Source organism: Lactuca virosa, chromosome 8, assembly GCF_052849685.1.
Source record: "Lactuca virosa cultivar CGN04683 chromosome 8, Lactuca_virosa_CGN04683_v6, whole genome shotgun sequence".
In the NCBI taxonomy this organism is placed as follows: Eukaryota; Viridiplantae; Streptophyta; class Magnoliopsida; order Asterales; family Asteraceae; genus Lactuca; species Lactuca virosa.
Genome location: NC_136433.1, coordinates 123,467,656 through 123,539,744, shown reverse-complemented (window position 1 = coordinate 123,539,744; position 72,089 = coordinate 123,467,656). Strand labels below are relative to the sequence as shown.

General features: G+C 40.5%; 2 protein-coding genes across 2 annotated transcripts; both read right to left on the bottom strand.

The window, feature by feature from the left end:
* Positions 1-35,326: 35,326 nt before the first annotated feature.
* Positions 35,327-36,334, bottom strand: LOC145130801 (uncharacterized). Its single transcript, XM_079065564.1, has 2 exons — positions 36,243-36,334; positions 35,327-35,855 (listed from the first exon to the last, which is right to left on the bottom strand). Exons 1-2 carry the CDS (start codon positions 36,332-36,334, stop codon positions 35,327-35,329), a joined length of 621 nt encoding a protein of 206 aa, XP_078921690.1.
* A 16,102-nt stretch (positions 36,335-52,436) lies between these two features.
* LOC145133958 (RING/U-box superfamily protein) lies at positions 52,437-54,319 on the bottom strand. The gene is made up of 2 exons (XM_079068900.1): positions 54,021-54,319; positions 52,437-53,734 (listed from the first exon to the last, which is right to left on the bottom strand). The coding sequence occupies exon 2, from the start codon at positions 53,651-53,653 to the stop codon at positions 52,559-52,561; it is 1,095 nt and encodes a 364-aa protein (XP_078925026.1). The 5' UTR covers positions 53,654-53,734; positions 54,021-54,319; the 3' UTR covers positions 52,437-52,558.
* Between the last annotated feature and the right edge of the window lie 17,770 nt (positions 54,320-72,089).

Below are 72,089 nucleotides of genomic sequence, written 5' to 3'. Positions count from 1 at the left end.
TATATATATATATAAAATGATAATTTTGTCTTTTCTATTTATTATCTTTTTCTTTTTATTTATTTTATTATTTATTTAATTAAAATAAAACATAAAAACAAAATATAAACACCACTAACCCACATCCCTCTTCCTAAGACTCTGGGGAGTGGCGCGGTAGAGACCGCACCTCTTGCCTCATTGACAGGGGAACACCCCCCCCCCCACCCACCCGCCCATGCGGTCTTTGGTGCGGTTTGGCTTCACCTCTCCCTCTTTTGGCTGCGTTCGGTGATTGGTGGATGAGAAATTTTATGACAACCCGAAATTTCTATCTTGTAAAGCCATTCAATCCAATCAAAAGTCAGACTTGTTTCTGCTATCTTCTAGCTTTGTTAAGGGTCTGTTTGAGTGTTCTGAGCCTAATACATTCAAGGATTGTGTGTTAGGATGTGTTAAGTAAAGTTCATTCGGTTGCATTCAAGCCGGAAACTCCATCACAAGGAGTTTACGGCCGCAAACTAGAGTTTACGGCCGTAAACTCTTGTTAGCCGTGAACTCTTCTCCTTAAATATGATTTTCCTTCATTTTTCTTCACTTCTCACATCTCCAAGTCAAGAACTCTCATTTCTCTCTCAAGTATCATCAAGATAACTTCCATTTCTCGACAAAGTTGTAAGTGATCCTTTCATTATTAGTTGATATCCTTCTTGATCTAGTAAAACCCTATGATTTCATCCGTGAATTCATCTCTTTTGGGTTAGATCTTCAAATCACCAAGAACACCAAGAACACACACTAGTTGTTTGGGCATTAATCACCCCTTCAAGCTTCCAAATCGTAAGTATCCTTTCCATATACTTGTTATCCATTAGAAGCACATAATTAGCATCCAAGAATCAACCATTTTAGCATGACCATCAAGAGTTTACGGCCGTAAACTCTTCATATGGCCGTAAACCCTTCTTAGTTCATGAGTTGGCCGTGAACCCTTCAAGTCATGGCCGTAAACTTTAGCTTGTTCATGTATGGCCGTAAACACCTTGGCCGTGAACACCCCTTGGCCGTAAACACACCCTTGTGTGGCCGTGAACACCCTTTATACAATCATATGTGATTGTAACTTTTCATTCCAAGTGTTTCCTAGTCCCTAAGGTTGTTCCTTTACATGATAAGTTGTTATATACACTAATTATATACATATATGTGTCATTATATGCTTAATAGGATCCGTTTGTGCTCAAGACTTCACTTGGCATACTTAGCATCCTAATCGATCTTACATTCGAATCACTCACTACAGGTGAGTTCATACCCCTAACTTATCTTTTAAATGATTTTAAATGCTTTTATGGGGGGAATACAGGTAGCAAAACATTACAGTTATAGTATCAATCACATGTGATTTATAACTATCAAACAAGTGGATTTCTTATACTACAAAACTGTGTTATCAAACAAACTATTTCAAAACATTTGATAAACTGACATCAAGTCATCTATAACCATTCAAATGGTTAAAACTCTTTTATATGCTAAACTCTTTATCAAACTCTTTTAAACTTATATATTGTCAAAATCATGTCTATATAGATATAGATATATAAATAAGGTTGAAAGGGCTTAGGACTGATAACTCGCTTTATTTCCTGTTCCTTGTTTGGTTGTGGACTTAGGGTATCGGTTGTTTGTCCGAGTGTCATTTGAATCTTAGTTATATATTATGTATATGTATGTAGATATAAAAGTTCTTCCAATCAGTTCAATACCTTTGGGTAGCAAAGGTGTACAAACATGATCAGTCATTCAAACAACAGTACTAGTAAACTATAATAGGTATAGTTTAGAGGATTACTACTAACTATTTCTAGAATAATGAAACATACAAGAGTCAGTTCATACATGAGTCAATTCAAACGTACTATAACGAGAAACAGAAAGAACATACTATAACGAGAAACAGAGAGAACATACTATATACTAGAACAGAGAGAAAATATTATACACTAGAACAGAGAGAACATACTATACAAATACAAGAACAATATAACATTAATGTGAGCCACTACTTCATGGCATGGCAATATACTGCTGTGTCACGTTTTGTAACCAGAGTCTCCTGGAGGAAGAGCGTAAATTTGTGTATAGATCTATACGGGATTGACCATCGTACACCTTGCTGCTAGCTATAGTGGGACCTGCAGGTCTACGGGTGACGAATGTCATACCATTTCGACGTCTTTGAACGTCGTGTTTTACTAGTCAATCGAGTATGGTTATAATCTCATCACATTTTACCTTAATTAAACAAACTGGTTTTAAGGTAGTTAGTACATCTATAGTTACTTTATACAATACTACTGTACATCTTCATTTTCCCATTACATTCATATAGTGATCTTCTCACATAAACGGTAATGTAAAATATTTTATGGTATTGATAGTCATACTTGGGAAAAACACTCACTTTTACAAAAGAACAAACATACTGTGACAACCCGAAACTTCTACCTGGTACATCTAGTTAGTTAAACTATGTTAAACTCGTTTCTGTTAACTTCTAGTGCTGTTTAAGGGTTCATTTAAGCGTCCTAAGCTTGAGTACAACCAAGGTCGAGATTAGGAATGAGTCAGCAAGCCGTATAGTAATGAAATCAGGCCATACACCCCTTTTTGGAGGAGTGTGCAGCCGCACACATGGGTGTACGGCCGTACACACCCCTCATGGCCACACACCCACCCCTATATAAAGGGTAGACCCCTTTCCTTTCATTCCTTTAACACCTTGGCAGCACATAACACCATTTCTCTCAAGCTTCTTCAACCACAAACCCTCCCAAGGCTTCAAAAACGTGAGTAATCCATCCCTTAGCTTGTTGTGCTTGAAGAACCTCTTGATCTAAGTCTTGATTCGTCATGTCCCGTCATGTTCTTCATCTCTTTGAAGGAGTGCGGCCACACACCCGCATAAGGTGGCCTCACACTCCTAAAAGACCCTCCAAAGTGAGAGTTTGGCTTCCATCTTCGAGTTAGACATGACCATAGCCTTGCTACACCTTGGAATTGGCATTTTGGACACAGAACTTGAAGGGTGTACAACCGCACACCCCTGTGTACGACCACACACTCCTGTGTGCGGCAGCACACTCCTGTGTGTGGTAGTACACTCCTGTGTACGGCCACACACTCCTGTATGTGGTAGCACACTCCTGTGTGCGGTAGCACACTCCTGTGTACGACCACACACTCCTTGTGCGGCATCATACTCCTGTGTGCGGCAGCACACTCCTGTGTGCGACCACACACACACACACCCTAGGACCACAAACTCATTTCTAAGACCCTTAACTTGTAGTACAACTAAGTGTGGACCTAAACCACTTCATGGATGCAAGTATGGACCTTAAAACACCTCAAAGACACTTGCCAACATGAGTGTACGGCCGCACACCCATGGCCGCACACACCTTTTAGGTGGCCATACACCTCCCTCATGCAATCCTTTAAGGTCCTAACACTTAGTGCAAGTAGTTCCAAGTCCTTAGAGTGGTTCTCTATCATATCTAGTAGTGAAATACCTTCGTTTGACTCCTTTATGTGTCATTACATGTTGATTAGGATCAAATCGTGTTCAAGGCTTCACTTGAACATCCCGCCTTCCGTATCGATCCTTCGTTCAAATCGCCCGAGGTGAGTTCATACCCCTACATTTTCCGTGATTTTAATGTTTTCAGGGGGAATACAAGCCAAACTCAAAGTATTTTATTAAGTTTTAAACTTATTAATACAGTCCAACGATTTCCACGTTTAATAACATACTCGGATATTTTATCCCTTTTGTAATATGTTGAGCATAAGGGAAACTGTTATTTTGGAAATCTAACTTCATGGCTTTCAGAAAGGTTTTACAAATCATTTTTGATATCAACTCAAATAAACTATAATGGGTATAGTTTGGGATAACCCTCTAGGCAGTTTCTACCAAATCAGATTTCATGGATGAATATATATAAGTTATGGCAGATTTAGTTTATGTTATACGTTTTCGCAGGAGTATAAAGTACATTTATTCAAGGATAATTATTGTTTTATACTGTTTCTCGCTAGTAAACTAGATTATACAGAATTGTGAGGCTCTACTTCAATACTGTACCCTTAGGTGTACAGGGTTAAATCCTATCTCAATATAACCAGAGTCTCCTGGAAGGAGAGCGTGAGATTTGTGAATAGATCTATTCGGGACTGACAACCCCACACCTGAACTGCTAGCTACAGTGAGGCAGGCATGCCTGAGGTGAACAAATGTCATTTAGCTTAAACGCCTGAAGAACGTTATAAAGGTCTCTAGGTCATATCAAGTATGGTTATACGACTCGCAAATAAGTATAAACTAACTTTGGTTTACGGACTCTATTCTTCATTTATTTTATTTTAAGTGATAAAGCTACTTTCTTATATACTGATAGTAATCAGGGATTTCTAAACTTGCATCTCTACCTCTAGGACGGACAACTGTTTTTAGGGAAAATGTGGGATTTTCCCAGGATAACACTGGCATTTCTAAAACTGATGGTTTATTTTCTACTAATAGATATTCATATTCATTCCATGATTCCTTGGATTGTACATATCTTGTATGAATCTGGAAGTCATGGAAGGAATGGGTTTTCAAACATGCTTTTCATAAGAAAATATAGGATTTTCTTGAGGAACACTTTTCAAAAGGATTCAAAGAACATTTTTCCACCAAAACTAAATGCTTATGAACTCACCAGCTTTATGCTGATATTCTTTCAAAACTGTTTGTATTCTCAGGGAATTAGTAGACATGTACTTCCAGGAGTTCGGAGAAGTCGGAGCGTTAGAGTCACGTCTTTCCATTTTACTTTTGATATGAACAAAATTATGTATTAAACAATGTAAACCCTTTTCATATATGTATTCAATGTCTGGTTGTGTTTACTATGCTTGCTATGATACAATTGTTGTGATACTACGCATGACGTCAACCACCCCCGAACGTTTCCGCTGTTCCGGTTTGGGGGTGTGACACATACAGAACAGTCGGGTCTTGGTAGAAGACTACATCACGTTATAAGTAGAAAATATAGGATTTTTTAGGAAGTATACAAACATTTACATCAAACACTTACAAACATTTACATCAAATACCTACAAACACTTTCATCAAACTTATACAAACATTGACACTAAAATACTTATGAACTCACCATCTTAAATGCTGATCTACTCTTTCAAAATAACTTGTATTCTCAGGTCACCAGTAGACAGGTACACTGGACCAGGTTTTGAGAAGACGGAGCACATTCGAGACTCGTCTTTTATTTTGATTTATATTTTGGTGTCTTTCAAACTATACACAGAACACACTTGTATTAAATTATATTATTAATGAAATGGATGATGATGTTGCTTGTTTACTATTATGCATTGTTATGATCCTGTACATGACGTCCTCCGCCCCCGAACGTTTCCACCGTTCTGGTTTGGGGGTGTGACAGATTGGTATCAGAGCTTTGTTTATAGTGAATCGAGTATATCAACCCATAAAAGATATACAACTATAAACATATCGGGATTAAAACACCCTGACCAAGAGTTAATACTTTTAAAATAATAAAATATTTTAGTAAAGTATTCATACAAGCATTCATACTAGGATCAGTTTCATACTAGAACATAACAAAAGTATTGTGGTTGTTGGGCAACACAAGTAGGCTTGGGGACATATAATCAGATCTGGGAGTAATATAGCCTGATCAACTATATCCTTCCGAGATGTGATTAGCATGTGCCTAGGAATGGTTGTGGTGTTGCAGCAAGTCTAAAAACTTACCAACACTACTACAATGAAAACTTTATAACATAACATAAACTTAAAATACTATAGGAGTATTTTGTGTTACTATAATTACTTATGTGCAAACTAAAAGGTCTTTACTAGTATGTCAATAGTTGTTGAGTGGATACGCTAAGGTTATATGTGACTAAGGTGTCATAGACTTAGAATTTGTGATCTTTGCTTTACTTCCTGTTCCTTGTTTGGTTGTGGACTTAGAGTTAGGGTCACTTATTCGAAGGTCTATTCTATCTTGGTTACATATGACTGGTATGCAGTACGCAAATATTGGAGTAACTAGTAAGGATCATCTTATAATTATCTTAAGTAGTACATCTATTAACTATCTCTTTTACCCCTATTCTCGCGTAGATATCATGGCTGGATTCCATCTCCCCGGCGACCCGTACTTTCCCAACCAAGGAAATGGTGGATAGCTCGATGCAGAGCTAGAAGAGAATCATGCAATTCCTTTGGATGATGACTTCGCAGAAAACTTCCCAGAGGATTCTGACTCCGAGCCAGAAGTCAATGATCTACCTCTGGTAGCTCCAATCGCAAATCCTAACCCTCGTCCGGCTTTTCAAGGCCCGACGCCTTTGTGGGCTGAGAACTTGGGAAGATGGAGTCAAGAGCAGGGACAATCCTTACCATACAACGGAGACCGAAGCTTCTACAATTTGAGCGAGGGAGGCTCAGCAGACAGAATTCTGTCTATTCTGGTTCGCAGGGTTGCTCGAAAAGACGAGCAGGGTAGGGCAGCCATCAACCGAGTCATGGAAGTTGATGCCGATGCGGGAGTCAATACAGTCCGCATTCGCCATTTACAAGTTGCTCATAGGAGAACTCTGAACCACAATGAGGCCCTTTAGAGAGAACTTACTGCAACCCAAGCTGAAGTCAGGGAACTTCGAGCACGACATGCAACGTTCGAAAGGCGTATGCTGGAAATGGAACGTTATCAGGCAGAATCAAAGGCTCGTCCGAGCGGTTCTCGTCGCAAGTAGAGTCTACTCTACTCTGTATTTTGGATATAATTAGGTCTATATATAGACTCTAGTATTAATTTCCCGCTTATTTCAAGACCTTGAACCCTCAGACTATCAGGTCTTAGTTCTGTCAAAATTTTCTTATTCTGGTTTGATGTAAGACCTACTCCTAGGTCATTTTTCCCGAACTTGTTACATCTTTAATGCCAATGTTATTGACAGACATCTAGTGTTTTGGGAAATCTTTATCCAAATGCTTTCATCCTTCTATTGTTAGATCTTCCTTACAAACATACTCTCATCTGTTTTGTTGGGCTATGGCGATTTAGTCCATGGACCACTCTCATTTTCTCACTATTGAATTCTTAATATCATCTTCATCTTTGTGAACTTATAGCTACAAGATGCCTCCTCGTCGATCAAACAGACGCACTACTCTGATAACTCCAACTCAACCACCACTACTTCCTCCACAATTCGATCCGGCACCTATTCAAGCTGCAGTGGCTGCGGTTGTTACGGCGGCCCTAGATCTATTTAACACGACCGGTACTAGCGGGAGTGGATCGGGTGTTAACTTCACCCAAGGTGGTAGTCACGGGCACCCTAGGGAGTGTTCGTATAAGAACTTCACCAACTGCAAGCCCAGGACCTTTAACGGGACTGGTGGAATCATTTCCCTCTCGCAATGGTTCGAAAAGACGGAGTCGATCTTCGAGATTTGCTCCTGTCCAGAAGGAAGCTAAGTAAAATTTGCTGCCTGTACCTTCGCGGATAGAGCCCTGACATGGTGGAATAGCCATTTCAAGTCACTAACCCTAATAGTGGCTAATGCTATGGGCTGGGAAGCTCTGAAGGAGCTCATGATTGAGGAGTACTGCCCGAGGGGCGAGGTTCAGAAACTTGAACAAGAACTCTGGAGCCTAACCATGAAGGGCTCCGACATAGTTTCCTACACCGCCAGGTTCAGCGATCTGGTGGCTCTATGTCCGGGAATGGTCCCCACTGAGGGGAAGAAGGTCGAGAGGTATATCTGGGGGCTGATGCCTCCATTTCAGGGGAATGTCTTAGCTTCAAACCCCACTACCTTCGACAGTGCCAAGTGATTGACACATGTGACAACCGTCAATTTTTGGTCAAGTCAAAGTCAACTAAAGTCAACATGTCAAACCGGTCAACTCATCTAACCCTTGTATGTTAGGGTTTCCATTACGTTTCTTATTGTACAACTCGCAAGCTTAATACAAAGTATCACTTAGGGTTTTCACGTGTTCGAAAATTCTAAACCCTAATCAGGGCAAGTAATAAAACATTATTCCTTAACCCTCGGGGGCATATAACAATCATAACGAGACTTAACGGGATGTACAAACCCTTGCGTTACGAAGCCAAACACTTAAAAAGGTCGCAAACGAAGTCCCTCTCAATCTCTTTCACTCTATCTCTCTCTATTTAAAATCTCTCTCTGTATGAGAAATCTCTCCAAGTGTGTGAAATCTCTCCCAAATCTCTCTCTGTATGAGAAATCTCTCCAAGTGTGTGAAATCTCTCCCAAATCTCTCTCTGTATGAGAAATCTCTCCAAGTGTTTGAAATCTCTCCCAAATCTCTCTCTGTATGAGAAATCTCTCCAAGTGTGTGAAATCTCTCCCAAATCTCTCTCTGTATGAGAAATCTCTCCAAGTGTGTGAAATCTCTCCCAAATCTCTCTCTGTATGAGAAATCTCTCCAAGTGTGTGAAATCTCTCCCAAATCTCTCTCTGTATGAAAAATCTCTCCAAGTGTGTGAAATCTCTCCCAAATCTCTCTCTGTATGAGAAATCTCTCCAAGTGTGTGAAATCTCTCCCAAATCTCTGGCTGTATGAGAAATCTCTCCAAGTGTGTGAAATCTCTCCCAAATCTCTCTCTGTATGACAAATCTCTCCAAGTGTGTGAAATCTCTCCCAAATCTATCTTTGTATGAGAAATCTCTCCAAGTGTGTGAAATCTCTCCTAAATCTCTCTCTGTATGAGAAATCTCTCCAAATGTGTGAAATCTCTCCCAAATCTCTATCTGTATGAGAAATCTCTCCAAGTGTGTGAAATCTCTCCCAAATCTCTCTCTGTATGAGAAATCTCTCTAGGTGTGTGAAATCTCTTCCAAATCTCTCTCTGTATGAGAAATCTCTCCAAGTGTGTGAAATCTCTCCCAAATCTCTCTCTGTATGAGAAATCTCTCAAAGTGTATGAAATCTCTCCCAAATCTCTCTCAAAATCTCTCTCAACTTTTTATAATCACTCGAGGTATCCCGACCCTTAATTTAGTCGAAAACCGCTCGAAAACGGAAGTTTACGCGAAAAACAGCTTTAAGGAGCCGAAACCTCTTAAGGAGCCGAAGCCTCTTAAGGAGCCGAACCTCCCTTAAGGAACCGAAACCTCTTAGAGGTGAAACCCTAAGAAGCGAAACCCTAAGAAGCCTCCTAGAACCGAAGCCTCTTAAGAACCGAAGTCACCTTCGGGTTCGGTCCATCTTGCTCTCGGTTCCTCCTCGCCCAACTTCGCTTCTGACAAGATTCGCTTCTGACAACTTCACCTTCGGTCCTGACCTTGCAACAGAACCTCCCCTCGGACCGAGCCCTCCTGTCGGTTCTAATCCATCAGCCGAGCCCTCCCTTCGGTTCTATGCTCCTCCTAAGACCGAACCTCGCATCTGACTTCGATTTTTCCCATTTTCTTCCCGGTTTTTGACCCAATCTTCGTTTTAAGCCCGTTTTTAATTATTTTAACGTGGGATTTTCACCCAAACTTATATTTTGACATATAAGACCCCAAATATTCATATTTTAATCATATTTTGAGGAAAATCATTTCCTAAGAATAAAATCTAGTTGGTAAGATATATGGGTGGAGTGTTGACTTTAACTTTAAGTTATGACACAAGCAACCTCACACACCCACTCCATGTCATTATTCATGCTTTATGTCACTATTCCCATCAGCCCTAGTCAACTAATTGTCCTTTCACCACCCCTCTTCAGCAAGATTCAATACTCAAAAGCTGAAAATCTCCTCTCTCCTTCCACTTTATTCACTCTTTCTCAAAGAAGAACAAACACACTTCTCTCACTTTCTCTCTCTCTCTCGAACTCGAGATTCAAGGGCTGTTCTTGAGTTCTTCCTTCACCTTGGTAAGTAAATCTCTTCCCACACTTGATTTCCTTACACTTCTTCACTCAAATCATGAGTTCCTTACACAAATATCGTCATATTTGTTGTTAGATCTTCGAATCTTCAAGCATCTCCCAAGTGTTCTTGAGTTGAACACTTCTTTTCTTCATCATCCATCTACTGAAATCACTCAATGTGAGTTCATACCCCTACATTTTCATGTTTTCTTCAAGTTTTAGGGGGGGGGGAATAAAAGTTAAAACACCAAAAACTTAACTAAACTCAAACAACAGCTTTCATCAGAAAAGTTGAGTCTTATTCACAGACTGTTTTGACTATCTTAAACATAATATCCTTCAAAACTGTTTAATATGCAAACAGTTCAGGTTCATACCTTTAAAATGACTACTTGAACATCTCCATACGATTTTTCTACGATTTATGGTGATTTTTACAAAACTGCCTATCATTTCAGAAACGAATTCGGACCAGTCTGTGAATATGAACATTTTAACACAAGTTAAAGACTTCTAAAAATCATAATAAAAATTATGAATAAACTAGACACATTTTGTGAACTCTCAGAATTTACGGATTCAGTTTTCGACTTCGTATGATTTTTCTATGAATTTTCTAAAACAGTGTAGAAATGTCAAAAACTAGTTAACAACTTACAACTTTCATAACACTTTGTAGTATGTTGAGCAAAGTGCATAACAATAAGTTCTAAATATTGAATGTATTTTCTTGTTAGTTTATCATCATAAACTGAAATTAGTCATTCACGATAAGGTTTCTTCATTCATTTCGAACACATATAATAAACTACAATAAGCATAGTTTATGGATTTTTACTACATGAAAAAGGTTTTACTCTCAAGACAAATGGGTTTTTCATATACTACATGATAAACCATAATAGTACTAATTTATGGATTTCATATCACGAATTTATTACATAAAAGGTGATTTCACTTCCACCACGGAAGATGTTTTATATTCAAACTATATGTAAACTAGTTAACGTAAATTGTGAGACACGTCTTCATTATACTCTTTGAGTACTGGTTAAAAATTCCTGAATTAGTTATAACCAGAGTCTCTTGTAGGGAGAGCGTGATAATTGTGTATAGATCTATATTGGGGTTGACAACCCACACCCATGCTGCTTGCATAAGTCCGATCGGCCGATCGGGGGTGACAAATGTCATTTCGATTCCGACGTCTGAAGAACGTCGCAGCAGGCATCTATGTTATAGTATGGTTATAACGACTCACATAGGGAGTTAACAATCTTTCAAGTTTACAGGGGAAATTCTACTTTAAAAAGGGGGTTCACTTCTAAATTAAGCGAGTTTATGTCGATTTAAACTTGCATGAATTATTTTAAGTATGGAAAAATACTTGTACATTTCGGTCTTGACATTCAAGACTACATGACTTTTATAAGGAAAATATTGGATTTTCTTTGGAAACATATTTCTATTAAAACTACATTCCATCTAGAATTGTTAGACTTCAACTATAATTGCTAAGTGTATATGCTAGGGTTATATAAGAATCTAGTCACAATCGACTTAGAATTGGTGGGCCCGCCTTACTTCTTGTTCCTTGTTTGGTTGTGGACCTAGGGCAGACCCATTATATTCGACGGTTTATTTAACTTAAATTTTATATAACTTATATACACTGGGTGATTATAGAAGGAATCTACGGGTCCTTCTAGGGTTATTATCGCATAACATAGGAGCATTCATTTCACACTTAATAAAGAAAATATTGGATTTTCTGGAAACATACTCTGTCGCTTTTACAAGGAAAACGGTTTCTTCCTCAAACAAAACTCTTATGAACTCACCAACTTAATTGTTGACACTTTTCAAAACTACTTGTATTCTCAGGAAATCAGTGAAACAGGAAACCAACATCATTTTAAGGATGGGACGTTAAATCGTCAAACAGTTCATTTTGTCATCATAATGTAATTGATTTTGAAACATGTAAACATATACTATGGTGTAACCTTTTCAATTATATTTATGATGGTTGTATTTACTTTGAGCACTATTATACTCGTTGTTGTGATACTATACATGAAGTCCTCCACCCCGGACGTTTCCACCATCCTTGGTTTGGGGGTGTGACAGCACAGCGGCTCACCGATCACGGAGTCCGCACACCGACAACAACAACCCTTGCCATCCCAGAATCCTCCAAATCCGCTGACAACAAGCGGAAATTTTGGGACAACAAAAAGAAGAACAACGCGGCGCAAAACTTTGCCAAGAAGCAGCAAGTCGTAGCCGTTCATGTCGCGATAGCACCTACTGCCACTGCGTCGGTGAAGCAGTATGCGGGAAGCTTGCCAAAGTGCAACAAGTGCAGCTTCCACCACAACGGACCCTGCCGGGAAATGCTGTGTACAAACTGCAATAAGAAGGGGCACACTGCCCGTTTCTGCAGATCCCCGACTAGGCCAATCACCCAGGTCCCCGGTGCTGGAGCAGGCCAGGCCTGATACGGGTGTGGTGAAGTGGGGCACTTCAAAAGGAACTGCCCGAAGGCAGGGAATGCGGGTGGAGTGGGAAGAGTTTTGGCTATAGGCCATGAGGAAGCAGTAGTAGACCCTACCGTGGTGACTAGTACGTTTCTCCTCGATAAATCTTATGCATGCATACTGTTTGATAGTGGAGCAGAGAGGAGTTTTGTGAACCAGAAATTTGCACACTTACTTAAACAACAATCACGTGCACTTAAAGAACCGTTCACTGTAGAAATGGCTAACGGAAAGACTGAGAGCATTAGTTGTATATACATAGGTTGTACCCTAACTCTAGATAGCCTTTCATTTCCAATCGACCTCATGCCGGTCTCAATTAAAAGTTTCGACGTCATTATCGGCATGGATTGGTTGAGCCTTCATCGTGCTGACATCATGTGTTATGAGAAGGTCGTTCGTCTTAATCTACCGTCTAACGAAACCCTAGTTATCTACGGCGACAAACCAGGCACGGACCTTCGTATCATCTCGAGCATACAAGACCAGAAGTACTTACGAAAGGAATGTCATGCATTCCTTGCTCATGTATTCGATATGAGCCAAGAGATGAAAGACATAAAGAACATCCCAGAAGTATGCGACTTTCCCAACATCTTTCCAGAAGAACTACCAGGATTACCTCCACAGCGTCAAGTCGAGTTCAGAATTGACTTAGTTCCAGGGGCTACCCCAGTAGCCAAATCGCCTTATCGGCTAGCACCAGCTGAGATACAGGAGCTATCCGGTCAACTTAACGAACTGCTCAGCAGGGGCTTTATTAGACCAAGCTTCTCACCCTGGGGAGCACCAGTCTTGTTCGTGAAGAAGAAAGATGGATCGTTCCATATGTGCATCGACTACAGAGAACTAAACAAGCTTACCATCAAGAATCGTTACCCTCTACTTCGCATAGACGATTTGTTCGACCAACTGCAAGGGGCAAATTATTTTTCAAAGATTGATATGAGATTCGGGTATCACCAGTTACGAGTGTTAGAGTAGGATGTTCCGAATACAGCCTTCCAAACTCGTTATGGACACTACAAGTTTGTAGTGATGCCATTCGGATTGACCAATGCGCCCGTAGTATTCATGGACTTAATGAATCGGGTGTGTCGTCCTTACTTAGATTAATTCGTTATTGTATTCATCGACGACATTCTTATCTATTATCGTAGTAAGGAGGAGCATAGTCAACACTTACGTCAGATTTTAGAAACCCTACGAACAGAGAAGCTTTATGCGAAGTTCTCTAAGTGCGAATTTTGGATCCGAAAAGTCGAATTCTTGGGTCACGTGATTACCAAAGAGGGAATTCACGTGGACCCTTCCAAAATAAAGGCCATTGAGAACTGGTCAGCACCGAAGACGCCTATAGAAATTCGTCAATTTCTAGGCCTCGCTGGCTACTATCGCAGGTTCATTCAGAATTTCTCTAAAATCGCAAAACCGCTTACTACATTGACCCAGAAAGGCGTGACTTTCGACTGGGAAGAGAAACAAGAAAGTGCATTCCAAACGCTGAAGCGAACATTATGCAGCGCACCGATACTATCCCTCCCAGAAGGGATAGAAGACTTCGTGGTTTATTGCGATGCATCCAACCAAGGGCTTGGCTGTGTTCTTATGCAACGAGGTAAGGTCATCACCTATGCCTCGAGATAGCTAAAGACACACGAAGTCAACTACACCACACATGATGTTGAGTTAGGAGCAGTGGTATTTGCTCTGAAGATCTGGAGACACTACCTGTATGGTACAAAAAACAGTATTTTTACAGACCACAAAAGCCTTCAACACATATTCGACTAGAAGGAGCTCAACATGAGACAACGACGATGGGTCGAGCTCCTCAATGACTACGAATGCAAAATTCGTTATCATCTCGGTAAAGCCAACGTAGTAGCTGACGCCCTAAGTCGGAAAGAATACTCTGGTCGTAGAGTCAAATCATTGACTATGACTATCCATTCACATCTGTCCACATAGATTAAGGAGGCTCAGATAGAAGCCTTGAAGCCTGAAAATGTGGCAGGTGAGTCCCTTAGAGGGGTGGATAAGAACTTGGAAGTCAAGGGTGGCGGAGTCTTATATCTCATGGATCGAATCTGGACACCGAGGCATGGTGGTTTCAGAGACTTGGTCATGACCGAAGCGCACAACACTCGATATTCCGTCCACCTAGGTTCAGACAAGATGTATATGGATCTCAAGAAGTTATACTGGTGGCCTAACATGAAAGCAGAGATTGATACCTTCATGAGCAAGTGTCTTACTTGCGCCAAGGTTAAGGTCGAATACCAGAAACCCTCAGGTTTACTTCAACAACCGGAGATACCTGAATGGAAGTGGGAGCGGATCACAATGGACTTCATAACCAAGTTGCCCAAGACAACAGGTGGTCTCGATACCATTTGGGTAATCGTAGACAGGTTAACAAATTCCGCACACTTCCTGCCTATCAAAGAAACTGACAAGATGGAGAAACTAACAAGAACCTACATTAGGGAGATCGTACGACTGCATGGTGTTCCCATATCCATTATCTCTGATATAGATAGTAGATTCACTTCAATGTTCTGGCAGTCGCTACAAGGCTCCCTAGGAACTAGGCTGGACATGAGTACAGCCTACCATCCGCAAACCGATGGACAAAGTGAGAGGAGTATTCAAACTTTGGAAGATATGTTGCGAGCCTGTGTGATAGACTTTGGGAAGGCATGGGATACTCATTTACACCTTGTCGAGTGTCCTACAATAACAGTTATCACACAAGCATAAAGGTTGCTCCATTTGAAGCCCTCTATGGCCGAAAGTGCAGATCCCCTCTGTGCTGGGCTGAGGTGGGTGATACACACTTACCTAAAGGACGAGTTCCTGACAGCACTCTCACAGGTCCAGAGATCATTTGGGAAACGGCAGAGAAGATCATTCAGATTCGTGAACGATTGAAAGCCTCTAGAGACCGATAGAAAAGCTACGCAGACAAGAGATGGAAACCTTTGGAATTCCAGGTTGGTGACCGTGTTCTCTTGAAGGTCTCACCCTAGAAGGGCTTGATACGCTTCGGAAAGCGTGGGAAGCTAAATCCAAGATACGTAGGTCCTTTTGAGATTCTCACTAGAATTGGCCCTGTAGCTTACAAACTCAAACTACCTCACGAACTTAGTAACGTACACCCTACATTCCACATTTCGAACTTGTAAAGGTGTCTGTCCGACGAGACTCTTGTTATCCCACTCGCCGAAATCGAGGTCAACGAGAGCCTCAACTTCGTGGAAGAACTAGTAGAGATCATGGACCGAGAGGTCAAGCAAACGAAGCAAAGCCGTATCCCGATAGTGAAGGTTCGCTGGAATGCCAAGCGGGGACCTGAATTCACTTGGGAGCACAAGGATCAAATGAAACTAAAATATCCTCATCTTTTTACTTAGTTATCTGTATTTGCTTAAACTCTAATTTCGGGACGAAATTCTCTCTAACGGGGGGATGATGTGACAACCCGAAATTTCTATCTTGTAAAGCCATTCAATCCAATCAAAAGTCAGACTTGTTTCTGCTATCTTCTAGCTTTGTTAAGGGTCTATTTCAGTGTTCTGGGCCTAGTACATTCAAGGATTGTGTGTTAGGATGTGTTATGTAAAGTTCCTTGGGTTGCATTCAAGCCGGAAACTCCATCACAAGGAGTTTACACCCGCAAACTAGAGTTTACGGTCGTAAGCTCTTGTTAGCCGTGAACTCTTCTCCTTAAGTATGATTTTCCTTCATTTTTCTTCACTTTTCACATATCCAAGTCAAGAACTCTCATTTCTCTCTCAAGTATCATCAAGATCACTTCCATTTCTCGACAAAGTTGTAAGTGATCCTTTCATTATTAGTTGATATCCTTCTTGATCTAGTAAAACCCTATGATTTCATCCGTGAATTCATATCTTTTGGGTTAGATCTTCAAATCACCAAGAACACCAAGAACACACACTAGTTGTTTGGGCCGTAATCACCCCTTCAAGCTTCCAAATCGTAAGTATCCTTTCCATATACTTGTTATCCATTAGAAGCACATGATTAGCATCCAAGAATCAACCATTTTAGCATAAACATCAAGAGTTTACGGCCGTAAACTCTTCATATGGCCGTAAACCCTTCTTAGTTCATGAGTTGGCCGTGAACCCTTCAAGTCATGGCCGTAAACTTTAGCTTGTTCATGTATGGCCGTAAACACCTTGGCCGTGAACACCCCTTGGCCGTAAACACACCCTTGTGTGGCCGTGAACACCCTTTATACAATCATATGTGATTGTAACTTTTCATTCCAAGTGTTTCCTAGTCCCTAAGGTTGTTCCTTTACATGATAAGTTGTTATATACACTAATTATATACATATATGTGTCATTATATGCTTAATAGGATCCGTTTGTGCTCAAGACTTCACTTGGCATACTTAGGATCCTAATCGATCTTACATTCGAATCACTCACTACAGGTGAGTTCATACCCCTAACTTATCTTTTAAATGATTTTAAATGCTTTTATGGGGGGGGGGGGAATACAAGTAGAAAACATTATAGTTATAGTATCAATCACATGTGATTTATAACTATCAAACAAGTGGATTTCTTATACTACAAAACTGTGTTATCAAACAAACTATTTCAAAACATTTTATAAACTGACATCAAGTCATCTATAACCATTCAAATGGTTAAAACTCTTTTATATGCTAAACTCTTTATCAAACTCTTTTAAACTTATATATTGTCAAAATCATGTCTATATAGATATAGTTATATAAATAAGGTTGAAAGGGCTTAGGACTGATAACTCGCTTTATTTCTTGTTCCTTGTTTGGTTGTGGACTTAGGGTACCGGTTGTTTGTCCAAGTGTCGTTTGAATCTTAGTTATATATTATGTATATGTATGTAGATATAAAAGTTCTTCCAATCAGTTCAATACCTTTGGGTAGCAAAGGTGTACAAACATGATCAGTCATTCAGACAACAGTACTAGTAAACTATAATAGGTATAGTTTAGATGATTACTAATCACTATTTCTAGAACAATGAAACATACAAGAGTCAGTTAATACATGAGTCAGTTCAAACATACTATAACGAGAAACAGAAAGAACATACTATAACGAGAAACAGAGAGAACATACTATACACTAGAACAGAGAGAACATATTATACAAATACAAGAACAATATAACATTAATGTGAGCCACTACTTCATGGCATGGCAATATACAGTTGTGTCACGTTTTGTAACCAGAGTCTCCTGGAGGAAGAGCGTGAATTTGTGTATAGATCTATACGGGATTGACCATCCTACACCTTGCTGCTAGCTACAGTGGGACCTGCAGGTCTACGGGTGACGAATGTCATACCATTTCGACGTCTTTGAATGTCGTGTTTTACTAGTAAATCGAGTATGATTATAATCTCATCACATTTTACCTTAATTAAACAAACTGGTTTTAAGGTAGTTAGTACATCTGTAGTTAATTTATACAATACTACTGTACATCTTCATTTTCCCATTACATTCATATAGTTATCTTCTCACATAAACGGTAATGTAAACTATTTTCTAGTAATGATAGTCATACTTGGGAAAAACACTCACTATTACAAAAGAACAAACATACAGAACAGTTGGGTCTTGGTAGAAGACTACATCACGTTATAAGTAGAAAATATATGATTTTCTAGGAAGTATACAAACATTTACATCAAACACTTACAAACATTTACATCAAACGCCTACAAACACTTTCATCAAACTTATACAAACATTGACACTAAAATACTTATGAACTCACCAGCTTAAATGTTCATCTACTCTTTCAAAATAACTTGTATTCTCAGGTCACCAGTAGACAGGTACATTGGACCCGGTTTTGAGAAGACGGAGCACATTCGAGACTCGTCTTTTATTTTGATTCATATTTTGGTGTCTTTCAAACTATACAGAGAACACATTTGTATTAAATTATATAATTAATGCAATGGATGATGTTGTTGCTTGTTTACTATTATGCATTGTTTACTATTTGAGAAGACCGAACGTTTCCGCCGTTCTGGTTTGGGGGTGTCACAAAATTGACCGTTGAACGGTCAAAAAGTTAAGCATTTAATATATTTTTTTACTATAAAATAAACCATTTACTTTCATTTGTTCAAACAAAAACCAAACTTTTAGATTTTTCTATTGCTTTCTCTCTCAAAATCAGTAGAAAATGTCATATTCTTCGTCTTCTGAATAATTTCAAGTTATTTTTGATGCTGCTATTGTTTGTGCTCAAATGGCGGAACAAACGTATGACGCTTTACGCAATAACACAGCCGAAAGTTCTCAACGGAGAACACAAAGATATATTTACAGAAATCATGAAGAAGTCAACCAACATTTCATACAAGACTACTTTCACGTGAATGTCACTTATCAAGGGTACTACTTTCGCACGCGCTTCAGAATGTTCAAACGTTTATACGAACATATAGTTGAAGATGTAACGAGGGAGTGCAGTTTTTTCCAACAATGTTCCGATGCTAGAGGTACACCCAGTTTCACTCCCTTACAAAAATGCATAGCCGCACTTCATCAATTAGCATATGACATCACGTCTGATGCGGTGGATGAGAGTTTTAGGATGTCTGCTAGGACCACACGAGATAGTCTCCACTAATTTTGCAAATTTGTGATTCAGTTTTATGGTCCAAAATATTTACGTAAGCCTACATACAATGACATCTTACAATTGCAAACTCATCATGCTAGCATACATGGCTTTTCTGGAATATGATAGGAAGTTTGGATTGTCTCCATTGGGCATTGGAAAATTGCCCTACCTTACACCATGGTCAATTTACCCGAGGTGATCATGGTCACCTAATGGTCATACTTGAAGCGGTGGCGTCACAGGATCTGTGGATTTGGCATGCTTTTTTTAGTTCTCTCGGTTAGATTAACGACATCAATGTTCTTAATCGTTCACATATACTTAACAACATATATGATGGATCTGCACCTAATTCTTCCTTTAAAGTGCATGGAACACCATATAAGTATGGTTATTATCTTGTTGATAGGATCTATCCTGAGTATGTTGTGTTTGTTAAATCGTTTACATATCCACATGGTTCTCGACGGAAAAAATTCAAGAGAGCTCAAGAAAGAGCTAGGAAGGATGTCGAGCGGGCTTTTGGAGCTTTTAAGAAATGTTGGCTCATATTGAAAAAACCAGCAATTTATTTTGGTGAGGAAAAACTTCAAAAAATCATGTATACATGTCTCATATTGCATAATATGATTATTGAAGACGAAGGAAGAGCGATATGTGTGTATGACGAGCAAGAAATCATCCCCTAGACACAACCAACAGAAATTGGTGGCGACGAGTATATGAACAGGAGAGCAGAGATATGTTGCATTGGAACATTTCACAATCTTCACACGGACTTGGTGGAACACATTTACGGGATTCAACACATTAACCTTAATTTGGATCCCCTGGATGACTCGGAAGACGAGTTCTCGGAGAACGACTTTATGTAGTATGTTTTAGTTATTTTATTTGTGTTTTTTTTAAGTTATTTTAATCGTTTGATGTGTGTTTTTTTTAAGTTTGTAAGATTTTTTTAATGTCATGCTATTTTTTAAAGTAATGTAATGTAATTTTTTTTATTATTATTTTGAAGTAATGAAAACTTATGTTTTTTTATTAAAAATGAAGTTTTATTTAAATTAAATTAAAAAAAAACAAAAGTGTTGCACAACTCCTTGGGTGTGGCAAAGAACCACACTTTTTGTGGTAAAAAGTGATGTGACGCTAATGTGACAGTGAAGGGGATGCGGTTTTGGTGGCACCACTCCCTCCACCCTAAAGTCTCTCTCTCTCTCTCTCTGTATATATATATATATATATATATATATATATATATATATATATATATATATATATATATATATAGGCAAGTGTAACATCCATAAAATTCAAGCCAATTTAAAACTTTTTCAACCATTCAAAAACCATTAATTATTACAAAGTGTTTTCGAAATAGTTTCATGTCAAAGTATCCCAAGAATCAAAATCATAAAATATGAGGAGGTGCACGATCACGCCTTCGCCTTCCCGCGATCGTCTGAAGTACCTGAAACAAAATCAACAACTGTAAGCCCGAAGCTTAGTGAGTTCCCCCAAAATACCAACGCCATACAAACCATAACAATATCATACAAATAACATGCATATATAGAGTCTACAGTACGACTGGTCCGCCCTCACCGGGCCTTCAGTCTACCTGGTCCATTCTCAGAGTCTTCAGTATGACTGGACCGCCCGCACCATGCCTTCACTCTATCTGGCCCACTCTCAAAACCTTCAGCATGTTTGGTCCGCCCTTCCGGGCCTTCAGCCTGTCTGGACCGTTCTCCGGGCCTTCGGCCTGACTAGTACGCCCTACCGGGTCTGCAGTCTATCCGGGCCGCCCTGAATATGTTGGCCTAGAGCATAAAGAAGGAACGCCTCAACCCACCCCCAATCACACAATCAACACATAAATATCATACACTAGCTAGCATGTACAGATAGTCATACAGATCTAACAGATCACTAATCATAACATCATCCTATATACCAGGATACCGATCTAACAGATCACTAACATAGCATCATCCTATAACCAGGATACAGATCTAACAGATCACTTACATAGCATCATCATATAACCAGTATACAATCCAAAAAGGTCCGGCCTTGGTACCTTAGACCCTGTTGATATAGTGAGAAGAACTCACCTCACAAGTAGCACTGGATGATAATGTCAAACTCCAAAACACAGCTCCAAAATCAAATGCCTACAATCATCATAGGACTAATTCCATCAAGACCCAATTACCAAAGTACCCTCAGAAGTCAACGTGGTCAACCATTGGTCAAATTCAAAGTCAACGGTCAAGGTCAACAGTCCATGTTGGCCCAATTCGTCGAGTTCATCTACTGTCTCGTCGAGTTCCTTCAGAACTCAGAGACCGAAAACTCGAGTCAACTCGCCGAGTTACCAAACAACTCGTCGAGTCCATGCAGTGTCCAGAAGGTTCAGGAAAACCCTAACCAACTCGTCGAGTTGGCTATGCAACTCGTCGAGTTCCTTCTACCTCTCATTCAGACGCTTTTAAGCGAAAACAAGGCTCCAAGCTGTAGATCTAGCTTCCTAGGGTGTAGCTACCACGTAAAGTTGCTAACTTTACGTGCATGCAAGGCCTCAAGAGGCTAAAACACCCAAAACTAGTCTTAGCAAGAGGTTTAGGGCATGGAGAAAAGCCAAGACTAGATGAAACTGATAACTTTATGACTATGGGGGTCTAGAGGAGTCTAGATCTGAAGTTACAACTTCAAATCATGCTCAACTTCCAAAAACGGATCCAAAGTGGGCTAAAAAGACCCTAAACTCTTGAATGGAGAGATCTAACAAGAATGTAATCAAGGTAATGAATTTTTACTTCAAATGAATGTCAAAACGAAGTAGATGCTAGATCTACAAGCTCCTTCTTGTTCCAAGCTTCTCAATCTTCAAGTCTCTTCAAGAAATGCACCAACACACACTCTTTAGCCTCACACACACTCAAAATGGGAGGTTAACTCGATTAGGGTTTATTTCTAGACGTGAAAGTGGTAAGGGAGGCTGGAGGAAGGACTTAAGGTCCTTTAAATAGAGTGCAAACCCTAAAAATTAGGGTTACCAAGCACAGCCTCTACTCGTCGAGTTGGGACCTCCAACTCGCCGAGTAGGTTCTAAATTTCACACGGGCTGACCAGGTTCTAAACGACGAGTTTGGACGATAAATAGTTTTTTTGGTGAATAGTTTCATACGAGAAAATAATATATATATATATATATATATATATATATATATATATATATATATATATATATATATATATATATATACTAGATGTGTGTCCGCACAAAACGGTGGCGATAAATAGTTTTTTTGGTGAGTAGTTTCATTCGAGAAAATAATTATTGGATTTTATTATTAGTTATTATGTATTAAAAAATTTGCATTTTTAAATAAAATATTTATGTTTATGCCTTATATTTATATTATCTGTTTATATTATATATGTAAATTAATTAATATTTGTGTCTAGTTTAAGAAAATGTAAATTGATTTATATATATGAATTTAATTTATTTATTACTTTCATTAATTCAAATCTTCAAACTTTTGGCAAGTATTAATGAATTATTTATACATAATTGATTTGTACAAAAAGCTTTGTAACTTATACCTCTTAAAATTCAAGATATGACTAATATGTTTTATAATATAGTATAATATATATATATATATATATATATATATATATATATATATATATTTATCAAGACATTTTCATAAAACCCATAAAGTAATCAATCATCGTTTCAAAACAAAATCATATAAATCAGAGTATCAATATCATCTCTTAACCATAAATCAGCATGAGTCACCTTGCACCGATCATCTGAAGTACCTGAAAACATTTATATCCACAACCGTAAACCAAAGCTTAGTGAGGTCCCCCAAAATACCACACACAACAATACACATACACTACATGCACACATGAGCCTACAGTATGTGTAACACCTGGTTCCTGGTACGTATTTTATATTTAAAAATTGTATGTTTTACATTGGGACTTGGCGAGTTAGAGGCCCAACTCGTCGAGTAGACTAGACTTTGGACGCGGGTTTTAAGTAACCTACTCGACGAGTCAGGTGCCCGACTTGGCGAGTAGGACTGTCTCGATGAAACCCTAATATTTAGGGTTTGCACCCTATTTAAATGTCTTATCTTGTCCCAGCCCAGCCTCCATCGTCTCTTTCAGTCCAGAAAAGCCCTAACTCGAAACCCTAAAGCATTTGGAGTGTCCTTGAGCCATTTTGTGTGTTTTTGGTTGTTTTAAGCTTGAAGACGAAAGTAGAAGCTTGGTGGTTCCAGAAGAAGCAAGTAGATCCAGAGGTTTTGCTTCATTTTCAGTTCATTCAAGGTAAAAAGCTTCAACCTTGACCATCTATCTCTTAGATCTCTAGTTAGGGTTCATTTCTGCCTTTTCTAAGCTTTAGTAGAGCCATATTCCAGATTTTGTGGTTCTAAGGGGGTATGACTTTAGATCTGGAACCATTGAGGGTTCCCATGGCATAAAGATGCCAACTTTATTGCCATAAGAACCCCATGCACCTTGTAGACTCCATTTTAGGGCCATTTGAGCCAAATACCCCATGCATGAACGTCAAGTTTGTGACTTTACGTGTATTAAGGACCCTAGGAGGTTAGATCTATGTTCTGGATGTATTAAACTCGACTGAAATCAACTGTATGGACATGGACTTTGGGGGACTCAACGAGTCGCCTATGGGACTCGACGAGTCGGGGTATGGTTCCCCAGCCTTTTCAGTTTTTGATCGAACTGGTTGAGTCTAGAAGAGGACTCAACAAGATGAATGTGAATATGGACCTGAAGATTATGGAACTCGGCGAGTTCAAGACAAGTCCCAACTGCATGAAGATGAACTCGACGAGTTCATAAGGAACTCGGCGAGTCCAGGACTAAATATGTCTTCTTGCATGAAGAAGGACTCGACGAGTTCAAGGATGTACTCGGCGAGTCATTTATAGAAGGTCCCGACTTTGTATGAAGGATAACTCGGCGAGTTGTTCGGTCAACTCGGCGAGTTGAGTCAACTGAATGTTGACTTTGACCAAGGTGTTGACGTTGACTTTGACCTGAGTCGACCAGGAAATGGTAATTAAGGAAGATTGTTACGTGTAGGATCTGAGAGGGGTTTATTTCGGCAGCCAGGACAGTTCAGACACGTTACGGCACTGAGGTGAGTTACCTTCCAGTAGAAGTGGGTCTACGACCACAATGTCGGCCCACTAGTAGGATTTTTTTGCTAGATAATTGTCTCTGTAATAATTATCTAGGATTGATAGTATCTGATATGCTTTATGTGCTAGGATGCTCTGTTATATGTGTTAGTAGTAGTAGGGGTGAAATAGTCCCCGGATACCGGTTGAAAGATACCGAAGGGGTAGTCAGTACTCATGCATGCCTAGCAGTATGTTTATGTTATGTTATTATGTGGTAGTGGTAGGGGTGAAATAGTCCCCAGTAGTCGGTTGAGATAAACCGACGGGTAAGTCAAGCACCCCAGAATGGCTTGACATGGGTAAGTCAAGCACCCCAGAATGGCTTGACCTGGGTAAGTCAAGCACCCCAGAATGGCTTGACCTGGGTAAGTCAAGCACCCCATAATGGCTTGACATGGGCAGGTCAGGCACCCCAGAATTGCCTGACAGTATGTATGTTGTATGGTATGTGGTATGATGGGGGAACTCACTAAGCTTCGTGCTTACAGTTTTCAGTTTTGTTTCAGGTACCTCTTCAGCGAAGGGGAAGGAGCCGGCATGGTAGTAGCGCATCGCACACATATGATTTCCGCATTTTGAGATACATGGGATTGTACTCTGACATTATTACTATTTTTGTTATGGTTTTGAGACACGTAACTAAGGTTTTATAAAATGATATGAATCGTTGATGTTTTTCAATAAACTGTTTTATAAATTACTTCATTAAAAACAAAAATTTTGGTCTTGAAAATTGGGTTACAGTATGCCTGGACCGCTCTACTGAACCTACCGTCTATTGGACCGCCTGACAAGGCCTATAATAGTTTGGTCGCTCCCTTGGGCTTATAGTCTGATTGGACCGCCTCGCAAGGCCTACAATATACTGGACCGCCATCTTGGCCTACAACACAAAGCAGGACCGCCTCAACCCAACCACCACATGTCGACATATGCACATAAACAAACAAACAGACAATACCTAGCAATACAGGTAATCATAACATATCTAATAATCAAACAAATCACTAAAGCATACCAACATCCTACACACAAGGATACATAATGCAGTACAAATTATAGTGAGAAAACACACCTCACGGTCTAGCAAATAACAACATAGCTCACGCAAATCCAAAAAAACCGATACCACAGGTCACCTATACAACAAACATGGACCAATTCTTAAACTACATCCCAAAACCCTCAAATTGACCTAAAGTTAAACTTATTCAAAAGTCACTATTAAAGTTAAAGTCAATAGTCAAAAGTCTTGCAGCCAGCTGCCACACCATGGCCATGCTTCTGCCACATCGTGGTGGCCTTAGGACAAAATTGTCGCAGAGACTGTCTGTCCCCACGTCGTGGGAACTGTTCTGGTCATCTTAATGCATTAAACGCTTAATATCCAAGGCCATCCATCCATACTTTCTAGAAGGATTTCTTATTCCTAATGCGTCATAAAAATCAGTGTTTTATGGACATGCATGTCCAATGCATGTCACTTCCAAACTAGGTCCAGAAACATGGAATAAATGAACTCTAACTTGTGCATGAGACCAAAAACACCATAGAACTCTAGATCTGGAACATATAACCCCAAAGGGACCTCAATGATACATAAAGTTGCCAACTTTATGGAGTCCAACCACTCAAACTATGCCAAACTTGAAGAACAATGCAAAGAAACCTAGATCTAGAAGTATAAAGCATAAAGGTTGGAACTTGATGACTGAAAATGGTCTTGAAGATGAGCTAGAAGGTGGAGGAGGGGCTTGCTTGTTGGATCTTCACACAATGGATGCCTTCTTCTTCTTCTTCTTCCCAAAAATCACCACAAAATCTCAAAAACTCAATAATGGTGGCAATGGGTGTTTTTAGGTCGAAAGGGAGGCGATGGAGGCTGAGGGTGTGCAAACCCTAGCCATCACATCCTTTAAATAGGGCTTAAAGCCCGAAAATTAGGGCTTTGCGACCTGGACGTTGCCACGTCGTGGCCAACACCATGCCACGTCGTGGGGACCAAAATGAAGGTGGGTTGCAACTGGCCTTGACCACGTCGTGGTGCATCCTTTTCCATGTCATGGTCACCACCAAGGTTCTAAATGGCGTGAGACGTGGCGTGGCGTCAAGGCCAAGCCTCAAGCTTAACGAGCCGTGACGTTTTTCAAGGCGTGATGTATGGTGGCGATTTTGTATTAATTTATAATTATATTACCACATAAATAAAAATTTATATTAAATATAACTATTTTTTAGAAGTGTTATATCAATAACTAATAAAAAAAAGTTAACAAAAAAACACAATACTTGTATCAACGATTAGAAAAGACATAAAAAAAGAGAAAAAAAACGTGTCTCAAACGAAAAAATACACGCCATAACGCGCCATGGCACGTCATATCACACCTTGACTCGCGCCACTGTCGAAACTTGGTGTTACATATATATAGTTTCACCATAAAGTTGGTGTTACATATATATAGTTTCATCGGAAACCACCACTGTCAAAAACCACCACTAGTGGAAGCAACCATCGTCGGAAACCACCACCCATGCTGGAAACCGCCACCACCGTTGGAAACCACCTTATCCTAGGCTTTTTCTCTTCCCTCTTTCTGCTAGCTGAAGTTCAGATATGGAAAGTGATACCACTACCTTCGGAGAGAGGTGGTGGTGCTTCTCACTCCTTCATATCAACCGGAAGCCTCAGTCACAATCGCCGGAAGCTCCAGACGACTCACCATGAACAACTACATATATCCATCATCACCAGGATTCTGCTGATCTCATTCCAGATTCGGCCACGCTCCTCCAATCTTCATCGGACCGTCTAAACCACCTATGTGACCTTTATTATAGTCGTAGATCTAAACCAATAATCTCCACCTCTAGCGTAGGTCCGCAACGTCATCGAATCTGCAACTAGTCAACGCCGTCGTTTGCTCACACTTTCGTCGGTTCAGGGTTTACGAACCCTAGCTCAAAGTTCTCAGTTCAGATATGTTCGCCGCCCTTCTCGATTTAGATCTGTTCCTCAACAAATATATTTGTTTGTTGTCGGAGATATCTTTTGGTGGCGGTGTTGGTTGGTGTTCGTAAGGAGATGGCGCTTTCGAGAACGTGACACTAGGTTTACAGAAGTTGATGTGAAGATGGTGTTTGTGGTCGTGTTATGATTTTCCAGTAGGTGGTAGGGGTGGCGTTATGATTTTCTGGAAGGTGTGGTGTTAGCGACTTTTAGGTTTTTCCATTTAGTTGTTGTGGTGTTGTTGAGAGGAGGAGATAGATAGAGAAGCAAAATGTGTTAAAGAGATGGTGGGTGTGGTAGGATAGTAAGGGTAGGTGAGATTTTTATTTTTTGTTTTCTTATAAATATAGAAATGGAAAAGAAAAAGAAAAAAGAAAATGTAAGGACATAAATGTCATTTTAAAAAGGTTCAAAAAAAAAATTAGACCAAAGTCACAACAAATGAAACCTTTTGGACCAGTGGTGCAACTCCAAAACATTTTGGACCAAAGTCCTAATTTTTGACAAACCATAAGGACCAAATTTGAAAATTTGTCTTTATTTATTGAGTAAATTACATGAATCGTCCCTCGTGCAGGTGCCAAAATGCATGTTCAGTCCCTATTTTCAAAAGTTAACTCAGCATGTCCCTCGTTTGGTTAAAAGGTGCACACCTCATCCCTTGTTAGTTTACATTTGCACGTTTCATCCCTTGCGAGACATGAAATGACTATTCTGCTCTTTTTTATTCTTTTATTATTTATTTATTTTTCTTAAAATTATTTATAATCTAAAAATAAAATGAAGGCATTGATTCAAAACAACCATTGTTCGTCGGGTCTTATTTCAACATCCATCCTCTTCTCTATCTCTCCATCTTCGACTATCCCCTACTGTTTGGACCATGACTACTATCTCCAACTCTTTATTCCTACATCCATTCAAAACAACAACCCTTGAAGTTGAAGAACATATAGAGTATCAGCCGAGACTGGAGACATTTATCTTTGATATACTTGTCTTCTCTCGATCTGCAAATATTTTCTTCAATTTATATATCTTTAAAGTAGATTACATTTTGGTACTTGTGGTTTGCTGGCCCTTTGGTACTTATTTCCATTGATATTCATCTTGAGGCTGTGATAATATTGTTTTACATCTAACTTCTCCGAGCATCGATTTCCGGTGAAGGGTGATCCCCTTTTTCCGGTTTCAATCTTGCATATTTGAGCCTTTTATCCAAATTTACACTATGTTTTTCGAGGTAATATCTTAATTTTGTAATGTAAACAACTCCACTCAGATAAGATGAGGTGGGGGGAGAAGTGGTTTCCGACGGGTTCTTTTCGTCTCATAACCCTAGCAGCCTCTACCCATTGATGGAATAGATTTCGTTGAAATTCCATTCAGGGAATTGCAGATCTAGAAGGCTATGAGGTGTAGTACCTGGGTGAGGGAGTTCTTGGAGCTCACAGGGAACGACATATGTGGTCTGAAGGGGACGACGATCATGGTTTGAAGGGGATGAAGACCGCCACTCCGTCTTTGTGGCATCTCTCCATCTCTCTTGCCCTCTCTCTTGGTATCACATTTGTACACACACATGGACTTATGACCTGATCCGGTGACCCAGGTGGAGAGGAGATGTCGTTGGAGTTTCCAGAGAAAGAAATAGGGAAGGGGTGGGGAGAGACTACGCACTTAGGGAGTAAGGGTTAAGGCCTATTTCTTTTATTAATCAAAGGAAATAAATAATTATTTTTATAATAAAAAAATCAAGAAATAGAAAATAAATCAAGAAATAAATAAGTAAGGGCAAATTTGTCTTTTTTTTCTGTCCGGAGGGATGAAGCGTGCAACTTTTAACCAAACAATGGACGGTTTAAGTTAATTTTTGAAGTATGGATTGAACGTGTCTTTTGGCACCTGGACGAGGGAGGATTCCTGTAATTGACTCTTATTTAATTTAGTAATTCTAGTTTTAGTTTACACATTTTACTTTAATTTTTACGTTTTAGGGTAAATTACATCAATCGTCCCTCATGCATAGGTCAAAACATGTGTTTAGTCTTTACTTTCAAAAATTAACTCAGACCGTCATTGGATTCGTTTTTTCTTGCATGCTTAGGTATTTTCCTTTTTCACTTCAACCTTGGTATGTAGAAAATAAGGTGGGCCCTAACCCACCTACACCCCATTTGATATCTCAAACAATACATCAACTTATATTACTGTAACTTCAGATTTAAAGAATCAAATATCATGTACCTATTATGCAGCACATCAGACGTGCTTTTTTCCTTCAAATGTGCCTGCAACTTGAGATAATATCGGAAGGAAATGTGATCATGGGCATAAAAGTTGTACCTCTTTCACCTTAAATGTTGCATTCGACGCGAACATAAAAAGGAATGACCTTTTGGTGGGTTTCCAGTGAGAGTTGTGAGGGACTACACGTGGGGAACTTAAACAACAATAAATAATGGCTAACATGCACTTAGCGTACAAGAAAAAACAAACCCAAAGATTGTGTGAAGTAATTTTTGAAAATATGGATTAATCATGCGTTTTGACTCGTTTTGACTCATACACAAAGAATGATTGATGTAATTTATCCTACTTTTTAGATAAGTGATGATTAATTTCAACTTTGTTTTTTTTTTTTTTTGAAACTAAAAAAAAAGTATGTAACAAATATACACAAAGTTGGCTCAAATCATATAAATTGCTAATGAATTATACGAATGTTTATAATGGGGCATTAATAGTCGGTTTTGTCGACAATATACACTTTGAAACTTTGTTTCCACAATTTCTTTCATTCACATGGGATGTTGGATCATGACTTTGCTTAATTGTTAAGTAACTCTTCCAAAAATAGTTTTCTTTTGTTACAAATAAATTATGTTTCTTATAAAATATCATGAATAATAATATAACAGATATGATGTATCATCAAATTTACCATTAAAATTACCATTGTTCATTTACCCTCGAAAAAAGTATGTGAAGAATTTAAAATTTAAAATTTAAGCATGTTTGTAAAATTGGTAACTAAAAATTGGAACATGTAAGCTAAGGGTAAAAGTTATTTTTAGTCACCGAAACATTTTTTTAAATGTTTTATTTTGGCTATTATATTTTGTTTAAACTATCATTGGTCATTGAGCTTGTTTATTTTTGTTCATTTTAGTCACTTTAGCCGATGTATAACATCGAACTACTTTTTCAGCGTTATAATTAGTAATTAAACTTTTCTGAGTGTTTTATTTTAGTCATTATATTTTGTTTAAGCTACCATTGGTCACCAAACTTGTTTGTTTTTTTCGTTTTAGTCACTCAAATTTTTTATTATCATTTATAAATTTTTTTTAAAACTACTACTTTTGACATTTACCCACGCCTAAACTTGTTACATCAATTATTTCAGAGCAAATTATACGAATAATCAATGTGATTTAAATAGCCTACACATTTATTCATTAACCTTTTTAATTGAAACGTTTCCAATTGCTTTAAAAAGACTATTTTGTCCTTATCAACACCATCGCTCTTGTCGCCAGTAGAAACGCACCAATCACCATGAAAAAAATTAGTTTTCACTTTGGGTGACCCATTGGGAAGTCTTTGTATTGGGTGGACCAAAGCGAACAATATCTTGGTACATGTGAATTAATTTGAAAACACGAACAAGTCTACATTTTCTTTTGGGAGCTTGAATTAGGGGACTCGATCCTCCTTCAATGCACAAGAGCTATTTTTTTTGTATGAAACAGTTGAAAACACGAACAAGTTAGACCAAATATGTAACATCTCAAAACCTAGGACCCAAATTTTTTGCTTATATATTAAATAAAACATCAACCAAACGAGTTAATCGAAACCATAAGGAATCATAGTGTATCAGTAAACATCCAAAATATATCAGAGTCAATAAAGTGGAGAAATCATGATGTGTGCAATGCGATCATCCCGAGCTCTTCCCCTTCGAACTAGAGGTACCTGAAACATAAACCGAAAATCGTAAGCACAAAGCTTAGCGATTTCCCCAAAATACCACATATCATACATACAATGGGCCCCGCCCACCATCGGGCCACGCCCGGTATACATACAAACACATACAATACATGCAAGAGTCACAAAAACAGCTAGCATACTATAACATAATCCAATGGACTAGCATTGGTGCCTTCGACCCGCAAGTACTTGTGAAAAGACTCACCTCAATCCGCTGATAAACAGATAATACTCGAGCTGCTGATACGAAGGCTCCTCACACTAAATACATACAAGTTACCTTAATTAGAAGATAAGGCATCTAATCAATATCAAGGGCCTAAATAATCAACCTTCTCTCCCTTATGGTAAAAGACCATTTTACCCTTTCAAGTCTAGACCTTACCAAACATGCCCTAAAACCCAAAAATGACCTGAATCAATCTCGCACAACGAGTCAACCCGCTATATCGATCAATAATCCCAACATCAAGTCTCACATCGTGACCAAACCTTGGTTACGTCCTGAGAGTCACCTAATTCGATTCCAGTCACTCGCTCCTAACCCACACAACTCAGCAAGGAAGGGTTTTTTCATACTCACGTCATGAGACCTCATGTCTCACGTCGTGAGAACAGTGTGAAGCCAAAACCAAAGTTATAACGTTCTTAATCCATTCAGCCTTCAAACTCAACACTTACAGAAGCTTAAGGAGACGCTAATGGTCTATAAAAATGCTTGCTTTATGGACATGCATGTACCATGCATGTCCCCACTCCATTTTAGGTCAAAAGTAGAAATATGGCCTCAAGTTCTCATGCATGCTTTTAATACTTCACCAACTTCCAGATCTGGATTATATGATACTCAAAAGACCATTTGAATCCATAAAACTGCTAACTTTATGGATCTTCTTCACTCCAACTAGCTAAAACTTAAGGAAATGGGACCAAAAACCTAGATCTAGCCATGAAATGAAATAAAGTTTGAGTCTTGGCACTTACAAGGGTCCAACAGGAAAAAGATCTGATGATAATGATGCTCCCTTGCAACTCCACCACAATGATACTTCTTTTTCTTCTTTTCTTTTCCTTCAAGTAAGCAAAACACCAAGAATGTCCAGGGATCTCAAAGAGGGTCGAAAACAGGGTTCCCAAGAGACTAGAGGGTGAGAGAGGCTGAGGATGGGCAACCCTAGCCTCTCATTCCATTAAATACTCAAACATTAGGGTTTTGGGTCATCAGTTCTTGCTCACATCGTGATACCTTATTCCTCACGTCGTGAGACTCAAAAAGATGTGGGTCAACTGGTCAACGATCACTCACGACGTGACCATTATATCTCACGTCGTGACCCTCTTCTAAAAGCTAGAAATTCAAGAAATTAAGTACCTCAGGGATCTGGATGTTATAATTCTCCCCCACTTGAATCAGACTTCGTCCTCGAAGTCCGCCACCTCAAACTACTCGTGGTAATGCTCTCTCATCTCGACCTCCGCCTCCCACGTCCATTCTGAACCCTTTCTTTGCTGCCACTGTACCTTCACGAGATCTACAACCTTGTTTCACATAGTCTTCGTCCTCCTGTCAAGGATCGCCACCGATCTCTTTATATAATTCCGGTGATCATCAATCTGAATGTCTCCAATGGAACCACTACAGAATCATCAACCAAACACTTCCGTAGCTGAGAGACATGAAAAGTGTTATGAATCTGACTGAGCTTCTCTGGTAGATCCAAATGATACGCAACCCTGCCTACCCAGACTAATACCCTGAAAGGGCCAATATACCTGGGGCCCAGCTTACCCCGCTTCCTGAAGCGGATGACACCTTTCCAAGGTGACACCTTCAGGAGTACCATATCCCCAACCTGAAATTCCAATTCTGGATGACGTCTATCTGCGTAGCTCTTCTGTCGGCTTTGTGCTGTCTGAATTCTGTTGTGAACTTGCGGAATCAATTCCGTCGTTCCGAGTATCACCTCCATACTCCCATTACCCGCTAGCCGACCTCACCCCCAACATATCGAGGTTCTACACTTCCGCCCATAGAGCATCTCAAAAGGAGCTTGATCAATACTGACGTGATAACTGTTGTTATACGAAAATTCTGCCAAAGGAAGATATGTATCCCAACTACCGTCAAAATCTAATACACAATCCTGCAACATGTCCTCCAATGTCTGGATAGTCTGTTCGCTCTGTCCATCAGTTTGCAGGTGGAAAGTCATTCTGAAATGCAGACGAGTACCCAACTCCTCGTGGAATATCTTCCAGAACCTGGAAGTAAACCGAACAACCCTATCAAATACCACAAAAACCGGCACCCCATGTCGCGCCACCACCTCTCGAATGTGGATATCGGCCAGCTTCTTCGCTGAAATACTCTCCTGGATCGGAATAAAGTGTGCGCTCTTGGTCAATCGATCCATGATGACCCATATCGAATCCACACCGCGTGCTGTCTGAGGTAATTTAGTAATAAAATCCATCTTGATCTCTTCCCATATCCATACGGGAACACCCAACGGCTCCATTTTTCCATGAGGTCGTTGATGCTCGATCTTGACCTTCCTGCAAGTTTAACACCTCTCCACATACCAGACCACATCCCGCTTCATACATGGCCACCAATAGTCAAGTCGGAGATCTCTATACATTTTTCTCAACCCGGGATGAATAGAGAATATCGACTTGTGTGCCTCCTCCATCAAAACCTGACGTTCACTACCCCAATATGGAACCCACACCCTCTGATGAAGGGTCAATAATCCTCGGCTATCATAATCGAAAGAAGCCACCTAACCCACCATGCGCTCACTCTTCCGATGCTCTTCCTTCATAGCCTCAACATGAGTATCTCGGATCTGCTCTAAGAGTGGGGTAATCACGGTCATCCTTAAACACATATCCCTGATGGGGACAGCCACCGCCTTGCGGCTGAGAGCATCGACCACCACGTTGGTCTTCCCTGGGTTATAAAGGATCTCACAATCATAATCCTTCACCACATCCAACCATCTACGCTGCCTCATATTCAGATTCAGATGATCCATCAGATACCCCAGGCTCTTATGATCTGTATAGATAGTACAATAGACCCCATAGAGGTAATGTCACCAAATCTTAAGGGAGAATACCATAGTCCCTAGCTCCTAATCATGCGTAGGATAATTCACCTCATGAGGCTTCAGCTGCCTCGAATCGTAAGCGATTACATGACCCCGCTATATCAGCACCACACCCAAACCTGTGATTGATGCATCACAGTACACCACACAATCCTTAACACCCTCTGGCGGGGTCAGAATTGGCACCTCACACAATCTTTGCCTCAAAATCTCAAAAGTTGCCTGCTACTTAGGCCCCCGACGAAACGTGAGGGTCTTCTTCGTCAATTGGGTCAAAGGAATCGCTATCTTGGAGAAATTATGAATGAATCTCCAATAGTAACCCGCGAATCAAAGGAAACTCCGAATCTCATATGGAGACCTCAGAACTTCCCACCTCATCACTGCCTCAACTTTGGACGGATCAACAAAAAACTGTTCTAGTTGACAAGGTGCCCCAGAACGCAGATCATCTTTGACCCTCATCTGATGATCGGAAGGCCGTCTTCTGTGTATCCTCATCTTTGACCCTCATCTGATGATATACCGAACGCAGATCAATCTTGAAAAACCAAGATGCTCCCTAGAGCTGGTCAAATAAATCGTCAATCCTCGGGAATGGATAACGATTCTTCACCATTAGCTTATTCGGCTTCCGGTAGTCGATACACATCCGATGCGACCCATCCTTCTTCTTCATAAACAAGATCGACGCTCCCCATGGTGAACTACTTGGCCGAATAAATCCCTTGTCTAACAGCTTCTACAACTGTGTGGACAACTCCTACATTTCTGGGGGTGCTAACCGATAATGTGTTTTTGCTATCGGAGCCGCACCCGGAACCAAGTTAATTTGAAACTCCACCTGCCTCTCTGGAGGCACTCCAGGCAAATCATCTGGGAAAACATCTGAGTAGTCCCGAACAATCGGTACATCACCCATAGTCATCTTATCCTTCTCTCGGGCATCCATCACATAAGCTACAAATCTAGAACATCCCTGCTGAAGATAGTGTCTGGCCCTGGCTGCTGAAAAGAGAGTTAGTCCACGCTGATCACCATCTCCCTGAATCACTAACTCTCCCCCACTTGGGGTCCGAATACACGCTAACTGATGCTCACAATAAATCATTGCCCCATTAGGGCTCAACCAATCCATCCCCATAATGACCTTGCTCTCGCGCATGGGAATGGGAACCAAATCAACCGGGTATTTCTCACTAAACAACTCCAATATACATCCCCGATGAACCCTCGATACTCGCACATGACGATCATTAGCAATCTCAACCTCTAATGGATAATCCAGCTCCCTGAGAGCATCGAAAAATCTCTTGCTGAGCGCGAGATATACAAAGGATCGGGTAGCCCCCGAATCAAACAAAACAAAAGAAGAGATACCGTTCACGAGGAACGACCCTAAAAACAAAACACAAATATAAGCAGGAAAATAAACATTAATCAAGAGATAAGGATAAGATACATACGCATCACCACATCTGGTGCCAAACGAGCCTCCTCAGTTGTCAGCTAAAATGCCATACTCTTCACAACAGGCGCCTCTGCCTTGCCCTGATGGCCATCATTAATCCATAGTGTCGCCAGAGTGGTGCTGCAACTGGTCCTCCCACTACTAAACTTGGGCAGTTGGCCTTCTTATGGCCCCTCTGATTGCAATGGAAGCAAATCGAATCAGATACCTGGGTGGTGGTGGTGGCAGTATAATCTCTGCTGAAGTGACCCGTCCAGCTGCAATTGAAACAACCATAACCACCCACACTGCAAGCCCCATTGTGTGTCTTTCTGCACTTGCCACAATGACCCCGACCCTGTTGGCCCCTCGATCTCGAGTCGAAAACCTTGGGCCTCTTACCCGAACTCTCAGAACTCTGAACCTGATCCGACTTCCTCTTCTTCTCCATCTACAGGTCAATCTCCCATTCTTTGGCTCACTTCACCATATCATCCAGTGTCTTGCAACTGGATCTGCTCACAAACTATCTGATATCGATCCTCAACATCTCGTGATATCTCACATTCTTCATCTCCTCATGCGCCGCACATTATGGAACTAGTAACGCCCTCTCTCGGAACATAGCAATGATCGATGCCACTGTCTCAGTAGTCTGGCGAAGGTCCTGAAATTCCTTCCTACTTCTAGACCTCAATCATTGGTGCAAATCAGCCCGAAACCTCATCATGAAATCCTCCCAAGTCATCGACTCAACCGTCTCGCCTCCCAATGCGTGCCCAACCTCCTCCTACCAGTCTCGAGATTTATCTTTCAAAAGACAGGATGCCAGTCTGACCTTTTCCCTCTCGGGGCAACAACTAGTATGGAAGGTGTTTGTGACATCCGTTAACCAACGCTTGCTCGCAATCGGGTCCTTCTTCCCGGAAAACTCTGGAGCCCCACAAGCCCGGAACTCACGGAAAGTCAAAGTGTGAGCTCCCATCATCGCCACCATCTCAGAACGAAAAACGCCTAAGCGCTCATCCAGAATCTCCATGATACCCTCCTTGATCGTACCGAAGATCACAGGAGCCTGCTCAAGAATACTATGAGTAATATATGATGAAATGAACTCCTGCATCTGATCATCCATGATCCCGACCCCAGAGCCCGAACCCGAACCATCACCTGTACCAGAACCGGCACCAGCACCCATATCTCCACCAGAACTTCCTCGAGTGACCACCATACTAAAAATAAACCATACAAACCATCAAAATATACTCGAATAATCCCACACCCTACAAGCTTCCTGGTTTCATCGTGACTTTCCTTAACTCGAGTACGGAACCTTTGCTTCCAGTAGTACGGTCCCATACTACCTTCCACATCTATCCGTACTTTCCTCAAGAATCGCTTGAATCCCCCAAGTTACTTCCCTATCAATCCAAACAACCTCTAGCAAAGCAAAGCTCTCAGTACCGAATCACCTCCTAGGTTTTCCTAGGGATACTGCCACATTACGCTCCTCCATCAACTATAGAGGGACCCCCCCATAACACCCTGTAACTAGCTTACGATCACAATTACATATCACCGAAACCAGATAATTCTTTCAATGAAAGGTCTCACACTACAACGGTTGGACTCAGACAAGAGCTCGCCAATAGGGTTAAAACTAACCTTCTAAAATTATCTAATCTCAATAATATGTAACTTAGCATATCCTGTTACTAGTTAGGTGATGTTAATGGGAACTCCTAAAAGCACAAAGCAAGCAGCATTCGAGCATTGACTAATTGGAATCAAAGCCTAACCTAAACAGGTCATCCTATCATCGACTGATCCAGAACTAGCATGCAAGTCTATAAGCCCATACAGTAGACATACAAAGGCATCTCTCCTAGCATTCTATCATGAAATCCTGAGCAAATCCTTAGCCCTAATCTGGCATGCGGTTCACAGATTCACAATCCAAAGCATATCACAAGAACATGTATGGGTATGTGGGGAAAACATACTTGAGCTCAGTCGATTGCATACACCACACCCTTTTTTATTAGAAAATTCTTTTATAAAACATTTCTTCTTATGAAAAATCTATGAAATCCTCAGTTTGAGTTCAGGCACACCCGAGAGTATGTCTGAATCAATCAAACCAAGACTCTGATACCAACTTGCAACATGTCAAAACCCAGGACCCAAAAATTTTGTTTTTATATTAAATAAAACATCAACCAAACGAGTTAATCGAAACCATAAGGAATCATAGTGTATCAGTAAACATCCAAAATACATCAGAGTCAATAAAGCAGAGAAATCATGGTGTGTGGAATGCGATCATCCCGAGCTCTTCCCCTTCGAACCAGAAGTACCTGAAACATAAACTAAAAATCGTAAGCACAAATCTTAGTGATTTCCCTAAAATACCACATATCATACATACAATGGGCCTCGCCCACCATCGAGTCACGCTCGGTACACATACAAACACATACAATACATGCAAGAGTCATAAAAACAGCTAGCATACTATAACATAATCCAATGGGTCGGCATTGGTGCCTTCGACCCACAAGTACTTGTGAGAAGACTCACCTCAATCCGTTGATAAACAGATAATACTCGAGCTACTGATACGAAGGCTCCTCACACTTAATACATACAAGTTAACAAATTTTACCCTATCAAGTCTAAACCTTACCAAACATGCCATAAAACCTAAAAATGATCAGAATCAATCTCGGACAATGAGTCAACCCGCTAGATCGATCAATAATCCCAACATCAAGTCTCACGTCGTGACCAAACCTTGGTCACATCGTGAGAGTCACTTAATCCGATTCCAGTGACTCGCTCCTGACCCAGACAACTCAACAAGGACGGGTTTTTTTCATACTCACGTCGTGAGACCTCATGTCTCACGTCGTGAGAACAGTCTGAAGCCAAAACCAAAGTTACAACGTTCTTAATCCGTTCAGCCTTCAAACTCAACAGTTACAGAAGCTTAAGGGGACCCTAATGGTCCATTAAATTTCTTGCTTTATGGACATGCATGCACCATGTATGTCCACACTCCATTTTAGGTCAAAAGTAGAAATATGGCCTCAAGTTCTCATGCATGCTTTTAATACTTCACCAACTTCCAGATCTGGATTATATGATACTCAAAAGACCATTTGAATCCATAAAGTTGCTAACTTTATGGACCTTCTTCACTCCAACTAGATAAAACTTAAGGAAATGGGACCAAAATCCTAGATCCATCCATGAAATGAAATAAAGTTCGATTCTTGGCACTTACAAGGGTCCACCAGGAAAAATATTTGATGATAATGAAGCTCCCTTGCAACTCCACCACAATGATACTTCTATCTCTTCTTTTCTCTTCCTTCAAGTAAGCAAAACACCAAGAATGTCCAAGGATCTCAAAAAGGGTCGAAAACAGGGTTCCCAAGAGACTAGAGGGTGGAGAGGTTGAGGATGGGCAACCCTAGCCTCTCATTCCATTAAGTGCTCGAACATTAGGGTTTTGGGTCATCAGGTCGTGCTCACGCTGTGATACCTTATGCCTCACGTCGTAAGACCCAAAAAGATGCGAATCAATTTGTCAACGATCACTCACGACGTGACCATCATATCTCACGTCGTGACCCTCTTCCAATAGCTAGAAATTCAAGAAATTAAGTACCTCAGGGATCTGGATGTTACAAAATAGAATGCGGGTAACAGGTTTGATGGTTGCCTTAATTCTATAGTAAGTGATTATTAGTGAATATTTCCTTTGAAGTCTAGAAATCCCAAAATACGTATGAGGAAAAAATCAAGATGAAATTAACGTTCTAGACATCAAAATGACAACAAAATGCAGAGGATGGAGTTTGCCAAAGTGAAACGAATTATCGACAGTGATTGAGTGCATTTCTTCTGGCGACAAAAACGATGGGGTGAAGAAGGATAAAATAGTCTTTTTAAAGTCATGGGATTGTCCGAATTAAAAAAAAAATTAAGGACTAAGTGTGCAGGCTACCCTAAAGCATATGGATTATTTGTATAATTTTTACTCTAACATAATTGATGTAATTGTGGAGAAAAAGAAAAAAAGAAACTAGTAGTTTTTATAAATAATAATAATAATAAAGTAGAATAACTAAAATGAAAATTTTAAACAAGTTCAGTGATTAATGGTAGCTTAAACAACATATAATGACTAAAATAAAACAAACATAAATATTCAATAACTAATTATAACCTTAACGAAGTTATTCCATGTTATAAACCGACTATCATAGGTTATACTATAGTGATTAAAATGAAAAAAAATAAAAATAAATAAACACGTTCAGTGACTAAAAATGATATAAACCCGTAAGCTAAAATCTTTAAATTTTATAGTTTTTATTTATATAAAAATGTTCGACAAATATTTACTATAAACATTTGAAATATAAAAAATATCATAAAAGAAAAAAAAATGTCTTGAACTTTTGGAATTGTCTTTTGAATTACAATTTTTTTTAATAAAAAACCTTTAAAAAACAATAAATTTATTGTCTCTTAGTAAAGTTTTTTCTTAAAACTTAAAAACTATCCAAAACTCGTTAACAAACATATATGTATTGTTATGACCTACCATACAATTATGGTACTGAGAAATCCGGAATCCATACTTGTTGTAATTATTAAATTATATTTTGTGTGATTATTAAAACATAATTATGAATTATGATATTTTATATTTGATAGATATACACACACCAAATGGCAAATAGCTTGTAAACGTTTAAAGGCATCGTCGGTGATCCGGCGAAGCGTGTAGGGACAAGAAGCATCACCGACGAAAAGCCACCACCACAACTTTCCAAATTCTAAACCTCTCCATCCCCCAACAATATCACATGGTCGCCGCATTTAATACGATATTCTATTTTTTATTTTTATTTTTTAATATATTATCACATTAAATAACAATCAAAATAAAACTAATAGTATACAGGTATTACATAATTGCCGTCTAAAGTGGATCAGAAGCTTTCTTAAGTTCTTTAATTATTTGTATAATAAACCTTTTAAATTCATATTAGACCCCAGAGTTGTAGGCATTTGGAGCTTTCAGACATCAAAATTTCTCTCAAGATAAATAATAAAATAATTTTAACGATAAAATAATTATCGTCCAAATTAATTATTAAAAGAGTTTAAATGGTTAATACCTTAAAAAATATCATTTTTGTGAATTAACGTATGTATGAATTGAGTAGTGAAAATATTATTTTCTAATTTTGGGTTTGTTAAGTCTCAAAATTGTCAAGGATTGATGATTGTTTTGCAAAGATATTAGAAGATGATTATGTCAATAATACGTAAAACAGACAGTGGATCGGTTTTTGTCTTTTGCTGAATTCTTTTTCACAGTTCTGTAGATTATTTTATTGGTTAACCAAGAATTTAGAATATCATTCTTAGTGATTTTATTTGAAGATATATCAGATAAAATGCCTAAAATTTATCAGTGAATCGGGGTTTCTTGGAGCTAACTGTAAGCCCTTTTACGTTTTGGTCTGTAACCCACTTAGGGAGTTGGGTAACCCAAATTACATGGCCCATTGCACTAGTTGTTCTATTCTATTGTTTTTGGACATATGTGAATGGACTCGTCTTGGTGTATAGATAGGCGAGTAGACTTTTTAATAATTAATAGAGTAAATTACACGAAAGGTCTCTGTGGTTTTGGATAATTTACACGCTCTCGGTTCCCAACTTATTTTTTTAACTTGAACCATCCCTAAGATTTAACTGTGTTTCGTATTAAGTCCTTACCATACCTGAAATGACTGTTATACCATTTTATATATTTTAATTTATTTATTTCTTTTTTGGTATTTAATATTAATAAATAAAGTTAGTACCGCATCCCTGAAAGTCTGGAACGTCTCTCTTAGGGCGTGTTCGGCAAAACTAGCTGGTAGCGGGTACCGTTTGTTTGGATCGTTTTGTTGAAAGCTACTCCATGTAGCTTTTGATATTTGAGCGTTTTGTTTAGGTTAAAAGCTAAACGCTCCTGTCGCCGAATGAGACTTTTTCTTTTTTACTAGCGTTTTCTTAAAAGCTAGAAGCCAGAAGCTTCCAAACGCTGCGTGCCGAACAAGCCTGTTCATGTATATTTGTCACGTTCCCTCTCTCTCACCTTGTCAGAGTTCCAAATACTCATCGACCGTCAAGTCTCGCCGGAAATTCAAACTCTCTTCCCTGAAAGACCAACGCTTCTCCTCATTCTGCCTCTCTCCTTGCTAAACCTGAACCATAGCCGAGACCATCTTTGATCACAACACCACCTCCTGCAACATCAAGAGCCAAAGTTTTACTGTCCGCTGTCCCCTCTGTCGCCTCCGACATTCGTCACCCCTTTTGCTGCCATCGGCTTCCGACACTGTTACCCTTCATCCTCCTCTATCCCTCATCTCCCTACAAAATTCGAACCCTAGCTCACTTCAATCTTCAAAATCAAGCAACGATGTTCCTCTTTTGTGATTCAAGAACCCTCCCATTCCTCCGCCGACGTTTCCCTTCCACCATTTCTGATCCCCTCCATCTCCTACGATACCGATAAATAGGTCGATTTATGCCTAATATCCATCAATTTTGAAGGTGAGAAATTGATTTTCGGATTCATCCTGTTGAGATAGTGTTGTAGAGATAGTGTTATGGGTATCTAGTTCCTCTAATGATAGGTATTTGAGCAACTCTTTGTTTTTAAATTAGATACCCTTGAATGCTTACACTTTTCTTTTTGTCAAATTCGACTAGTTTTGATGGATCTAGTGTAACAACGTAAATTTTCAAAACAATTTTTCATTTTTAAAACATAATTTCATTCATAAGATATCATAAGAATCCATTGTATCATATGTCATCATCATAATACAAATCCCAAGATCTCTAATATATAAATCCCATCAGTGTGTACAGATCATGCCGGCGCCTGCCCGCGATCCTCACTGGTACCTGAAACACATCACACAAACACTGTAAGCATAAATGCTTAGTGAGTTCCCCAAAATACCACATACGCACATACGCCACTCAAGGCTATAGCTCTACAAGACCTTCCGGTCCATGTGTCTCAGGGGACTTCCGTCCCACAATACTGGTAGACCTTCCGGTCCTACCCATAATGACCTTCCGGTCCATATCATAATGACCTTCTGGTCCATATCATAATGACCTTCCGGTCCATACATACTACTCATAACATAACATAGCACATACATATTAAATAACAACATACATCACATACTCCTCATAGCACCTAAGACCTTCCGGTCACACATATTACCGCTCTAGGTAAAGTATAGCGAGAAGACTCACCTCGTACGATGTCGGATAATCTCTCTTGCTTGATAACCCGACCTAGCCTCCTCCTATTAACATAATAACATTTCTAATCAATACCTTCTCATGTACTTACTTCTAAAGGATGGGTAGAAGACCATTCTACCCCTCTCTGATCTCTCATGAACCAGCTTGACCAAAACCCTAAGGTCAACTGAAGTCAACTCCAGTCAACAGTCAAACTTTGACCCGACTCGTCGAGTGCACTCGGGTGACTCGGCGATTCCAAGCGTGTCCTCCGAATCCTTCTAAGTCTTTACTCGACTCGTCGAGTGAACCTTCCACTCGACGGGTTACCTCTGGTCATGAATCGCGGGGCAACCCCGACTCGACTCGTCGAGTTCCCTATGGACTTGGCGAGTTCCTTCCATAGACATACTCAAATGACCTTCTGAGGTCAGATCTGCTTCTCTAACTAATAGATCTGACCTTTAAGCACTCGAAAGTCACGTAAAGGTCTGACCTTTATACTCATGCAACACTCATAAGGCTCTTTTTGGTGAAATAGCTCCTAAAATGGCAACCTAAGTTCAAAACTCCATTGGAAATGCATAAAGCTGGATGCTTGGGACTCCCTGGACCTCTCAAGGTCCAGATACAGAGTTTAACACTCAAAGGGACATCATAAGCATCATATCCAAGCCAATAAAGAATAGAGAAAACCCTAGATTCAAGGGTTCTACCCCAAAACAGAAGAAGGGTTCGATTTAATACCTCAAAGATGGAGCTTCCTTGCTTGAAACCACAGAATAGCAACCCCATTGACCTTCTTTTGCTGGAATCCCCTTCTTCTTTGCAAAAATCTCACCAACAAGGATTAAAATAGCCCTTCCCCTCACACCACATGCTCAAGCTCACTAGGGTTTCTCTCTCTGGACTGGTAGCCGCAAATGAGGGCCATAAGGTCCCTTAAATAGGGCACAAGCCCGCGGATTTAGGGTTTCCACCCACAGCGCGGACTCGTCGAGTCCACCCATCGACTCGTCGAGTCCGTTCATTAATCCAGTCAGCAAATCGCGATCCTACTCGACGAGTCTAGGCGTCAACTCGTCAAGTCCCTCCTCATAACTCAAAATAAACAATTTAAATATGGTACCTGGAAATCCGGATGTACCCGCATCTCCGCCTCCGGCTCCCAAGTCAACTTGGACCCTCTCCGATGTTGCCACTGGACCTGAACCAGGGGCACCTCCTTGTTCCTCAGAACCTTGATCTTCCTATCCAAGATCGCGATCGGCTTCTCAACATAATTCAGGCTCGCATCCACCTGAATATCCTCTAGTGGCACTATTGCCGACTCGTCGGCTATACACTTCCTCAACTGAGACATGTGGAAGGTATCATGTATCTGGCTCAACTCCGCAGGTAGCTCTAAACGATACGCTACCCTGCCTACCCTCGCGGTCACTCTGAAAGGACCAATGTACCGGGGCCCCAGCTTGCCCCTCTTCCTGAATCGGATCACTCCTTTCCAAGGAGATACCTTCAGGAGTACGAAGTCTCCAACCTGGAACTCAAGCTCGGATCGTCGCCTATCCGCATAATTCTTCTGGTGAGTCTGGGATGTCAGTAATCTCTGCCTGACCTGTTGTATCTGCTGAGTCGTCTAAAGCACTATCTCAGTGCTACCCATCACTCGTTGCCCTACCTCTCCCCAGCAGATGGGAGTCTGACACCTCCTTCCATACAACAACTCGAAGGGAGGCATACCAATACTCGAATGGTGGCTGTTGTTATAGGAAAACTCAGCCAATGGTAAATACGTGTCCCAACTTCCTCCGAAGTCCAACACACATGCTCGGAGCATGTCCTCGAGCGTCTGAATCGTCCGCTCACTCTGTCCGTCCGTCTGTGGGTGGTAAGCGGTGCTGAAATGCAACCTCGTACCCAACTCCTCATGGAATTTCTTCCAGAATCTGGAAGTGAAACGTACATCTCGATCTGACACAATCGAAATCGGTACTCCATGCCGCGATACCACCTCTCTCACATACATCTCTGCCAGTCTCTCTGCGGAAGAGCTCTCGCTGATAGCAAGGAAGTGAGCGCTCTTCGTCAGCCGGTCAACAATCACCCAAATTGCATCGACACCCCTCGCGGTCCTCGGCAATTTGGTGATAAAATCCATGGAAATCTGTTCCCACTTCCACTGGGGAACCTCGAGTGGCTGCAACTTGCCATGCGGACGTTGGTGCTCAGCCTTAACCATGCGACAGGTCAAGCACCTCTCAACAAACCACGCTACATCCCTCTTCATACAGGGCCACCAATACTCTCTCTTCAAGTCCAAATACATCTTAGTGGCCCCGGGATGGATCGAGAACCTCGATCTATGCGCCTCCTCCATCAGGATGGTACGTGTCCCGCCCGTAAACGGCACCCAAATCCGACCCTGAAAGGTCATAAGCCCTCGGCTATTGGTAACAAACTCAGATATCTGCCCAATCACTCGCTCTCTCTTGCGGTTCTCCGGTCTCACAGCCTCTGCCTGGGCCTCTCGGATGGCATCCAACACCGGAGTCATCACCGTCATCCTCATACAAATATCTCGTATCGGAGCACTCTCCGACCTACAACCCAGGGCATCGGCTACAACGTTAGCCTTGCCCAGGTGATACAGGATCTCGCAATCATAATCCTTTACCACATCCAACCATCTCCTCTGGCGCATGTTGAGGTTGGACTGATCCATCAAGTACTTTAAACTCTTGTGGTCCGTGTATATGATACACTGAACCCCATACAAATAATGACACCATATCTTGAGGGAAAACACCACTGCGCCAACTCCAAATCGTGGGTGGGATACCTCGCCTCGTGAGGCTTCAGCTGCCTCGATGCGTATGCTATCACGTGTCCTATATGCATAAGCACCGCACCCAACCCCGATATCGATGCGTCACAATACACCGCAAAATCCTCCATTCCCTCCGGAAGGGCTAACATCGGGGGTTCGCACAGCTTCTGGCGAAGAGTCTCAAACGAGGTCTGCTGCTCTGGACCCCACGTAAAAGCAACGCCCTTCCGGGTTCAACCTAGTGAGTGGCACAGAAATCTTGGAGAAATCCTTGATAAATCTCCGATAGTAGCCAGCCAACCCCAGAAAACTCCTGATCTCGGTGGGGGATCTCGGCACCTCCCAACTCATCACCGCCTCAATCTTGGCCGGATCGACTAATATCCCATTTTGATTAACGAGATGCCCCAGGAACTGGACCTCTCGTAACCAGAAATCAAACTTGGAGAATTTGGCGTAAAGCCTCTCCGATCTCAAAACCCCGAGGATCTCCCTCAAATGCTCTTCATGTTGCTCTCGGGATCTCGAATACACCAGAATATCGTCGATGAACTCGATCACCGATCGATCCAACATCGGCCTGCACACCCTGTTCATGAGATCCATGAATGCTGCCGGTGCATTGGTGAGCCCAAAAGGCATCACCACGAACTCGTAATACCCATAACGAGTCCTGAACGCCGTCTTCTGGATATCCTCATCTCGCACTCTCGTCTGGTGATATCCAGACCTCAAATCTATCTTGGAGAACCAAGACGCTCCCTGTAACTGATCGAACAGATCATCGATCCTTGGTAAGGGGTAACGGTTCTTGACCGTCAACTTGTTCAGCTCCCGGTAATCAATGCACATCCGGTGTGAACCATCCTTTTTCTTGACAAAAAGGATCGGCGCTCCCCACGGCGAGCTACTCGGTCGAATAAACCCCTTCCCCAGCAGCTCCTGAAGCTGCGAGGATAACTCCTGCATCTCAGGCGGCGCAAGGCGATAAGGCGCCTTGGCGATAGGCGCTGCCCCCGGAACCAAATCGATACGGAACTCCACCTGCCTCTCGGGAGGCACACCCGGCAACTCCTCGGGAAAAACATCCGGGAACTCACGCACTATCGGAACATCATCAATCGAACTCAATCTCTCTGCGGCCACTCGTGTATCCATCGCATAAGCTACAAACCCGCTGCAGCCCTGCTGTAAACTCTGTCTTGCTCTGGCAGCCGAACAAAATGCTGACCCACATCGGGTACCCTCGCCATATACAGTCAGCACTCCCCCACTAGGGTCTCGTATCATCACCGTCTGCCGCTCGCAGTGTATAATCGCCCCAAATCGGATCAACCAATCCATACCCACTATAACGCAAACGTCCCCCATCGCAATCGGGACCAGATCTATCGGGAACTCAACACCGAAGATCTCGAGTACACATCCTCGAATCACGTCAGTAGCATACACCGCTCGCTCGTCAGCTATGGAAACTCGTAGAGGTCGACTCAACGCCTCTCGTCGAATACTGATGTGCTGACTAAACGCTAACGACACAAATGATCGACTCGCACCCGAGTCAAATAACACCAAAGCAGGTACAAAACTCAAAAGAAAAGTACCTACGCATATCATAATATAAGCACAATATCTCAACTCAGCATAAATAAATGAATGAATACATACCAGCCACGACATCGAGCGATGCGCGGACCTCCTCCGCTGTCAACTGGAAGGCTCTCCCGCGAGCCTTCGGTGCCTCGGCCTTCACTGGCCGACCCTCAGTAGCTCGTGCAGTAGTAGGGGCAGATCCCTGCGCTGATCCCTGTGACAGCTGTGGGCACTCGGCCCTCCGGTGACCCGTCTGGTTGCAATGAAAGCAAACCATAAATCCCTTGGGGCAGTCCTTGGCTATATGCCCCTCCTTGCCACATTTGTAGCAAGCACCCGCCCGACACACTCCGTCATGTCCCTTACCACACTTTCCACAAGTGCGGCCCTTCTGGCCTCCAGATCTCGTATCAGCGGGATTAGCCCGCTTGGCTGCCGGCTGTACCTGTGCCGGTCGCCTGTTACTCCTCTGAGACTCGGCCTCCTCCCTGGCCTGAGTCTCTAGCTCAATCTCCCTCTTCCGGGCATTTGCCTGAAGCTCGGAAAACGTCTGGTACGTCGAGTTCGCCACGAACTCACGAATGTCTCTCCTCAGTATGCTCAGATACCGGCTCATGCGTGCCTGCTCGGTAGACACATGCTTAGGGCAAAACATCGCCCTCTCATGAAACTTCCTGGTGATCACAGTAACAGAATCAGTACCCTGCTTGAGGGACAAGAACTCCTGGGCCAGCCGTTCCCTTTCCACCGGGGGAACGTACTCATCACGAAACATAATGGTGAACCTCTCCCTGGTCACCGCAGTAAGCTCAGCAGGGGTGAAATCCGCCGACACAAACTTCCACCAGTCCTTCGCCCCCAAGCGAAGCTGGTTCAGCGCGAACCGTACTCTCAGATGCTCCGGACACGAGCAGGTGTAGAAGCATCCCTCAATGTCAGAAATCCATCTCATCGCAGCAATCGGATCCTGCGTCCCATCAAACTCTGGTGGCTTCGTGTTGTTGAACTCTCGGAACAGCAACGAGTCACCCCCTGAGGTCTAGCAGCAGCAACAGCTGCAGTAGCTGCAGCGGCTGCAGCCTCAGTAACCGTTGCGTATCTCTCATCAAACGTCTCAATCAGGGTGGTCTTGATAGACCCAAACATCTCTGGTATCTCTGCCGCTGGTCTCTGCTCTGTGGCGTGTCCCAACCATGATGTCTCTAAAATACAATATAAAAATATCAGAGACTCGCTCGAGTATGCACGCACTCGATAACCCATCCCTACTTGTTCCTTAGTACCCTAAGGATTCTTTCTTGGACTACGCACTGATCCGGTGTTTTCAGTAGTACGGGCCCTATACCACCGTCCACACCGCATCAGTATTCACCCCAAGTCCTCCTCCTAGGATCCCAGATCACAAGTACTCCACTTCTCGCTAAGCACAGGCTGCCCTTCGGTATGCCCCTCATAAGCTCCTCACTGCTACCTACTCACTCTCAAGCATCTCATAGCAGCAGTAATCTCCTAGGCTAAGGCATCACAAATCAGGCCACTCTAGTCCTAACATGAATACCTAGCCCACTCTAGCATACATAACATATCATATCATATCTCATAACACATAATGTAAGGGTATTTTGGGAAATCACCGTTCGGGCGCTGACTGATCATACACACTGCTTCTTTCCGCTTTTCTCAAATCCTTTTACTCTTTAGAAAAAATTGTTTCTTTTATGAAAAACTTTCTCAAATCCTCAGTTTGAGTTCAGATTCGCCCGGAGGTGCATCCGAATCCCTCAAACCAAGGCTCTGATACCAACTTGTAACAACGTAAATTTTCAAAACAATTTTTCATTTTTAAAACATAATTTCATTCATAAGATATCATAAGAATCCATTGTATCACATGTCATCATAATAAAACAAATCCCAAGATCTCTAATACATAAATCCCATCAGTGTGTACAGATCATGTCGGCGCCTTCCCGCGATCCTCACTGGTACCTGAAACACATCACACAAACACTGTAAGCATAAATGCTTAGTGAGTTCCCCAAAATACCACATACGCATATACGCCACTCAAGGTTATAGCTCTACAAGACCTTCCGGTCCATGTGTCTCAGGGGACTTCCGTCCCATAATCCTGGTAGACCTTCCGGTCCTACCCATAATGACCTTCCGGTCCATATCATAATGACCTTCCGGTCCATACATACTACTCATAACATAACATAGCACATACATATTAAATAACAGCATACATCACATACTCCTCATAGCACCTAAGACCTTCCGGTCACACATATTACCGCTCTAGGTAAAGTATAGTGAGAAGACTCACCTCGTACGATGTCGGATAATCTCTCTTGCTTGATAACCCGACCTAGCCTCCTCCTATTAACATAATAACATTTCTAATCAATACCTTCTCATGTCCTTACTTCTAAAGGATGGGTAGAAGACCATTCTACCCCTCCCTGATCTCTCATGAACCAGCTTGACCAAAACCCTAAGGTCAACTGAAGTCAACTCCAGTCAACAGTCAAACTTTGACCGACTCGTCGAGTGCACTCGGGTGACTCGGCGAGTCCAAGCGTGTCCTCCGAATCCTTCTAAGTCTTTACTCGACTCGTCAAGTGAACCTTCCACTCGACGGGTTACCTCTGGTCATGAATCGCGGGGCAACCCCGACTCGACTCGTCGAGTTCCCTATGGACTTGGCGAGTTCCTTCCATAGACATACTCAAATGACCTTCTGAGGTCAGATCTGCTTCTCTAACTAATAGATCTGACCTTTAAGCACTCGAAAGTCACGTAAAGGTCTGACCTTTATACTCATGCAACACTCATAAGGCTCTTTTTGGTGAAATAGCTCCTAAAATGGCAACCTAAGTTCAAAACTCCATTGGAAATGCATAAAGCTGGATGCTTGGGACTCCCTGGACCTCTCAAGGTCCAGATCCAGAGTTTAACACTCAAAGGGACATCATAAGCATCATATCCAAGCCAATAAAGAATAGAGAAAACCCTAGATTCAAGGGTTCTACCCCAAAACAGAAGAAGGGTTCGGTTTAATACCTCAAAGATGGAGCTTCCTTGCTTGAAACCACAGAATAGCAACCCCCTTGACCTTCTTTTGCTGGAATCCCCTTCTTCTTTGCAAAAATCACACCAACAAGGATTAAAATAGCCCTTCCCCTCACACCACACGCTCAAGCTCACTAGGGTTTCTCTCTCTGGACTGGTAGCCGCAAATGAGGGCCATAAGGTCCCTTAAATAGGGCACAAGCCCGCGGATTTAGGGTTTCCACCCACAGCGCGGACTCGTCGAGTCCACCCATCGACTCGTCGAGTCCGTTCATTAATCCAGTCAGCAAATCGCGATCCTACTCGACGAGTCTAGGCGTCAACTCGTCGAGTCCCTCCTCATAACTCAAAATAAACAATTTAAATATGGTACCTGGAAATCCGGATGTTACATCTAGGATTTCATCCCCCGGTGATTGATCATATCTGGTACCTAAATGCGATCTAGTTTTGTCGATGTTGCAGTCCAACACCCCTCGGTTTTTTTATGATAACATGATCCTGATATATGATCTGATCAAATAGATTTGGGTTTATATTGATTTTTGGGAGAGCAACACATGCTCGCTTTTTGATTGATTTCTAGGTTTTAGGTTGCAGTAATGGATTTGAGGATTGAATTTTAGATTTCATCAGGTTCTAGATTAATTTTTAGAAGGGTAAAGGAGATTAGCTGGAACGGAGGTGGTCGCTGATGGTGAATAACCGGAATGATCAGTGGTGATGGCAGGAGATGACGGGATTTGATGGTAGTGGAGGTGTTGTAGATGGACAATAACTTTGAGGGAGTGGGGTAGTAAGGGAAGTATTTTATTTTAAAAAATTTAATAAATTAATAATATAAATAATTATATAATTAATAAAAGAATTAAAAAAGAATTATTAAGGGCAAAATAGTCTTTTTAAGGGTGGTAGGGACCAAATGCGCAACAAAATGAAACAGTGGGTACGGTCCGAGTTAAAAAAACAAGTTAAAAAAACAAGTTAGTGACTAAACTTTCAAATTACACCAAAACATATAGGACAATTCATGTAATTTACTCTAATTAATAACTTTTTAATTGGACAATAATCAATCCTGCAATTGTCAAGTGGTTGGTTAAGACGTTAAGTACGTGTTTTTTCTTGCATAAATTTTTTTTTGAGAAAAAAAATCTATAAATCGGTTTGGATAAAATTCCACGATGTAATAATTTCCGTTAAAAAAAAAAAAGACTGCCAAAAAGTATAACTTATCATCGTCCTTGAATAAACTCCTCTATTAATTTTGAAAAAAATTGACAAGAAGCCAAAAAGATTCATTTATAGAATTAAGCTTTAATTATAATTTTGTTTTATTTATTTGAATTTTATACAATTCTTTATGAAAAGTGAAAACGAATCATTGACGCATTCTTAAAATTTTACCAAAAGAATATATTTTCCAACTAACATGATTATCTCTTTTTTAATATCAACTAATATACTATTTTTTTCACAATAAAAATAGTGAAGTACTTAAACAAATACATTGCTTCATAATATAAAGCCAACATTAAAACAAAAACATCCCCCAAATACTTCTCCAATTTTACCAAAATCACATCCAAAACCGAAACAAGCAATTTCCTCATAAATTATAAAAGAAGATCCACAAATTATTTTAACACAATAAAAACTTACACAAAGCAAAACTAATGAGATTATATACATTCCACAACATCGTGTTAAATCAAACGTCTCCTTCTAGGAGCACGAGAATCTCCACTATCAACATCCGAAACCCTAGAAGAAGATTCACTTCTTCTTCTAGAAGATGAAGTTGACAAAACTACCCTCGAATCAATTTCAGCAGCAGTGTCAACCGTCAAGCTTTCCGATTGTATAACCGCAGCAATACTCGAAACCGAATCCCGGTCCTCCATTGACCGGGCCGGTTCGGGTTGACCCAGCCGGTTCAACTCCGGTTCAGGGCTCGGGCTCGAATCCGGTTCAAGATTTTCTTCCCTTCTAAAGCCTCTAGAAATCAAATACCGGTTCAATAACGAATTACTTGTAACTTCTCGCGGGTTTTCGGGTTGACCCGGAACCAAATCACGGGTCAAATCGAACCGACTCCCAAGCCTACGAATCATTTCCTCCATTGGCATTGTAAACGCGTTTCTTGAAATAGTTTGTCTCCAACTTTCAACTCTTTTTGCTTGTGGTCTATGAGGGATTTTTAGACCCGAATCTTCTTCAACAACAACACGGGTCGGGTTGCCCCGCCCATAAATTGGAGTAACCGATTTCATACTCATTTCTCCTTTGCAAATGGGACACTCTTTTTCGTGTATATGAAGCCATCGATAAAGACATGGCCAACAAAATAAGTGTCCACAACATGTCACAACAGGGTCACTTGCCATATCTAGACATATATTACAATCAAAAAAACCACCTTCATGTTCATTATTTTTTGCAACTTCTTCTTTCTCTCCTTGAAGATTGTTTTCTGGGTACCCGTTGTTGTTATCACAGGCTTTTGCTGGCGGTCTTCCGGCGGCCGCCACGCTTCCCTCGCCGGTTTCTGGACCGCTTGGACCACTTCCGGTGATCGATTCAAGAGCCATGTTTGTAGTTTCCATGGGGAAAAGAACGGGTCTCCATATGGACCTCCATCTTTGTCTAGCTATGGTTCGATGGTTCATCACTTCCCTTACAGGCCCATCTAACCAATCTTCTAAGTTTAAACCACCTGGTTCGTTTTCACGGGAAGGATGAACAACTGGACCTAAATTTAGGTCGAGATTCATTACATTCTGTGGTGTGTCGTCTCCCATTGCGAATTTTCAGGTCAATCGAATCAAAACCCTAACTGTGTCACTTTCTTAATGCATGAATCCCATCTTTCTTCTAGTAAGCTGATACAAAAAAGGGAATGATTTCAAGATTCGCCCAATAAACACAACCATTGAAAACCCTAATTTTCAATTCCGGTTTAAACACCATAAATGATACTAATATCGAAACCCTAATTTCTCCCATTTAAAAGAGGAGAAAGCCCTATGTTTTAAGTTGCGATCAAAGTCAAAATCAAGAAATTGAAAGCTGCGAGCTTGTTATAAAACCAAACTAACCCTGAACATGAATTGATTAGGGTTTTAATCTGTTAAAATAAAGAAATACAACAGTAGATGAGATTGAGACCTTAGATTAAGCGATGTGCGAGTTCTTCAGCAGCTCGATGAGAAGCATTTGTCACAAATAATACTTCAGTGGGATTCGACATCCATGGTTTCTTCTTTCTCAATCTTTCCCTCCCTCTCAATTGTTAATAACAAACTTGATTGAGGGAGACGGGAGGTAAATCGATCGTATTCAGCTCAAGGTGCGAGATGGAGATACAAAATCTTGATGTTAATGATTTTGGGTTAATTTTGGGGATAAGGGTCTAAACATTACACAAAATGATATTTTACTCCCTCAATTATTGGTACAATCACAATGTCTTGGTAGAGTTTCTACTATGCAACTTGTTTGGACTTTGGAATTTGGATGGTACTCCCCGGACTCAGGACCCGGGTTCGTGGGTACGGGTTAGAACCGTGATAGACTAATAGGCTAATAGCTTATAGCTTGGACTCTTGTCTAATTTGTCTTCAAAATTTAGAATCATTAAAGATCGGGCTATGTTTATTAGATGATTTAATCACAAAAATAACGAAACGATTCGAACTATTCGTTGCTATTTGGGAACTAGTTGCTCAATGGTTCTTACTATAAGAATTCAACTGGAATACTTATTCGGGCTGTATACTAAATAAAGAGTTGGTTTATTAGCATGTAAGTTTTTTATATCGCACGCCATATAGAATCTAGTTTGTTAGTCGAAAGTGGATTATTTACTCTTAGCACGCACCATAAAAAACAAATCAACTTTTCTATACAAACCAACTTCTAGAGAAAATAATTATATTTTCTTTAAGATTTGCAAAAAAGAGGATCATATAGTAAGATTCATAAGTCCAAGTAATCCGTTAGGATAAGCCAACTTTTTTAAGATTTGCAAAAAAAAAAAACTAAGACAAAATTGCAACAATGGTCCCTGTGGTATGATTTTTTTGGGTTTTAGTCCAAACCATGACTTTTTTGGATTGGTGGTCCTTTTGAGATGGTTTGTTTATGATTTTGGTCCCTCGGTAAATTGAAATGACTGTAATGCCCTTCTGATTTATTTATTTTTTATGTTTTTTCCATTTAATTTAAATGAAAAAGAAAATAAATAATAAAGTTGGGCCCACCTCTCTCTCTCTCTCTCTCTCTCTCTCTCTCTCTCTCTCTCTCTCTCTCTCTCTCTCTCTCTCTCTCTCTCTCTCTCTTCTTCGTTTGGATTGTTTGGAAGGGAATGGTGAGAATATGATGAACAATTGGGATTCAGGGAAATGGGTGGTACCAGTGGTGATTCGGGTTCGGTGCCGGAATCAATGGTGTTGGAAACTTGTTCCTCTTTTGGATCGATCAATTCGTCGATTTCAGCTTCCAATTTGACCTAAATTGGGGTTAACAACGAAGACGATCGAGTTGGTGGATAAGAAGGTTAGAGTATCTGCTGCTTTGGTTCGATTGAAAGGTAATGAGAACGAATCTCAAATGATTCCTGAATCCGAGAGTATAATCTACAATCCTTCATCCACTATTCAAATGCAAACGAGTATGATAATGACCTTGTGTATGCTCAGATTTACAAGAGCCAACCTTCTGTGCCTCCATTTTCGCCCCAAAAGTTTGAAATCATGAAGAAAATGGAAGCAGTGGCGTTGTCTAATTCCTCTACACAAATCAGTGCTTCACAACAATAACAGTGTGGCCCAGTTTCTTTAATTGTGTGCTTGTGGTTTAGGTATGTTTCTTCAAATCGTTTTTGAAACAAAAAAAACCCTGAAATCGGAATCGATTTGTGTATATGAGTCCATCCCCAAAAATTGATTTGACTGTGTATGTGTGTTTTTATTTTTGAAATCGAGTTCCAAAAACCCAACAAGATCCTTTCTCGTTTGTTTCTCCCCCTCGTGTGTACATTTGTGATTTGTATATGTGTTTAATTTAATCGTGTGTGTTCAGTGTTCTTTTGAGAGAGAGAGAGAGGGAGGTGGGCCCGGTTTTATATTTAATAATAATAACAATTTTAAAAAGTGAAAGAAAAATAAAAATTAAATTCATTAAGGGTATAATAGTCTTTTTAGTTTGGACAGGGACCAAAACTGCATGTAAACTAGCTCAAAAGGACCGTCAATCCAAAAAAGTCGGGGTTTGGACCAAAACCCCAAAAAATGCATACCATAGGGACCATTTTTGCAATTTTGTCAAAAACAAAATATATGTAGCGGTTCCGACACAGTATAATTGAGTTTAAATCCTAATATGTTAAGTATACTTAGTAAGTAGATCTTACATTGTTAAGTAACGCGAAGCCCTTAACAATAAGTAAAGTAGTAAACAACTTTTTTCTGTAAACTATGGGTAATACTTAATGATAAAAAGTAGTATATGAAAATAACATGTCATATGTATAACTGCATGCTAATGTGAAAGAATCTTTGTAAATTCGGTATAGGTATTTTTGGAAAATCCTTTAGTAGCCATTAGGTAGGGATATGAATTATTAATATTCAGTATCATTCCCTGAATAAGCAAAGAAGTACCCTCACAATATAAATACACGTACATACATATGGGTTGGCAATACTATGTTATAAGTGGGCTATACACGGCTATACATGGGTTGAATACAAATATACACTAACCCCCCCCCCCCCCCCCCCCGCAGTTTTATCAGGAGTTATGAGGCGGACGTTTAAACTGGATCGAAAATCAGAGAATAAACTGGATGGAAGTCCTTTTGTGAATATATTGGCGTATTGGGCTGATGATGGAACGTGGAGAACCCAAATGTGTCCAAGAGCAACTTTGTCACGAACAAAGTTTATGTCAATCTCAATGTGTTTGGTTCTCTGGTGCCGAACCGGATTGCATGACATATAAACAGCACTAACGTTGTCGCAATAAACAATGGTGGCCTTTGGAGTGCGACAATGAAGTTCAAGTAACAAATTCTGAAGCCATGAAGTTTCTGCAACAGCATTGGCAACGCCTCGATATTCTGCCTCTGCACTAGATCTGGAGATTGTGTCATGTCGTTTGGAGGACCAAGAGATGAGGTTTTCCCCCAAGAATACGCAATCGTCGGAGGTCGATCACCGAGTTGCTGGGCATCCCCCCAGTCAGCATCAGAGTAAGCAACTAAGGACATGGAATGGGAGACGTGAAGCTGTAGCCTGTGATCAAGAGTTCCTCGAATGTAGCGAAGGATCCTTTTGAGAACATGTAGATGAGGCTCTCGTGGGTCGTGCATATATAAACATATCTGATGGACTAAAAATGCAATGTCGGGTCTGGTGAATGTGAGATACTGAAGAGCACCTGCAAGACTGCAAAACAAGGTAGGATCCGTAACTGGAGTACCATCAACATCCAATTTGTGGGCTGGTTCGGCTGGTGTACGACAAGGATTGCAGTTTTTCATTTTTGCACGTTCCAAAATATCGGATGCGTACTTCGCCTGAGAAAAAAAAAAGGCTTGTAGGAGATCGCACTGCAGAAATATCCAAAAAATAGTTAAGATGGCAAGGTCGGTCATGGCAAATTCGTGACCGAGTTTGGTCGTAATATGCTGCAACAAATCTGGAGAAGAAGCTGTGAGAATGATATCATCACCATATAGTAAGAGATAAGTACTAGTGTATGGAGTGTGTAGAATGAATAAAATGAAGTCTAAGCAACTGTGTTGAAATCCGATAGTCAGGACATGTTGAGAAAAGCGATGATACCATGCTCGAGGTGCCTGCTTGAGGCCACACACAGATCTCTGTAGGTGACACACATGGTCGGGGTATCTGGTGTCCCGGAAACATGGTCAGGGTCATCTGTAAGTGACCATGAAGAAATCATTCTTTACATCTGGCTGGTGGATAGGCCACTGTCGGGAGACAGCTATGCTGAGAACAGTGCGAATGGTGGCCTGTTTGACAACCGAGTTAAATATCTCTTCACAATCAATGCCCTGCTCCTTACTACGACCATTCGCAACAAGTATGGCCTTATAGTGAGATAAAGTACCATTTGCATCAAATTTATGACGAAAAAGCCACATAGATCTAACAATATTAACCCCTGGGCGTCGGGGCACAAGAGTCCAAGTCTCATTCGAGATAAGTGCAGTATACTCATCGTGCATGTCATGTCGCCAGTTAGGGTCCTCAATAGCCTGTAAATGAGACCGATGGATAGGAGATATGGAAGACACACGAAGGTTAAGTTTTTAAATGGGCTTGACTATCCCACTTATTAGACGAGTAGTCATGGGGTGTGCGAGAGAAGGAGTAGGAGAGGGGTGTTTGAAGTTGAGGGATGTGAGTTGGATGAAGGAGGTTCAGATATAGGAGTAGTAGTGGGTGTGGGGGTAGTGGTTTGAGGAGATGTAGGAGATGTAGAAGAGTTGGAGGAGATATCATTTGTTGAGGGTTAATGTATATGGAAACGAATAGGGGAGGGGGTACCATCAAGAAATAAGTATGATGGGGGCTCATTAGGAGTGACAGTTTTGTATGGAAACGTGTTCTCATCGAAGGTGACTTGTCGAGAGATAATTATTTTGCGGGTTGCAAGATCAAGACAACGAAAGCCTTGGTGATGAGATGGATATCCGAGGAAAACACATGGGGAAGAGCGGGGTGAAAGTTTATGTTGTATGGAGAGATGTGGAAAACAAAGGAAACCAAAGATGTGTAAGTGATCATAGGTGGAGTGAGTTTTAAGGAGCCGAAAGGTTGGTGTGTCATTTTGGATAGAGGTAGAGGGAAGGATATTGAGAAGGTGGGTTGACATGTGAAGAGCTTCTACCCAGAAGGTGGGTGGAAGGTGTGCATGAAAGAGAAGAGTGTCTATGATGTTATTAATAGTTCTTAACATGCGTTTGGATTTCCCATTTTGTTGGGATGTGTGAGGGCAAGAGAAGCGGAATTGAATGCCATGAGTTGAAAATAGTCATGAAATTGTTTGTTGTTGTATTCACCCCCATTGTCACATTGGAAAGATTTTATGGTTGTGTGGAATTGATTTTGTATATGAGTGGAAAATTCAACAAATTTAGAGAACACGTCTGATTTTTGTTTTAAAGGGTAAACCCAAAGATAATGAGTGTAGTGGTTAAGAAAAATGACATAGTGTTTTAAACCACTAACACTAGTGATTGGTGAGGTCCAAACATCAGAGTGAATAATATCAAAAGAATTCGAAACAATAGAATCATAAATATTAAAAGGAAGTTTGACATGTTTTCCTAATTGGCATGCTTGACACAAAACATAAGAAACCATTTTGTTACACGGAATCAATTTATTAGAAACTAAAGACTGGAAAACATGACTGTCGGGATGACCAAGACGTTGATGCCAAACAGATGAGCTTGAGGTGAGTAAAGTTTGTGGAGATTGAGAGAGAACCGGGTATAGAGGACCATCACTGTCACATCGGATTAGAGATTAGCGGGCCTTGTAATCCTTGAAAGTAAAACCAAATTCGTCAAATTCAATAGTGCATTTATTTTGACGACTAAATTGACGAACAAAAATGAGATTTTTTTAATAGATGGAGTAATAATAGCATTATTAAGATATAAAGAGCGATGGAGAGTTTTAAGGGGAAAGGAAGTGTGTCCGGTCGCAATAACAAGTATTTTGGACCTGTCTCCAACTAGAACATGACGAGATACGTTATCAAGATGGGACTGGAGGATACCTTGATTTGCATGCACATAATCCCTTTCCACCGTGTCCATTACCCGTTCATTGGGTTGATCAAGAGACATGGTGTTGAATAGTTGCGGAAGAGTCGTTGGCTGTTGGTCGGACCCGAACCAGATCCAAGGTGGGGTGACATTGAGTTGTCTGGAGACAGTTGTTGTAGTTGACTGTTGGGTTGCGTAGTGGGCTTGCGGGACATGCTGTCGAGAAGGTGATGGCCTAAGAAGTCCTGCTGATTGCATTAACTGTGGTGGAGGTTTTTGTGGACCAATCCACTGAAATGGGCCGGTGTTTCTTGGACTTCACTGTTGAGGTTGTTGGACCGGTGGAGGTATGAAGACTCACCCATATTGTTGGGGTGGGTGCGTCATCATGATTACCGAAAGACTGTTGTCGACACCGATTGGGCTGTTGGCGGAGGTCAGGTCTTCGGTTGTTTCCCCTTGTGGTTTTGGTTGGATGAAGTGTGAAGTAAGGCAGGAGATGACGGGTGGTCAATGTGTGCTGATGAAGAGGAGGTCCTTTGAAACAGAACATGTTGTTCTTCTAACAAGAGGATAGACCGGTCTTCATCAAATGTTGGGAATGGAGAGAGATAACGGATGATGCTATCAACATTATCAAGGTGAGGAGACAGACCATTGATTGCATAGATAACAAGATTTTTATCAGGTACCTTGTTGACTAGATCGAGATTCTTGAGAAGATCTGCTATGGACTTTATTTTGGTGCAGTAGGAGTTCACATTAAGATCACCCATAGAGATGTTTCGGAGTTCTGTATCAAGTTGAATCACTCGAGAGTCTTTACTGTCACGAAACAGGCATTCAATTGCTAGCCAGACATCTCGAGCATTACAGGCTCAGTTGATGATATTGTTGAGGATATTTTGAGAGATTGTGGAATAAATCCAACCTTTCACGGTCGCATCAATTTTCTTCCACTCGGGATTAGTGGGTTGAGGATTTGGTGCGTCGTATGTTGCATCAATGTGGTCAATCGCGTCATAAGCTTCACAGTGGGTAACAAAAATTTCTCTCCAAGTGTCATAATTGAGTTTTTCAAGGTCAAGAATGAGTGGAATGTGAACTTTTATGCTTGTTACGCAGAAAACCTTGTGAGGAGGAGAAGGTGTAGAACCGTTAGACATGGCAGCTGACAAAGAAACATATTAGGGTTTAGGCGGAGGAGGAAGATAGCCGCCTGTGACAATAAGATAATAGCGAAATAAAAAGGAAGAATTATGGTGCAGGCTCTAATACCATAATATCCAGTATCATTCCATGAATAAGCAAAGGAGTACCCTCACAATATAAATACACGTACATACATATGGGCTGGCAATACTTTGCTATAAGTGGGCTATATAGAGCTATATTGTAACACCCTGTTTATTTATTAAATAAATAAACAAATTAATGAACGATTAGTAGCCCTAAAATAAATAATTATATTTTAAAGGTTGATATTGAGGAGCTAATTGTCACACTTTAAGAGATTGGGGGTTAAAAGTGTAAAATCCGGACTTAAAATGTAAGTTTCGGATTGGTTTCATAAATAATTATAAAGGCAGGGACTATTGGGTAATTATTAGGACTTAACATGAAGAGATGTTGGAAGTTAAGGGCTAAATGGTAAATTTCGGACTCAATTTGTAAAGAGTTTTGAAGGCAGGGGTTAAAAGGGTAAAATATGGGATTTAATTTGAAAAGGTAATTCTAGAGAAGGACCATTTCTGCCATTATGGCAATGACTTTTGAAAGGCATCGGGTATATATTTGTCTTAAGGAACCCTAACCCTAATACATGTTACAACCGTCACCTCCTCACCCTTATACCTCCCTTCCACCTCCGGCGCCGCCAGCCATCGAAACACCACCACCCGTGACGCTGTTCTTCCGACTAATTGAGCCACCAAGTGAGCGGAACACTACCGTTGCTATTTCGTTGTCGGCGAATACGGGATTCGAGGCCGACGTCGGGGCCGTTGTGCATCCGCCTTCTCCGGTAATGGCGAACCTTTTCCCTCTCTCTCATTCTTCTGCCATTTCCCTCATGTGCATCGTCATCTCCGCCCGATGGCTATCGCATTTCGATGATACCCATTCCGGGTCGCCATAAACCACCATAAGAGTGGCGGTGCTGTGTGTGTTTCGTTTGTGGTTTCGTATCTCAGCCATGTCGTGGTGTTTGTGCGTGTTTCAGTGGTCACTGCGGGTAAGTGTGGGTGAAGGCTGGCTGGAGAACGCAAGAAGACCACCATGGCAGCCAGCCATGGTGGCTGTCACCGGGAATGCTTTTATGCCGCCATTGGCCACCGTGAAGGGTGGCTGTGGGCGTGTTGTGGTGTTGGTACTCGTATGTTGTGATGGTATAAGGCTGCAGTAGCGCCCTTTGGCCGGAGTGGTGAAGAAAACCCCACTACCACCACCGTGAGGTGGTGGCTGCCATCCCAAATCCACCACTGTCGCCGCCGTGAGCCGCCAGGTGGGTGCTGGAGTGTGTACTATGTTTGAAGTGTGTGTTTGGGTGATTTGTTTAGCCGGAGTTCATGGAAGAGTCACCGCCACCACGTGCCACCGCCGACCGCCATTAGGTGGTTGTCTATGTGTGTTTGTATTAGTGTGTGTGTGTGATTATTTGGGGTTTTAGCATTGTAAAATGTAACCGGAAAGAAAACTAATGAAAAGAAACTCAAACCACCACCGTAGGGTGGTGGCTGCCGCCACCGGCCGCCGTGTCGGGTGGCGGTGTGCTTTGATGGTGTTTTGACTCGTTTGGATGTTTGGACAAGGGACTAAGAAACCCTAATGGGCCCAACGATGCTTAATGGGCTTAATAAACTCTAATGGGCCTAGTAAAACCTTAATGAGTCTAATGAACCTTAATTGATCAAAAGACATGTCAATTGGGCCTATTGGGCTAAGATGGGGTTGGAAACCCTAATTAGGGTTTAGAAAACCCTAATATTGGATTTATGGGCTTGGACTTATTGGGACCCACTTTTGGGCCATTGGAATGGAATTGTGTGATTAAGCCCAATCACACCATATGACTTATTTAGAAGAATGATGGACTTAATGGATTAAGTCCTTAATGGATTAAGTCTTTAATGGGTTAAGTAAGAAACACTTAACCCTAATCGTCATTTTATGTGAAACCCTAATTTCACTTGGGTTTATTGTTGGGCCTCTTTATTGGGCCTTGATGATTGGGTTACTAATGGACCATCCAAAGTCAAGCAATTGGACTAGAATAATTTAATGGGCCTAGGGTAAGGCCCATGTGAGGAGTTGGGCCCAATTTGGAAAATTAGGCCATAGATGGGCCATAGTTTGGGCCTTTATGATTATGTGATATTGGGCCATTAGAATGTTGAATGTTGGACTGGACTAAATGGTTGGGTCTTATGGTAAGACCTTGTAAGGGTTTGGGCCCAATTTGGAAAATTGGGCCATATGTTGGGCTTTGAGTCCTAGTCGACTTTGGGCCTATGAATTGGGCCTTGGGCTTGAATAAGCCAAGCTAGGGGTAATGTAGTAATTACCCAAAGCATATACTTATGGTTATGTAGTGGAACCCAATTATTAATTGGGTAATGTTTTGATATTGACAGACCGGGAATCTGTCATTCAGCAGCTGGGGTTGAGTCTGCGGGACGTCAGCAGTGTGGGGTTGAGTCTTCGGGACTTCAGCAGTGCGAGGTGAGTTACCTTCCAGTAGGGGTAGGTCTAAGGCCACAATGCCGGCCCACCAACAGGGGTAGTTGGTAGATAATTGTCTTTGTGATAATTATCTTGGTATGCTTATGTGATATGCTTATGAGATATGCTTATGAGATATGCTTATGTGATATGCTATGTGTGTCAGTGGTAGTAGCAGGGAATAGTTCTTCCCTGACTCGGTCGTTAGGATCGAAGGGTAGGTCAGTACCCCAGATATGCCTGACTGTATGATTATATCCTGTTATTATATGATAGTGGTAGGGGTGAAATAGTCCCCGGTTACCGGTTGAAAGATACCGATGGTGGAGACCGGTTGAAAGATACTGATGTCGGATACCGGTTGAAAGATACCGATGGCAGATACCAGTTGAAAGATACCGAAGGCAGTTACCGGTTGAAAGATACCGAAGGGGTATACAGAACCCATGCAATGCTTATCTGTCTGTTTATGATGTTAGTATGTGATCAACATGTTTATGATGTTAGTATGTGATCAACATGTTTATGATGTTAGTACGTGATCAATACGTTTATGATATATTACTATGTGATAGTGGTAGGGGTGAAATAGTCCCCGATTACCGGTTGAAAGATACCGATGGCAGTTACCGGTTGAAAGATAACGATGATATTATGTGGTATGTGGTATGATGGGGGAACTCACTAAGCTTCGTGCTTACGGTTTGCAGTTTTGGTTTCAGGTGCTTTGTTTTCAAAGGAAAGGAGCCGGCTCGATCGCAGCGCATCACACTATGTTTTCCGCACACGAGATCCTTGGGATTACACTCTGATATGGTTTCATGATATTATATTTGATTATTAACACTTTGGTTTTGACATGAGACATTATTATGAATGTTTTTATACTAATGGTTTTATGTAATAACTTATTTAAAAATGAAATTTTTTGGCCTTGAATTTTGGGATGTTACATATACATGGGTTGAATACAAATATACACTAACAAGTATTTGGTTTGGAACTAAAAACTCAAAAACTAAATTGAACACTTCACACCAAACCATATTTAAATCTGGTTTTTGGTTTGGTCCGCACCCAAACAACATTTTGAATTTGATTTTTGGTTTGAGTTTTGGTCTTATGGAGTTTAGAATAAATCGAACCGAAAAACCAAATTACATCAATTAATTAATTAAAAAATATATTTTATATTTTATATATTAAATAAAAATGTTAAATAATCAATATAAAAAATATGACATTTAGCCCTTTTTGCAATTTGGTTTCTTTGGTTTCCAAACCGAACTGGAATTCAATTTTCAGTTTGTACTAGAGGGAATGAATTCGGTTTGGTTCAGTTTTCTATTTGGATAATAAAAAATTCAAACTGAGGAAATCGACGAAGTCATAAACCGAACCCATTTCCCCTCTAGAACTTTATTTATACATTAGGGGTTGAATTAGGTTGTCAACCCTAACAAGTAAACATAAGTTTTTATACATGAAAACATAAGTTTTTTATACATGTAAACATAAGTTTTTGATGATACGAAGATTGTGTGGGCTTATGTGAAGATGGTGATGAAGATTGATGTGAAGACACTCCTGTCGTTAAGTGTTTTGAAGATTGATCTATTTCTGTCCACCATACTTACGCATGACCTGGTCTGTTCGTTGTACCTTTCTAGTCTATAAATAGAGAGGTTAGGAGTGTCTTGTACTCACATATGTTCTATCTGGGGGCGATAATTCTCGACCCATAGACAATGAAGAACGTACGAATGTTACGTGTACAAGAGCGGTTGTCAATCGAGATCGCTTAGTGATGTGTAATTTAATGCACTAGGTTTACATTTATAACTCATAGTCTATCGCATCTAAACCAACACCTTACAGACAGTGAACCTAATCGAGTATAGTATAGTTTTGATAAGCAAGAGTGTCGAACTCAAGGAAAACCGTAGTGAATTAACATCACAATATTTGATTATAAGTTATACTAAATAAAATGAAGCGGTAGGGGGGTATTATAAAATCTCAATTAAATCAACAACTAAACTAACTAGATAAAGTGATTGGAAACGAATCACTTCAGGTACTATGGTTCAAATTGGATTACATCTCAAAAACATGGATAATTACTTTAGTGTAATAGTCATTTATTAATTATTCACCGATTCCTAAATTGATTCATATATTTGGTTCATACACGAATACTAATGACTCTAAGGACTTTTAATTCCATCTTCATGTAATTAATTATCTCTAAATTCATTGTTCAATTCGTATCATGCACAATTTGATTTTTATTAATCCTAAATATTAGCAGAATTAAATCATGCTAAACGTGGTCGTCTAAAACATGCACACACATTAAAGTTCATAGTTTTATTAACCTAACCCTAGGTTTTGATCCAGCACTAGTCACAATCATTTTACGGTAATAAAAACAACTATGATTCAAGAAAACATAATTAGATTGATCTTCTAATCGCATAGACTCAACAAAACAACGATCTTTAACACATATGAATCTTCAATCAAACTTGACATGATAAATTAAATAAGAATAAACAATCCAAATACGTAATTTAATCCATAATCTCATGATTCGTCTATTTCAAACATAGAGCAAAAGGTTTTAACTCCTAAATTCAGAAAGTAAAAACAATAGAAAATCAAATACTAACCGTGATTAGAAAAGCAAACTGAGTGATTCTCGTCATGAATCTGCTCTCGAATCCTTCAGATCTTCGCTCCATATCAGCTTAACGGCCTTTCGGATGCCTTCTAGACTCTCAAAATTGCAGCTCTGAGGTTTATTATCGCAGAAATCGAACTAGGTTGTAAGATATGTCATTAGGATTATTTTTCGACTTAATTTATAGGTTATAGCGACACCACGACTTGGTGAAAGACTTGCCATGTTGTGGTATCGGGTTTCTGTGTTGGCCATGAAGTCGTAAACCGCCTCAGGAAGAAAACATGAAAAAGTAAGATTTTACACAAGCCGCGGCGCGCTTTAAGGAGAGGCGTGATGCGTTTTTCAGCTCTATTCCCGGTTTTGCCGTTTTCCGACCGTTTCAGCTTTGTTTGCTTCCTTTTGCATCCCAACTCTGGTTTTAACTGTAATTCAACATTTCAAAGCATATTAAGTACCATATATCTTAAATATTACATTTTAGATTAAATTTATTAAGATAATGACCTGTAACATCTTATTTCCCGTCATTTCTTATTTCAGGGTCGTGGGCCGGAAGTCGGTTGTGTAAAATCTTTGGGCCTTAAGGAGTTAATTATTAGAACTTGTGGAAGGAGGTAATGATGGTTGGGAAATCTGACCCTTGAATTGTGTTTTGGGTCGAAGGGTAAAAAGGGAAAAGTCATAGGTCGGGCTCTTGAATGAAATATGGATTTTTGTTCGAGAAGGTTTTAGTCCAAGATATTTAGATAATATTGTAGAGCTCTTCCACACCTTTCCGTGGATATAAAGAACGTTGAAAACGGATTTGGAACAAAAAGTTACGACTGTTTGAAGTTATGACGATTTTTGGGTTAGCTGTGTACGTTGGGCGTACGGGGAGTACATTGGGCGTACTAGGGATACCTAGTATGTTGGGCGTACGCGATCAGTGCACAAACCCTATTTTCATGGTTTGAGCTTTATTTAAGCTCCTTAACTTCCCCAAACATAGCCCTATAGAAAATAATCGTTACCCGAATTACCCGCTCGATTTTTTCGGGTATTCGGGTAACCCGATTTTTTTCCAGGCCAGGTATAGGGTAAGTTTATTGGGTTTCGGGTATACCCGAATTACCCGAATTATTTTAAAATTTCATTTTTTTTCGTAGAGCTTGTAATGTAGCAGGTATTTGATCACGCTTAAACTAACTATCATTATTGTAAAACATGAATCTCTTTTATTATGACAATATGACACCAACAATATTAAAAACAATTGTTTATATGTCACCATGTTCTTTAAAACTTAATTGTTTTCTAGATTATAGTTTTTATTGCAACTAACAAACTCATTATCTTGACAAAACTTCAGAACATTGCAAAACTTATGGCTACAATTATCTTAAACATTTTAAACTTTTAAACTAAGATCTTCAAGTATTTGTGTTTTTACATCTTATTAGATTATATTAAGTTGTTAAAAGATTACTTGATATCTCAAGTATTATTGACTAAAAAATCTCAATGTTCAAAGTTTTAGTAACTTCGTTTATGCCTCGTTTTGTTTATATAAACAAGACTAATAGAGCACGACATATTTATTTTATTAAATTTATTTTCAGGTGCAATTCAAAAAAAATTATATATTTCGGGTAATACCCGAATTACCCAAACCCGACCCACTACCCAAATTACCCAAACCCGAATTACCCGAATTTAATTTGGGTCGGGTAACAGGTATTTTTTTTAACATGAAAACCCAAATTACTCGACCCGAATTACCCGAAACCTGAAAAATTACTCGATCAACACCCCTACCCAAACTCACTCCATTCTCAGCCTCCACCTCTCCAACACCCTCTCTTGAAACCTTAACCCTAGTTTGAGCCTTGTGAGCAAAAAGAAGGTGTTTTTAAGTGCTTTGGAGTGTTCTTGGTTCACCTTGGAGAAGAAGGAACTCATTGAAGAAATGTTGGTTGCATTGGAGCTTGTAGATCCAGACCTTGTTCACCTTGATCTTTCTTCTAGAGGTATAAAGTTTGAATCTTGATGATGGAATTGTTAGATCTAGCTAGTTTTGGGTGTTATGAACTTTTGGTCACTTTAAGTGCATAAAGTTTAGATCTTGGAAGTTTGTGACCTTGTTATGGATAAAGCTAGAAACCTTATCCATCTAAACATCATATTGATTCAGATCTGAAGACTGGAGACTTGGACTTAATGGATTAAGTTGAAAAAGATGCACTTTTGGTCCCTTTATGACTTAAAGACTAGATCTTGTTTGTTGGGACCATTCTAATGGATAAAGTTGGAAACTTTATCCATTATGGAGATATTAGGAACCATAAAAATGTGATCTTGGTCCGTCTATCCCTTCCATGCAAGAGTTGTGATCTCTTAATGGATTAATAAGTTAGGGTTTTAACTTTTGGACCTTCCCTAGCCATGAAAAGTCATAAAGGTGGAAACTTTATGACTTAAGACAATGTTTTGAGGCTAGATCTGAGTTTGGGTGAAAAGTCCTTAAGGGATTAAGTGCTTAATGGAAAGGATGGAACCAGATCGAGTACGATGGGCGTAATTTTTCTACGTTGGGCGCACTAAGCCATCCCATGTACGCGGGGTGTAAGTTGAGTACGCAAGGTGTACTCAACCAACCTTGGACTTTGCCTTTTGTTGACTCTGTTGACCGTTGACTTTTTTACCAAGTTTGACTTTAGGTCAAACTTGAGGGTTTTGATTGGTGATTAAGATTTTATATGGTTCTTTATATGGCTCTGATGTTAGTAGATCCGCGGGAGCAAGCAGTACATCAGGGAGCATATCACAGTGTTCTCGGGTTTCTTTATTTCAGGTTAGTTTCGCCTCACTATACCCGTGGTCGAAGGCACCAATGTCGACCCACTAGTTTTGGTTATCTATTAGTAGAGGGATGCCTTAGGGACTGTATATAGTCATATAGGATATACTAAGGACTCTTGATCTAGGCTCTTTTACCTGTTCCTTGTTTGGTTGTGGTTCTAGAGTAGGATCACCTGTCCGGGTGTCTATCTCACCTCTGAGTATATATGGTCATGCATTCCTTAGATAGTTGATATTTAGGATGTTGCTATGATGTAGTGATTTGTTAGATCTGTATCTTGGTATCAAGTATGTTACTATGTTGTGGTGATCTGTTAGATCTGTATCATGGTATCGAGTATGTTGCTTTGTTGTAGTGATCTGTAGAACTGTATGTTATATGTACCTGCTGGTTATCATCTAGTGGAGTGCCCTAGGGACTGTCTGTGGTCATGTAGGATAGACTGATAATTCTTGATCTAGGGTTTCTTCCTTGTTCCTTGTTTGGTTGTGGCTCTAGAGTAGGATAATCTGTTTGGATGGATATCTCACCTCTGGTTACTTATGGTTATGCATTTCATGGAGGTTAGTTGTTAATGGGACTGTATGTTATGAGAGGACTAGTAGACGGTAGTGAGATGTATGATTGATGTTTGCATGTATTATGTGCCTACTTGATCCTTGATTGTTTATATGTCGATATATGGTAGTGGTGGGTTGAGGTGGCCCTGCTTTGTGTTGTAGGACAAGATACCCGGTGCGGGCCGACTGTAAGCCGAAGGCACGGAGGCTCGGGAGGAGCGGTTGAGTTGAGGCGGTAGGCCTGGTATTCCTGCCCGGATAGACTGAAGGCCAGCGAGGCGGTCCAGTCAGGCCGAAGTGTGACAACCCCATTTTCACGGCCAGAAAAGACCGATTTTGTTTATGCTTTGTTTAAAAACCAGAGTAACATTTTAAATAAAAGTGTTGCGGAATTTGTTCCCAAAATAAAATATGATAAAGATTTATCAAAGCATTTCCGTAGAAATGTATTTCATTAGAAACCTCGGGATGTCATGTTCGATACAGATCAAAAGCATAAACAGTACGATATAAGCCTTACTACATTTATTCATATCTACAGGCCTATATCCGTAATCTCTCATCCCAAACATCATATCTATGCTCGTGCACCACTACCTGTAATACAAGAAACTGAGTGAGTCGGGCTTGGGAGCCTGGTGAGCACATAGGGTTTTCAACCCACAATAAATAAGTTTATTTAATTTCATCAACAACAAATAACCCGATTACCCGTTCCCGTTATCCTCACTTTACGTCCCTAAACACCTATCATAAGGGGCCTAGCCTAAGGATCATCATCGGGATGGACACTACTGCTAAGGGGATTCCTCAGCAATAAATGTCCTAAAGGCAACCATGAGGGGGATGGATTACACCGGTGAACACATCGTTCACAAACACCTACAGGTTGCGAGCATGCTAGCGTTCCACTGGACTGTCTAGAAGAGTCTGTGGTCATCATCCATACTCCGCTAGATGACAGAGTCAACAACAACAACATCGAGGCCTCTCATCATTTTATCACACATCGTCTATTACATCTACCCATGTTTTTCCCCAATATTTTTGTAGATATAAAATACATATACAGTTTAAATCATTTAAAACATGTATAAAAATCTTTCATCAGCATAGACAGCAAGTATTCAGATAATATGCACACATAGCACGTAATTTATATTAAATACTTCATATCTATGTGTAAGATGAAAGTGACTATGCACTCACCTGGTAAGGTGGTGACTCAGTACTCAGACAACACTTCGTTATCTCAAAACAATTTTCCCTTGACAAAACCTAGTATCAATACCACTAGGGTTTAGTCTAACATTAACCGCGGCCAATTAATAGTCTAGCTATTATTACTATTATATAAGCGTTAAACAATACTTATATAACTCATAATAATAGCCCAAGTACTTATTTTAAGGTCCTAATAACATTACTATATTTAAACATAAGTTATACTTAAGATAGGTAGGCATAGCTCACTTACAGCGGGTTTTCTCGAAAACCGGGCTCTGCCGGAGTAGAGTTTCTGAGCCGAAGGGCTCTTTTCTCGGGGCTTCAGGAGCCTCGGGGCTTCCTTCGGGTGCTAGGGGGTTTACCTAGACTTTAGGGGGGGCTAGGGAGGCTAGAGAGAGAAACTAGAGAGAGAAACTAAAGAGAGAAAGTGAGTTTGGGATGATGTGAGAAATGGAGGAACCCGACACCTCTATTTATAGGCTGGAAAACAGCTCTACTCGTCAAGTAGGTCCTCCTACTCTTCGAGTCCATGCCACATGTCACCTTCTGGTGGCTTGCCTTGGGGAGAAAGTCTTGGCCCATATTCAGCCACGTCACCCCTTTTGCAGCAGCACCCTGCCGACTTCTAAACCCCGTAACTTTTGCATACGAGCTCCGTTTTCGACGTTCTTTATATGCACGCGTAGGTAAAAACAAGATCTACAACTTTCATTTAAACTCCATTGGCTAATTCTCGACCGATCTTAAATTTAACAACAGGAGGAGATTAGACTGTTAAATGACCGCATAAAATTTGTAACTCCTTCATACGGACTCTGTTTTCGTCTGTCTTTTTACCGTTGAGTTCCTATTAATGAGATCTTCAACTCTCATTTAGGTCGCGTAAGCCAAAAACCGCTCGAACTAAAATTCGAGTTTCGGGCCGTGCACTGCTAAGCCGAATCTTAGAAAAATCATAACTTCCTCATACGAAGTCAGATTTGGGCGTTCTTTTTATGAATGTTCTCGGTTTAACATATTCTACGACTTTCGTTCAGATCGCTAATGCTGAAAATCATTCTATCGTAAATTCACTTTTTACGCTTCCCGGTGTCGTGTCGGTTCCGTCGCGAAACTTCGACGGATCATAACTTCTTCGTTATAACTCGGATTTCGACATTCTTTATATGTCCGGAATCCTTGTTTCGACCACTACAACTTTATGTAAAGATATCGAGCTTATATCACACTTTAATTTTGACGCTTATTTTTATCCTTTATTTATTTTAAATTTATAAATAAGTAATAAGCATATAAATGCACATAATTCACATAATACTCAAATAATTCATCTTTATTACTTCAAAAAGAGTTACAATAGTTGACCTAGACTATTACATCGTCTAAAAATGCTTAG

What these genes read in the sequence shown, in the direction of transcription:
- LOC145130801 (XM_079065564.1), bottom strand. Translation starts at nt 36,334, where the DNA reads ATGGGGCTTGCAGTGTGGGTGGTTATGGTTGTTTCAATTGCAGCTGGA. An exon ending in CTGCCACCACCACCACCCAG is followed by an intron (nt 35,856 to 36,242) that starts GTATCTGATTCG and finishes CGATGCTCTCAG; the next exon opens with GGAGCTGGATTATCCATTAG.
- LOC145133958 (XM_079068900.1), bottom strand. Translation starts at nt 53,653, where the DNA reads ATGGGAGACGACACACCACAGAATGTAATGAATCTCGACCTAAATTTA.